We start from the raw sequence: 72,089 nt of genomic DNA, 5'->3' as shown, positions 1-72,089 counted from the left end.
ATCCTAGCAGCAACTCCAAACTCAGGTTAACTCCGAGAGCGTAACAATGTTTTGGAAGGAATGGAAGGGCAGGACGGTATTTTATAAAAGCACTATATTTGTCAGGCGATGTTTAGGCTCCTGGTCCACGCTGCAACCACCTACAGACTTTTGGTAATTGGCGCTCTACAAATATAATCTAACATAAAATAACATAGGCCAAAATATTCTGAAATGTTGGATAGGCAATAGGAACTGGGGTCAAGCACACAGACAATGGAGTGTGGTAAGGATGAGTTGGAGGCAAACACATGGACAACAGAGTCAAGTCAAGTCAAGTCAAGTAATTTATATAGCGCGCTACATACCCAGAGGGTCTCAAGGCGATTGAGGAAGGGAGGGGTGATTGGTAGTGGCTGGGTCCAGCTCACTTACAACAGAGAGGAGGCTATGGGGGCGGGGTCAAGCACACAGGCAACAGAGGTTTGGGTGGTGCATGAGGCAAGCACATAGACAATGGAGGTTTAGGCAAGGAGCTGAGGCAAGCACATGGACAATGGACGTAGGGTAGGCATAAGGAGCAGGGAGGAGGTAAACAGAGGGGGTGAAGCATACATAGGAGGTAGCTGAAAAACACACACACTTTTGTAAAGTGTGATAACAAAAGATACAAGAAGAGGCTGAAAAATGAGTAGCTGAATAACACAAGTAATGCATCCATGTTCCAGGGAAGGGAAAACATACGAAGAGGAAGGAAGCCTGCAGAAGCTGACAAATAACAAGCAAGCACATGAAAGGGAAATTGGAGCCAACCAATGGAATTAAAGGGTTTCCTCTATGCACCCCAAGTGAGGTAATAAAAGGTTTAGTAAGAGGCAGTATGTAGGAAGGTGGATATCTGACTATGGTTGCCCCAAACTTTCTGCCTGGTGTTTTGCTGGTTTTTCGAATTAGTTGACCTGGGGCCCTGCTATTCAGGACCCCAGGCCCACTGCTCTCTCCGCAAAATAGATTCCATGTACTCTAGGTACATATCTAATTTATACTGAGTCACCTTATCAGCCCCTGTACAGTGTACCTTAGGTACCCAGGGCATAGGTGCACCCAGGGCCTACCAGGGGCTGCAGCATGTATTATGCCACCCCTGGCTGGCCATCCAAATATGACACAACTGGCTGATCAATCAGCTGGGGCAAGGTGGTGTAATCACCCTTTGCTTTAAGTATAGTATCCCTATATCTAAACCTAAAATGGACACATATATTCCTATCAGTCACTCCTATGGCAGGCCTTATCAATCCTGAAGGCAGAGTGCTTGGAATTATGTGAGATGGTGCTCTGGCATGAGCTGAGCCGTTTTGCAGCTTGCGGAACCAAGTCCTAATGGCTGTTCCATGATAACGCTATACCATATACTCTTAAGTGCATTATGAACCTCGCGGTCAAATGCTAACTTTGGCATAGCATTATCAAAACATGTCGAGTAAGGTGTCAAACGAATTGGAATACTACCCTCTTGCCAATTCTGGCGACGGGGGTAGCATTCCACCCTTCTAGAGGGACACAACATGTATGAAACTGTGAACCCCGGTTAAAGTTAACTCGAGCCTCAGCATCACAAAATGGATGCTGCCACCACAGACACAAGTCTGACCTCCTGCTGCTGGGAGACCTTCCAGCGAGGGAGGCTCGGACAAAGGGTTTCCTGCCTTGGGAGGTGCTATCACCACACCAGACAGGATTTTGTGTATTAGGTAGGACAGGGCTGAAGGGAATGAGACATGCCTGGGGCACACAAGGTGTCCCTGTGCATACTCCGGTCTAAACCAGTTCCTGGGGCACTTCAGCCCCAGACCTGGCGCAAGACCGGACAAAGGAGGGGGTGTAACCACCCCCCTTCCTGGTCCCACCCAGGGGAGGGACCTAGTCATAATGCAGCCCCCTTTAGCTGAATAAAGGTAGGAGCTGGTCCCATTCCCAGTTAGATTAATCTTGACAACTTCCATGAAGAACTCTTGACCTTCGACCTCCTGAACATCAAAAGACTGAAGAATCTCCCCTATGGTCAGGGAGTGACCATCCTGCTACGCAGGCACCATCAAGCTCCTGTGCGGTTTGCTGCAAGTCCTTCCTTCCTTGAACCTGATGACCCAGCTCGACGAGACCTGGACCTCCAGACTCCTCTGACCTCTACCCACATCCACAGCACAGCTGAGACCCGTGGGTACGACGAGCAACTTGGAGATGGCCATCTTGAAGAAACCTGCACAGCGCTTCCAGCATGACCGCCGAGGGTTCCTCGAGTGAGTGCACTGGGGTCTGAGAATCCCCACACCGACGCAGCTCCAGCACCAAAGACCAGCCCCCCAGCATCCACGAGATCTGCGTGGGGCCCTTTTGCCAGGTTGCTGCTTTTCCTGTTGTCTGGTCACTTGCCGGCTGGCTAGTGACCTCTGAGACGATGACCCGAAGATTTCGACACTGCTGGTCTGGTCCCCCAGACTGGCCCTTGCTTCCTTGTAAACGAGAAGCACCCGGACCCTCCTGGTCCACACCAGACGCCATCTTTGCTCCACAGCGTGGCTTGCACTTGCCAAGGCCTGTTGACCAAATCGACGATCCAACACCGCCAACAGCAGCAGACTACGTGGGACAGCTCATGCCTCCAGCCTGGTCATAGTGAACAGCTCCTGGTCCACGCAGGTACAGAGAGAAGTGTCCCGTCCTCCACCTGACTGCGGCGACAGCACCTGGTTCCCTCCTGGTTCCAGCAACGTCACTGGCTAGTGACCGAGACTCTGTCCCCTTCCCTTTCAGGACTTCTTCTTCCTAGTTCCATCCTTGGAACCACCAGACTCCTCCATCTGGCTGCCTGCCAGCAACTCCTTGTTTCAGGCATCACTGGGATCAACGCAGCAAACCCGACACCACTTCAGCCCTATGCACCCGCAGCCTGTGGGTTAGGTAACTAAAGCTTCTAGGTGCTGAAGTCAGTGTTCACTATCCTAGTGTTCAGGTCCACTGTTGTTTTCCCTCCATCCAGCCGGGTTCGTCCGGAATCCGTAACTCTTTAAACTGTAGCATCCATAGACGTTGGTACGCATCCCACGTGAGAGTTTCCACTCTGCACATGAGTCCCGTGGGCCTCCTGATCCTTACTTACCTAGTCAGTAGCGTAGTCCCAGTGATCCTCCAGCCTCTGGATCTTCTTACAGTACTTTCTTTCCTCGCATTCCATTGTTCTGAGTATATGGTTTGTCGTGCCCCTAGGGCACCATTGTAAATCGTGCAACTTGAGTGTATTTTTCCGAAGAGTTTGTCATGTGCTTAGCCCTCTGACCTCATAAAGAGTTCAGAGGTGTATGTTAGTTAATAAATACTTGTTTATTTTCATAACTAACTGTGTGGTGTCCTTTCATGTGGTATTCAAGGGGTTGTATGTGGTAAAACAGCTGGCTTCACATGCCAATAGAGTTTAGCCTAAGACTGCTTTGTCCATGCTACCATTAGGATAGCTGGTCTATAAGGTTGACTTACAACCAATCACCATAAGGGTTGTTTGGACTGATACAAGGTGATCACTAGAACTAGTGAACATCCTATATCAGGCCAACTGCTCACACAGTGTATGCTCTGTTTAGGCAGTGCCTAAAAAAGAACAGATTAGAACAACCGTTCATATGGCTCTAATAACTGAATTCCACTGAGGCAACGTAGCAGCAGCCAGCTTACTGGTCAAAACGTCATACAATGCAATCATCATCTGTAATAAATAACAATTATTGGAACTTGAAATAGGTTTGACTTTAAGATGTTAGGACAAGCAAACACAGGTATGCGCAAACACAATTCAGCTATTATTGGAAGAAAACCACGTCAAATGACTATGTCTTATATATAGGACAACAATCAGCATATTTTTGAAATGCAGGAATCAAAAAGATTTTGAAGGAATACAAACCATTAATGACAACCAACCAAATGTAAATACTTTTATAGGCAATGTAAACGAAATGTTGACAGACACTTAGACCGTCATTGCCTTTTCTGGGTGGTCAGGGAGTAAAACATAAACGCTTGTGCCTCCTTCTCAACATTCTCTTATTTATGGAAAGTTGATAGTAGACACATTTGCCACCTAAGTATCTGTTGGACTTTGCCCTTTTTGCAGGGTCAATCCTAGTTTTTTTTCTGAACTGGTGTTGGTGGTTGTTGGACTCTGGGCACCTTATTACTGCTGTCCAGTGTAAAGTGCATGTGCCCTCTGTAGTAAACATGGTAAGATTGGTCTACACCCACCAAAAGTAGCCTTTCCAAACTGTCTCAGGCTCTGCCAATGCAGGGCCTGTGCATGCAGTGTCACTGCCGCTGTGAAGTGACACCTAAAGTGTGTGCCACATCTATGATCCCCCTTTTTACTGCATGTCAGTCACCCCTATGATAGGCCCTAGCTAGCCCTATGGGCAGGGTGCATTATAGGTAAAAGGTAGGACATGTACCTTAAGTGTGTGACATGTCCTGGTAGTGACACACAACCATTTTGGTTTCTCACTGCTGTGAGGCTGCCCTCTCATAGGAATATATTGGTGTTTCAGTGGTAATTCCTGATATGAGAGGAGCAGCGTGGTCAAGTTTGGTATGTTTGCAATAGTAATAATAAATGCTGCGTAATGTTGTTCGCAGATTTATTATCACTATTTTAGAAATGCCACTTTTAGAAGTTGGCACTTTGGTGTGTTAGGTGTCTTTGTGCCTGCCTGATATGTCTGTCTCTGGAGTGACAAGGGCTGGGGACGTGCAGTGGCTCCAGAGGGGCTGGGTGAGACAGCACAAGGCTGAATAGGCAGATCTGAAATTTTGAGTAGTGGAAGGAGTAGCATCTGGACATGAATAGGTCTTTGCCTGGCTGGTACAATGCTGGCTCCATCCCCTGAGGTGTGTCTGGGGCTAGAGCCGAACCTAAAAATGAGGGTGTTTGAGCACTGTATAGAAATGCTTGAGTACCACTCAGAACTGGTTTGGACTAGGTCCAGTGCCTTGTGCCAGTAGAAAGAACAAGGACAAATGAGGTATAAAAACTGTGACCCCATGTAAAGTGTGCTTACTGGTACCTGTTTTGGAGCTAAAGGACTGCTGGGCATCAGCAGGAATTGCTATGAGACCCAGCTGCTGTCTCCTGGTGGTCCCTATGTGCTGGCCTGCCTGTGCCCAGCTCTGCCCTATGAAACCTCTGACCCAGCATGAGGTGCTTGCTGGATTCATTCCCCTGAGAGGAGTGTTGCCCGGTCTTTGTGTGGCCGACCGGCTGGATGCAGCTGGGGCCACCATTAGCGTGAGGAGCATTCTGGCCTTGAAGTCACATGAGTTGCAGATCAAAGGTTCACGGGGTACCCAGAAGGAAGACCTTAGCCTCGTGGGGCCCTTTCTGCCCCCTGACGACTGACTCCCACGATGAAGTGGTACAAGGAAAGAAGCTCCGTGAGTGGGGCCGGGAAGGCACCCGGTTGGTGCTTAGTTTTGCCTAAACAGCTGCACCGCCAGGTCGCGGGCAGCTGCAATGTGGGGGCATTCTAGGTGGAAGACAAGGGTAAGTTGCACCCCCAACCCCCTTCATGATATCACAGGCATTACTTTTACATAAGAGGACCAAGGGTGAGTGAACCCTCACCCCCATTTGAACACGGGCTGGTGAAAGCCTCATGCTCATATAGGTCAACATTTATGGACATAGGGCATTGTGGGGAAGTCCCAGACGGGCCTCCCAAGGAAGGCCAGTTGGTCTGTGAGCACCTGACGTGCTGGTAGGGCTCAAGGCCCTAAGATGATGTATTCAACTGGGGAGTGTTGCTATGGTGCACTTCTAAATGTGATTTATGCCTAATGTGATTTATACAAAGTGTTTTCACCAGTAGTTACTGGTTGTTTACTAATTACCCATTCTGATGGTTCTGACAGTGGCCCGATTGACCGTCCTGTCTAAAGTATTACCTAGTGCCAGGTGGCATAGTGTACTTTTGTGATGACATTCTAATGCGTTTATGAGTAATACAAAGCATATTTCTATATAACCTTGTGTGGAGTTTCTTTTGTGTTGTGCCTAGTGTGTTGCTGCTGTGTGAGTGTGTTGCTCAAACGCTTTACACATTGCCTCTGGGATAAACCTGACTGCTCGTGTCAAGCTACCAAGGGGGTGAGCAGGGGTTATCGTCAGCGTGTAACTCCCTTGCCCTGGCTAGAGTGGTGATTTCTGCTTGGCTTAGGTGCATGCCCTAGTCAACCAGAAATCTAATTTCTAACAGTATCATTTACAGAAATGTGATTATAGTGGGTGTCTGCTTTCTAATATTAACTCCACTAGGGCCGTATTTTATAAAACAATATTTTTATCGTACGATACTTCAGCCATAAACTTTTGGTACAAGCATCATCTGTTTAGTTGTTTTAGTGCCAGCAGGGCACTGAGTGATGGAATCTGCACATCACACACCTTGTGGGTCCAATCTCACACTTGCCAAGTGTATCCCCTCAATGTCATGTCATGCATGTGGGTGATTCTGTGAAAGAGACACCTTACAGAAGAAGAAGTGGAAAGTCCAGGGGGCATATTATCAAGACAGGCAATAAAATTATTGCCGCTTTAGCGGCAGAAAACTGCTCATAAAGCGCCGATAATGGGCTTGATAATATGCTCTATGGAATTCCAATTGAAGCCCATGTTAGATGTGAAGACATCTAACATGGGCATCAACCTGTCAGCCCCATAATTTTTGGACCCTCTTAGATCTAAAAAACAGGAGTGTGGAATACAGGAGAGATGTTGGAGAACAAACTATAATAAATATAAACTTGCCAATTACAAGATCCTATTAGCTGATTATAAAAAACTGATCTTGTCAGAAAAAAATCTTATTTCTCTAAATTAATGAAGGAGGCTGAACATTCCTCTAAAATGCTCTTTCGGGTGATGACCAAACTGTCCACACTCCCTGAAAGAAAGGGGAATGATTACTCTCAGGAATTTCGTAACTCATTAGTGCTGCACTTTCAAAGCAAAGTGAAGCAAAGCTATGCCACTTTTAATAATAGTGTAAAATCTAATACTTATGATACTATAAGGCCACAATTCCCAAATGCTCACACCTTTTCAGAATTCAGAGCAGTAATCGTGGATAAGATTAGCACTCATATTTTAAAAACAAAATTGGGCTCTCCCCATGATCCTTTTCCTCCTGTGATATTCAAATAACCCCCTGAGATCCTTGGCCCAAGTTTAACCTCCATTTTTTAACTCTATGTTCACAGAAGGTGTTTTTCCCTCCATTTGGAAGAGGGCCTCGATTTAATCCCTTATGAAAAAAATCTAACCTTGTGTTAGGCTTGGCATCTTCTGGTATGTTTCCTCTGAGTTTTTCCTTTCTGACCTCCCGAATTTGACTCTGTTTTTTTGGCTTAGTGCACTTTCAGACTGCTGAGCAGTGCTAAAGTGAAAGGGCTCCTGTTGTAAACTGTATTATGGATTGGTGTTTCCATTATTCGCATATTTGATTTACTTGCCAGTCTCTAGTAAAGTGCACTGAGTGTGCCAGGTTCTGTAAATCAAATGCAGTCAGTGGGCTGCAGAACCGATTGTGCCACCCACATAAGCAGCTTTGCAGCAAGGTCTCAGGCCTGCCATTGTGGTACCTGAGTGCAGTCCAATCCTGCCATGTCGACCTGTCAAGTGCACCCACTTGCCAGGCCCTAACCTTTCCTTTTCTTACATATCAGTCATCCTAAAGTAGGCCCTGTGAGCAGGGCATTTTATGTGAACAGTAGGACATGTACTGATATGTGTGACATGTTCTGATAGCAAATTACTGCCAATTTCGTTTTTCACTATTGCAAGGTTACCTGTTCCCCATAGGACAGAATGGGGAGTTTGTTTATAACATCTTATAAACATAACTGACCCAGGGAAAAAGGTATAAAAATAAAGTTTAGTGTGCCTGAACAAAGAATCTAAAGATGCATCTTTTAGTGAAGGTTATTTTTACATTCTGTGTTTGAAGCTTCTGTACTTTCCGCTGCCTAGCGTGCCCTTGATTATTGTTTTGCCCTCGCTCTCAGCTCATTCCCCCTACCACTCTTCTCTTCTGTACCCCTCGGCATGTTTTTCCCGCCGCTGCTCCCTGCGGCCACGTCCCCTCACCGGCCGCTCCCGCCTCCCAGCTGATCCTCCCTCCCCGCCTTAAATGGCAGCCGCTGCGCAACAGCAGGAGTGACCCTGACCCTGCCTGCAGGCCAGGTCGCTCCCTTGCTGCCACACAGCTCCAACTGTGTGTCAGCACCACAGCCACTTCGCCGTGAGTTCGACCCCGCTGTCTGCCGTGTCCCTCTCCTCTGGTTTTGTACTTTGTATTTTGTCTCGTGTCAGCAGTTATTTTGTATCCCGTATTTTGCCTCTTGCTTGCAGTTATTTTGTGTGCTTCTGTACTTTCCTGACCCAGGGAACAAGGTATAAAAATAAAGTTTAGTATGCCTGAACAAAGAATCTAAAGATACATCTTTTACTGAAGGTGATTTTTATATTCTGTGTTTGAAGCTTATGTACTTTCCGCTGCCTAGCGTGCCCTTGATTATTGTTTTGCCCTCGCTCTCAGCCAGTCCCCCCTCCCCCCTCTTCCCTTTTGTACCCCTCGGCCTGTTTTTCCCGCCGCTGCTACCTGTGGCCACGCCTCCTCGCTGCCCCGCTCCCACCTCCCAGCTAATCCTCCCTCCCTTCCCTCCTTAAATGGCGGATGCTGTGCGGCCTCGCCGCTGGCGGGCAGGAGGCGCACCAGAGGCAAGCCCGTCTGCGCCTTTCCACACCTGGACCGTGCCCAGAGCCATACACCCTGGCCCCCGCGAACGCCATAACGCCAGACTCCGCTACGACGCCAGCACTCTCCACGCTCTCAAAGCCGGCGGAACCACAGCTGCTTCCAGGTCACCCGAAATGCACCCACGGACCCTTCACATGCTGCACCTGCAGCTTCACCTGCAGCAGTGCCACTAAACCTCCTAGGACCGGACCCAACCACCTTCGCTGTATACTCCTCAACACCCGCTCCGCACGCATACCCGCCGTCGAGCTCTGGGACTTGCTCGACACGTCCGCCCCATACGTCGCCTTCCTGACCGAGACCTGGTGGAACGACTCCACTGTGCCCGACATCACCATAGCCATCCCGGACAGCTACAAGATCACCCGCAGAGATCACGCTAACGAAATCGGAGGAGGAATAGCCATCGTACACAAGTCCACCCTCATGGTCGCCACCCATGCAGACGACACCCTCAATACTGCCGAACACCTGCACTTCCGGATCCACACCGACCCCAACACCACCCTCAGAGGAACACTCGTCTACAGACCCCCCGACCCAAAGCACAGTTAATTGACGCCATCGCCGACCTCACCAGCACCCGTGCACTCGCCTCCATGGACTACATCCTATTCGGGGACCTGAACTTCCACCTCGAGGACAAAAATGACGCCAGTCCATGGCTGCTGACAAACTCTCTTGTTCTTGTGACAAATATTGAAATGCCTTTTGTGGTTTAGGGGCATAAAAGATTGTGTTGAACTTCCACAGTTTGGACATTTGGTTATGCCATATGTTGCTGTATATATGTATAAAGCTGCTTTTAAACTTCACCTGTGTCTGTGACCATTTGATTTAGCTTCCACAGTGTAACTACCCATAGGCATCAGAATATAGGGGAGAGGGGTGTTGGCACCACATGGGTCAAGCAGGCAGACTACAGAAGGTCTTTGGTAGGATTGGGGGCAAGTTCACCCATAGCAGTGGGTAGGCTGCAGGGGTTGGGGCAAGCAGACAGACAGCAGAGTGTGGTGGGATGTGCTGGAGGCAAGTACATGTGTAAGTGAGGGTGGGCATCAGGGGCTAGGGGAGGAACACAGAGGGGGGAAAATTGCCAAAGGGGGACAGCTGAAATACACAGACACACTTGTAGAGTGAATAAAGTAAAAAAAGTAGAGCCTGAAAAAAGAGCATTAGAAGGATACACGAAGCAACGTACTCGGATCATAAATCCTCTGATTGGTTCAGTATGAAATGTCCCCACTGTAAGTTGTGATTTTGCTTATTAGCTTGCAAAAATGTGTATAATCAGTCTGGTTTAAAGGATGAGTCAGGAGACCTTCTGAGATCCTGCAGATGTTCTGTCAGTTCATATTTTAACTTCTTTCTGAGACCTTGTACATTTACAAGACTTTGCTGGTTTTCTTTATAGTGTACCAGACTTCTTTATTCCTTTTCATGCTTAGGAGTATTAAGGTGCTGTCAAGTTTGCTTTATAGATAGAGTTTGGAGATTATTTACATTCCGTAGTTTGTATTGTGGATTGCCTTCTTGACAACTAATTATTCTGAACCACCTTTTCTAAATTCAGAATAATTCTTTTATTGAGTGTCCTAAACATGACTGATTTAAAGATGTTATTTGATAAACTCCATGATAAGAACGGAGCATTGGTAGTATCTTGATGTCTGGATCATGGGTGCCGGAGCAGAACTATTTGGAGTAAATTTTTGGCACCAACCATGAGTGTAAGAATATGGGCTAAAATGAATGTTCGCACTGTCACTGATTAGTATGAGTGGGTGACTTGTAGAGGTCAATATATGTTTGCAGCCATTATCATAGTTTATGAATTTATAAGTGCAATGTGTAAATTGTGTTTATTTCATTTCACATAACGTTTCAATCATTTCTGTAACAAATCTACTAGATACACATTCCCTGAGATGCACCACATTTATTTTTGTGTATCCTTTTAGTCTAATGCAGTAAAACATTGAAGAATGATATAAATGTATCGGAAAATTATTTTACAAAAACCAAAGCTCCAATTTTTTTTATCTTGTAACAATATTAAGTTGCCCATTCACTTTAGGGCTTGATTTATATGTCGTCAGAGAGGGGACTCCGTCTCAATGGAAACAAGAAGGCAAATTAAAAATGAGATATATGAAGACACGCAAGGCCCTTGGACGCATAGTCATGAATCTTGAGTGATGCGATGCAGAGCGAATCGCTGCCTGGCATTACCGTGCACCACGGAGGCATTTCCATTGGTGCCCACAGCACCACATCCATGCATTTGTAGCATTCCCAGATTTGCCAGAAGTTGCAGACCTTGGAATGCAGCAAAACTTGTGCCTCCCTAGGTGAGGAGTAATGAGGAGAAAAAGCCCCTTCCTGCCCAAAACCAATCCTCTTATAATCCAGGCACCCTTGCACTACAACGCAAGGGTGCCTGGGTTGAGGACAGGCAGCTAAAAGGGTGCCGGAGCTGAGGAAAAGGCAGGAATATGCCATATTGACATAAATACTCCTGCCCTTTCGCAGCCACTTAGAGCAGCATAACATGGTGACTTGCTGTGCTGCACTGCATGACTTAGCCATAAACACGTCTCAGTGTTCTCTTCCCACCAACACAGTGATTTAGATGTGGACGGACATTATGTTTAGCCACGGCGGTGATTACTCTGTCTCTGCAGGGACCAAACCTGTTGAGGCACAAACTCTGACATCCTAATGGCCGGCTGAGAAGTTGCCAAATGTCCGTCTGGCCAAACAGGATGGGAGGACATGTAGCTGTTTTTTTAAATATCAATTTCTGCCAGACATACCCTGGTAGTGAGTGACAGTAAAAGTTAAATGATGCATTAGGAGCGGGGTGCACTATCGTTTTTGACCTGCACCAAACTGTGAAGTGCATTGACCAGAGCAGCCGTGGCTGTGGTTCCTGACAACAGAAATGATGGCCCTTTTGGAGGTTATTTCTAATTCTGACAGGTGGCATTTTCCTCAAAGTGATGGAGTCATTTATGTGTTAGTCCTCATTTATCCAATTATGCTTTAGTTTTAAAGAAGTAGGGCATAACCCAAAGCAAAACGAGGTATTAATAATTCCCGATCACTCTAGAGAGGAGAGGAAGATAAAAAATTACCCAGGGTCAGAGATTGTACCTCTTAGGCTGGGAAATGTCTCCAAATCTGTACAGGCAGGTGCTATAGTTGAAAGTGTTCCTGACAAGAAATGTAATTCAAAAGCATAATAGAAGGGAGAAGAAGGACCTCTAATCCTCAAACAAGTAAAGAAAAGAATAAAAATTGGTTTTATGCAACTAAAGATGACCCTTAATGAGATGCATTACAAACAAAGGTCTTACCCCAGGCATCCCAAATGTCCCAGAACTTATTTTTCTTGCTCTGTTTACTTGTATGGTCAAGTCAAGAGACTCTCTGAATGGAATATTTCCATTAATCCTCCATGGGGGACAGGGTAAAATACACTTAACGCACAGCTCCTCCGGGCAAGCAAAATCAAAACAAAAAAGAGAGTTTTATGATTTTATGTTAGGGTTCGATTAACTATTCCCCCTCTGGAAACCCCCTAAAAATCACAGAGGGTGTAGTTAAGTTTATCCCTTGACTCATAATACCTGACATGGTCTTACCCACTTTCTGCCAGAAGGCCTGGATTGAGGGACAGTGCCGAAACATATGTACCTTGTCTGCGTTGTCTTCACCACACTTCAAACATTTCTTAATCTCTCGACTCCCCTTCTTTTATATTTTCTGTGGGGTCCAATATGCCTTATGGACTGTAAAAAGATGGTTCTTTTTGCAGGTTTCACATAAGACCATAAAAAAGACTTAGGGCCAGATGTAGGAAGCGTAATTCCGGTCGGTAACAGCCGAAATCACCGAATTTTGGCCGTTACCAACCGGAATTAGGCTACAGAGATGTAGGTGCCCAAATTGCTAATTCGGTAATTTACCAATTCGGTATTTTAAGGAATCAGTAAATTACCAATTTCCTAAAATACTGTTTCGGTAAATCACCGAATTAGCAATGTAGAGAGCACACAAATGAGTGCTTTCCCCTTTTTTGGATTCGTTATTTACCACCAACTACAAGTTGGCGGTAAATAAAGAAAATAAAATGCTATTTTATGCAAATTGCTTCAGTGCCATGTTGCAGACATACCTGCCCTTAGAGCATGTATGTCTGCAGCATGTGCACCCATACACAATTGATGGGTGCAACAGGGTGTCAAAGTGACACCCTACCACCCTTCAATGTTTACCCCAATAACTGAATCGGTATTTACCAATTCGGTAATTGACATTCATTCCTATGGGCCTCCAGGCCGATAGGAATGAATGGCAATTATTCAATCGGTAAATACTGATTCGGTAATTACCGAAACTTACTGATTCAGTAATTTTTTCGGTAAAATTACCTACATCCCATTTGCCTGTTCTTAAATACCGAATCGCTATGATTCGGTATTTAAGAATCGGTAATGTGGGATTACTTACATCTGGCCCATAGATACTTGCCCTAATTTTTCAAGGTCTTCACCAGGAAGGTCCCTCATTCAGATGTCTGTATATGGGTTTGCGTATCTTCTCCATTTTGGGTTAACAACCAATACCATTCTGCAACCTCTTTCTGAAATGTGGAGCATATGCAAAACTTTGACACCAAGTCCCCTTTCCCTACAAGTTCCTTCACTAAAGATTTTACCCAACTTGACAATTGATAGTATTTAAATTTTGAGACCAAGGGGCATATTAGCAAGGGCTTTATCGCCACTTTAGCGGCACTTTTTCCCGCTAAAGCAGCAATTTTTTATCGCCCTATCAGCAATCTGTCACTAATAGCAGTTAACGACAGCTTCCAGGTGATACCGAGCAGTTTGGGGCAGCTTTGCATGTTAGCGATATTTTCAGCTAACGACATGCAAAATGGGCGTACCCAAACCAGTAGCGACTAAAGCAGTCGCAAACACAGCTATTGCCTATTAGCAACACAGGACAAGCGATATAAAATGATGCACTAAGCGCGATTATCACTAGTACTTCACACCTGCTGGAAACCTGACTTACCTGTATTCCTCAATGGGAGGTGGATCTTCAGGCTAAGTCCACCATGGCGTTAATGTGTAAATATCACTGGATTTCCAATGATATTCAGGCATTTCGCCGCAATCTCTGGATATTTTATCTCAGTGGAGATAAAAGTTGCTAATAGCATGTTTTCTCCGCTAAAATATCCAGCGATAGGCAGGGATAAAAATAAACGCACTGAGCGCTTCTTGCGATAAATATCGCAAGTGCTTGATAATATACCCCCAAGTTCTCACAAATCGCAGGAAGTGCTGCCATAAAATTAATAAAGAATCCATAATAAGCTGCCCCAACGTGCAAATGCCACAAGAACGAAGTGGGACAGCAAGGGCATCCATTAAACAAGCTGGTGAGTCCAAAATAGGTGTGAGTCACTATAATTGGGAATTGTTAAGAGTCGTCTCACCTGTGCCTAGAGTTTAACTGCAGCCAGAAGAACCTTCAGTCTCACCTTCTAAAACATTTTAGGGTGACCAAATTTTAGAAGAAAAGACTCTGTCTGGTGGGGCACACCGTAAGGGCTTTAAAGAGTGCAGAAAAATTCAAACTATCCTTCAGTGGTTGCCGAAAATTCTTTAGATTGAATGCACTGTAATACAGGTATAGATCTGGGGTAGCAATACCTCCATGAGCTTTCTTCCTTCTAAGTTTCTTTAGAGATAGTCTGGATTTTTTATTTCCCCAAATAAAACAAAAAAAATCTCCTTGTACTTTCTTGAACCAAATCTTCAGAAACTGTAACAGGATAGTATTAAATAAAAAGTTCATTTAATGAGAATCAGCATGTGTAGAAGATTCGATTTACCCAGAAACGAAAGTGGAAGAACCCCCCATCTTTGTAGCTGTGATTTGACACTTGTGGTTACTTTATCAAAATTCACCTGTGCTATCTTGACGATGTTATGGACAATTGGGATACCTAGATATCTAATTTCTCTCTTTGTGAGGTTGCTCCTGTAATGCGTATTCCATTTCCTTAACTCTGTTTTTTCTTGGTTAATCATATTTCCTGATGCCCATCCATAAATCTCCAACTGACCCCAAATCGCAGGAAGCAACTGCTCTAAATCGGTATAGAGACAAAATATCGACTCCAAAATATCGACTGGACATAATATCGAGTTTTAAATATAGACTGGACAAAATATCGACTGGACATAATATCGACTACAAAAATATCGTTTTTCAGGTAAGTGAAGTAATATCGACTGTATAAAATATAGATAGCAAAAATATCGATTTTTTAATAATATATAATATTTTATAGTGTATTTTTATGTAATAATATGTGTGAATAGTGTGTATTAATGTTATTAAATATTTTATTACATGAATTTTGTTTTGATAATAATTGCGTAATGTAATTCTGTAGCGGGATGTGGGTTTATAGGGGAATAGGGTGGGAAGTAATTTAATAATAATTAATTAATTAATATATGTTTGTTAATATTTTTAATTAATAATTAATTGATAATTAATTAATATTAATTAGTTAATTAATTAATATAATTTTGAATATATTTTGTATTAGTAAATAATTGTTAATTAATTAATTGTAATTAGTTAATTACATTAATTAGAGTACATTTTTTATATATATAATTTTGTGTTATTTTTAAGTAATTAATTTTGATAAAATAATATTAATTATTAAAATAATTACACCTAATGTTCTAATATATTTACTTTATTGTTATTGTTAATTAATAATTAATTGGTAATTAAATAATATTGATACATTTTGGGTAAAGGAGCATTTTTAGGGTTCAGGGTCAGTTTTCAGTTCATGGGTAAAGGGGTATTTTTAGGGTTCAGGGTCAGTTTTCAGTTCATGGGTAAAGGGGTATTTTTAGGGTTCATGGTCAGTTTTCAGTTCATGGGTAAAGGGGTATTTTTAGGGTTCAGGGTCAGTTTTCAGGTCATGGGTAAAGGGGTATTTTTAGGGTTCAGGGTCAGTTTTCAGTTCATGGGTAAAGGGGTATTTTTAGGGTTCAGGGTCAGTTTTCAGGTCATGGGTAAAGGGGTATTTTTAGGGTTCAGGGTCAGTTTTCAGTTCATGGGTAAAGGGGTATTTTTAGGGTTCAGGGTCAGTTTTCAGGTCATGGGTAAAGGGGTATTTTTAGGGTTCAGGGTCAGTTTGGGGTTTTTGGGTAAAGGGGTATTTTTAGGGTTCAGGGTCAGTTTTGGGTTTTTGGGTAAAGGGGTATTTTTAGGGTTCAGGGTCAACAAATAAGATTTTAAAAAATTATTTTTATTATTTTCATTTATTATTTTATTATTATAATTTAATTTAAGTCGTTTTAAGTATATTTTAGTAATTAAAATTTAATATTAATTTTATTTAACACTGTTTTTAATAAAGTCGATATTTTTTACATCTATATTTTTGTTAACGATATTTTGTACTCGATATTTTTGTACTTACCTGTTTGTAGATACAAACTCGATATTTTGACTGTCGATATTTTGTCCACGATATTTTGGCAAGTCGATATTTTGTCAGTCGATATTATTTCAGTGATCCCTCTAAATCACCTGTCAAAATCATCAAGTCATCAGCATATAATCTGATTTTCTTTTCCCAACCGTTACATATAAAAGGGTAAATATTCCAGCAGACTCTCACTTTACATGCTAAAGGTTCAATGTATATATTGAAAAGGAGGGGGGAAAGAGGGAAAACCTATCAAACCCCCCTACCTATTTTTACTGATCTTGAACGGTTACCATTTACAAGGACGTTAGCAGATGGGTTCTTATAAAGGGCCTTAACTGCTGCCAAGAAAGTGTCCCCTAAGTTAAACCGCAGGATCATTTTATTTAAAAACGGTCAACTAACCCATTCAAATGCTATTGCAGCATCAAAGGTCATTATTGCTAACGGGAGCTCGTATATTCTTGCCATGTCTTTTGCCCCAATTAGATTGTGCATTAAATCATAAAGCTGCCTTCATTTCATAAAACCTTTCTGATCTGGGTGTATCAGTAGTCCCATTACCTAGTCCAGGCATTTAGCTAGAATCTAGTGTATAATTTTGGTGTCTTACTTAAATTGCTAATCAGCTGCGCCTCACAGATTCCATACAAACTTACTCAGAACAAGGATCTTTCAGGTTCAATTCCCTATATTACGTACTCTTAGAGGACTCATGGCCTGGGTAGTAACACCCTTCCAAACATAACTGAGAGAACTAATAGCAATCTCCCCTGCCCGCCTTACTGCCAGCTCCTTTATACCATAATTATGGAGTATGGTGGACACAGAGTATTGCATCAATAAACGAGAGGGCATAGATTGTTTACAAGTCCCCTAATGATCCGGCTCCGGCCTGGATCATCTCAGAGGGCCTGACAGCCCTGGAACCTCACATCAGACACGTCCTACAAACCTCCTTCTCCACTCAACAGGTCCCGATGGAGTGGAAGAAGGCCATAGTACTGCCAATAAGGAAAAAACAGAATGTAAGCTTGGAGGTGCTAGAAAACCTTAGACCTATTTCCTTATTGCCGTACGTGGCGAAGGTGGCTGAGAAGGTGGTTAATGCTCAGCTCACAGAGCACCTGGAAAAATGGAATTTACTCCATCCCTCACAATCAGGATTTAGGGCAGGCTACTCCACGGAGACGGCCCTCCTACGAGCCACTGAGACTTTAAGAGCAGGGGCAGATGCAGGGCATACTATGGCCTTGATCATGCTCGACCTAAGTGCGGCTTTTGACACCGTAGCACATTCCATCCTGCTACGGTGTCTGAACGAAGCCGGGGTCGTTGGTCCTGCGCTGTGCTGGTTGCAATCGTTTCTGACGGAAAGATGTTTCCAGGTACAGCAAGGGACATGCCGCTCAGTGGAGATGTCACTAGACCAGGGAGTGCCTCAGGGCTCAGCTCTGAGCCCCACTCTTTTTAACCTATACATGGCCTCCCTGGTGAAAGTTGTACATTCTTTTGGGGTGGAATTGGTGTCGTACGCTGACGACACCCAGCTGCTGATCTCCCTATCGCAGAACACCTCCAACACCCCTAACAACTTTAAATCCTGTATGCAGGCACTAGCAGAGTGGATATATGCCCATTGTTTAAAACTCAATGGCTCTAAAACAGAGGTGCTGGTGGTAAGGGGTAAAAGCGAAAACTGGTCGGCTGAATGGTGGCCTTCATGTCTGGGCCCCACCCCCATACCATGTCAGGAGGCTAAGAATTTAGGAATCTGGATGAATCCCGCTTTCTCATACGATGGCCACATAAGGCGTCTTGTGGGCAAATGTTTTGGAGTACTAAAGACCCTAAACAAAACTTTAGACCTCCTCCCTTTATCGGCCAGAAGGACACTAATGCAGGCACTGGTGACCTCGCGGTTAGATTATGGCAACATCCTGTTCCTTGGGGCAACCGAGGGCAGCATAGGTCGCCTACAAGTCATACAGAACTCCGCCGCCAGACTGGTGTTAAGAAGACCCAGGAGAGCTAGCTCGAAAATGGCGCTGGATGCGCTTCATTGGCTACCTGTGAAGAAGCGTGTGCTGTTTAAGTGCCTCCTCTTCTGTCACCGTATCGTCTGGGACAGGTCACCGACCTACCTAAAGGATCTAGTCAGCCGATATGAACCAACTAGGAGCCTCCGTTCGGAGGGTACCGGACTGCTGACAGTCCCCAGGATTAGGAAGGCTACAATGGGTGGACGCTCCTTTGCGCTCCTAGCAGCTCAACAATGGAACAAACTTCCCCCTGCTATGAGACTGGAGAGCAGTGAAACGCGGTTTAGGGTTTTGCTTAAAACACATCTATATACTGCATAGATCCTGGGCTTGTCTGCTGTTCCAATGACAGCTTCAGCGCGGGGACACACCGTGATGGCGTTACTGAGCGCTCTATAAGCTCTTTATTATTATTATTATTGGATTCAAAGATGTAGTTGTGATAACATAGATACAGCAATTTATGAGTAATATAGTACAAATGCTTGCTTAAAAAACTTTCAGTCATCTTGACATAGAAACAAATGTGTATAAGTAATCTCTCTGTTTCAGAAAACTGAGCATGTATACTAGAACTATAGCATGTGGAGTACTAGAACATTAGTATTATTGAATATCCTAGGCCTACATGAACGCTTAGAGTTAACAACTGATGTATAGTAATGATCTACTGACTAATGTTAGAATAATTACAAGAATGATTTTAATTGTTTGTATATAATCTATTGCAGGGTGATTGACTATATACCCCCTGATTGTGACACATCATTGTATGTCTTGATAAAGGTGGTCAGTATCACAAGAACCCACCGAAACGCGTTGACGCAACTTCTGGTATAAGTCAAGTCTCCAACACCAAAGTTGATGTGCAGATTTTCTTGTAACACAATACCAGTGTAACAAAAACAGAGCCCGAATATTTTTTTTTTTGTATGTTCTTATATAGCGCACGACTACCCGGAGGCATCTCGGCGCTTGCCTTGGGAACCCGTCCTGGTTTTTCCCTGTGAGATAGCCCCTAACGGGCATCCCCAAGGTGAAAGCCAGGCATCCCGCCGCGGGGGGCCGTTGTGGAGATTAAGCAAGCTTAATGCCCAGAGTTGCAGAGTGTGAACCCATGATTAGGTCAGGCACCGAAGTGAGAATTATCGAGTCCGTGGACATTTGAGCTCAAGACCCTGCCGCGTCGGGAATTGAACCCTGGTCCCGGGTCTGACCTCTGCTTCAGGGTCTGCCTGCTCTAACCAGTGAGCCACACTTCTCCACATACAATACAATACAATACTTCTATACAAATTGTATTCAACAAATTTTATGTTGTACCTGTTCTGTCCCTTTTCTGCAATTGTGCATGTCACAATTGATTGTATTTTCTGACCCTATAATTGTCTCTTTTAGAGTGTACTCAAAAATAAATGAATTTTTAAATTTTCAATTTATTGTTGTACAATACTGTATTTGTGATAGTGGGAGGTGTGTTCATGTACACCAGTTTTTAATTGTGCTTCAAGGAAATTTCTGATTGTATGGTTGGATAACCTCATTTCCCTTGACTTGTTTAAGGGGTACCTCTCTGTTTTTATACATAAAATGTACTGCAGCCTATGAAGCTCTGATTTAATCTCTTACTCTCTTAGGGGCATATCAACAAGGGCATTATCGCTGACGTAAAGTCAAAGTCATGGGGAGAGATCAATGCCCTGGGGATGGGTCGCTAGAGGTAAGGCTGGGATCCCTCGTGGGTATAAGGGATATTGGGGGCTACCCAATCATAAGACTGTGCAGGAGGAAAGATACTGGCTCGACGTTGTCAAGGCTGCTATGAAGTTGGAAAAGCATGGATGCTTGTCGGAATGCAAGAAGAAGTGGGGTATCAGAAACCCATTGTCAGGGGGGTGGGGGTCATGGAAACTAGCGACTTTACGTCTTGCCCCACTGGCCACCCCCGCTCCAGCTTACCCTCTCCTTTGCCCCCATGCAGCACTGCCCTCGACCCAATCCTGAAGAAGATCCTGATTTAAGTGGATCAAAACGCCGTCGACCATCCAGCGCAATCACATGCGCAACACAAGAAGCGGTTCACGATCACTACATTGAACCAATTAAATATGAACTTTTAAAAACAACTTGGAACGGCCTTGTATCAAATGTTTCACTGTATATTTTTGCACCAATCACCTTGCGCCGCCCACGCTGCTCACATTGTCACATGCGTCGCTATTTTGGTTTTCACTTACACACCTTGAGCACCACGTACAATTTGGGTTGTTCTCAATTCTGTTAGTTGTATATTGCAGTGCTGCAATAACTGCAAATTATTCCCTCTGTTTTGCCTTTTTCCTAAAAGATTTATATAAATGATGCCTTGAGCACATGCTATAATCATAAAGAGTCTCCTTATTTCCTTTTGGATAATGCTGTATTTATATCCCTGCTAATTGCCTTTAAATAATATCAGTTGGGATACCATATGTTTTCACCTTACCATACCCCAATCCCAACACGGTTGAAAGGTTTTTTGCTCCTGTAGTTGTTACAAAATTCCTGACTAAGGCATACCTAACATGGGAGGTATATTATGGTGAAACGACCACAGGGTCGTATCACCAAGGCCCACCGGCCTCCCCCGCTCCAGCTTACCCTCTCCTTTGCCCCCATGCAGCACTGCCCTCGACCCACTCCTGATTAAGATCCTGATTCAAGTGGATCGAAACGCCGTCGACCATCCAGCGCAATCACAGGCGCAACACAAGAAGCGGTTCACGATCTTTACATTGAACCAATTAAATATGAACTTTTAAAAACAACTTGGAACCGCCTTGTATCAAATGTTTCACTGTATATTTTCGCACCAGTCACCTTGCGCCGCCCACGCTGCTCACATTGTCACATGCGTCGCTACTTTGGTTTTCACTTACACACCTTGAGCACCATGTACAATTTGGGTTGTTCTCAATTCTGTTAGTTGTATATTGCAGTGCTGCAATAACTGCAAATTACTCTCTCTGTTTTGCCTTTTTCCTAAAAGATTTATATAAATGATGCCTTGATCCTCTTTCGCTCCTGCGCTGAGAGGTCGCTCCACAGCCTGCTTGCAGCCTGATTGCCGAGACCTGGTATAGTAGAGATTGTGCCTTCCACCCTAAAGTTGCTTTTTGTGCCTCTGCCCTGAGCGCTGCTTCGCTGTAATTCCGCTGCTTTCTCAGGCACTTTACACGCGATTACCCCCGGCGCTGTGCTCTGCCCTCCCCCCCGCTGCCATTTTGTTTGTTTTGCTGGTGTCCTCGTCCTCGTGAGCCCGCCCCGCCTCCCAGCTGAGACGCCCTCCCACTGTCCTTATACAGCGCTCCCATACCTGGAAGCGCTGTGATCCTCTTTTGCTCCTACGCTGAGAGGTTGCTCCACAGCCTGCTTGCAGCCTGATTGCCGAGACCTGGTATAGTAGAGATTGTGCCTTCCACCCTAAAGTTGCTTTTTGTGCCTCTGCCCTGAGCGCTGCTTCGCTGTAATTCCGCTGCTTTCTCAGGCACTTTACACGCGATTACCCCCGGCGCTGTGCTCTGCCCTCCCCCCCGCTGCCATTTTGTTTGTTTTGCTGGTGTCCTCGTCCTCGTGAGCCCGCCCCGCCTCCCAGCTGAGCCGCCCTCGCCCCTCCCCCTCCACTATCCATATATGACAGTTCTTCCCGCGCACAGCGTTTACGCGCAGCGAACGCGCCCCATCCGCGCCGAAGGTGCGCCAAAGGTAAGCCCGTCTACGCCCGTCCGCGCCTGGACCGCGCCCAGCGCCAGATCCCCTGGCCCTCGCATTGCCTACGATGCCCCCACCCTCCTAGCCCTTAATCCCGGCCGCTCCCCCAATTGCGTCCAAGCCGCTCCTGGACACACCCATGGACCTTTCTCATGCTACTCCTGCAAATTCATCGGCACCGTCAACAACTCCGCTACGATCACCCCACAGACTCCCGATCCCAACAACCTACAATGCATCTTGCTCAACACCCGATCGGTCCACAGGCACGCCATTGACCTATGGAATCTACTAGACACCATCTCTCCGGACGTCGCCTTCCTAACAGAAACATGGATGAAGGCCTCTTCCGCCCCAGACATCACCATTGCCATCCCAGAAGGCTATAAGATCATACTCAAGGACCGTACCGGCCACACAGGATGAGGAATCGCTATCGTCCACAAAAAATCCATCCACATCTCAACCAGCTCTGACGTCAATCTCGCCAACTCTGAACACCTTCACTTCCAGATTCACACCGACCCCAAAACCACACTCAGAGGCACCCTCCTTTACAGACCTCCAGGACCCCGCGCACAATTTAGTGAAGACATCACGGATTTCATCACTCCACACGCCCTCCCATCCAAAGATTTCATCCTTCTGGGAGACCTCAATTTTCACCTTGAAAAGAACAACGACCATAACTCCACCACCCTTTTGGACAACCTCGCCAACCTCGGACTTAAACAACTGGTCACTTCCCCCACCCACATCGCAGGTCACACACTCGACCCTATCTTCACCTCCAGCAACCATGTCTCCTTCAGCCACACTACGGCTCTCCTCTGGACTGACCACAGCTGCGTCCACTTTACCTACAACAAGCCCAAACCCAACAACCACCCCCAACAAACTCTGCAAAGAAACTGGAACAAAATCACCATCGACCAGATCTCCTCATCGCTTCTTCAAAAGCCCCCCGCCCACTCCTCAAACCCCGACCAAGCCGCCACCAACCTCACCCTATGGTTATCCAACAGCGCCGACATCCTTGCACCACTGAAAAAACGACAAATCAAACTTGGCAGCAAGAAAGCCTCCTGGTTCAACGATGATCTTAAGAAATCCAAGAAACTCTGCCGCTCCCTGGAGAAGGCCTGGAAAAAAGACCCAACCACCAGCACCAAGGAAGCCTTCAAAAACGCCACTCGCACACACCACCAACTGATCCGAAAAGCCAAGAAAACCGCCTTCAAGGACCGACTAGATAGCAACGCCCACAACAGCAAGGAACTTTTCAACATCGTCAAGGAATTCACCAATCCCTCGGCCAACTCCAACGACATCACCCCCTCTCAAGCCCTCTGCGACTCCCTAGCCTCATTCTTCCACAACAAAATTGCAGACATCCACAACAGCTTCGACAACCAACCCGGAGACCATTCCACCCAACCATCTGCTGGACCTTCACCACCATCGAACACCCTTAATGACTGGAACCCAATCTCCACTGAGGACACTATCCGCCTGATGAACTCCATCCACTCAGGATCCCCCACAGACCCATGCCCTCACCACATCTTCAACAAAGCAGACTTCATCATAGCACCGCACCTCAGAGACGTCATCAACTGCTCCCTCAACTCCGCCACCTTCCCGGAAAGCTGGAAACACGCAGAACTCAGCGCCCTTCTGAAAAAACCCACAGCGGACCCCACCGAACTCAAAAACTACCGACCCATCTCGCTCCTTCCATTCCCGGCCAAAGTCATCGAGAAAGCCGTCAACAACCAGCTCGCCGCCTTCCTCGAAGCCAACAACTCCCTCGACTCCTCACAGTCCGGCTTCCGAGCCAAACACAGCACTGAAACCGCCCTCATCGCAGCAACAGATGACATTCGAACCCTACTGGACAATGGAGACACAGTTGCCCTCATCCTCCTCGACCTCTCCGCAGCCTTCGACACAGTCTGCCATAACACCCTTCTACAGCGCCTCAGAAACATCGGAATCCAAGGAAAAGCACTAGAATGGATCACCTCGTTCCTCACCGGAAGAACCCAGAGAGTCCGCCTTCCACCATTCAAGTCAGAGGCCACTGAAGTCATCTGCGGCGTTCCACAAGGATCTTCACTCAGCCCCACCCTTTTCAACGTATACATGAGCCCCCTCGCAACCATCGCACGCCAACACAACCTCAACATCATCTCCTACGCGGATGACACTCAACTGATCCTATCACTCACCAATGACCCACACACCGCCAAAACTAACCTACACGAAGGAATGAAAGAAGTTGCCGAATGGATGAAACATAGCCGTCTGAAACTGAACTCTGATAAAACAGAAGTCCTTATCTTAGGTACCTCCCCCTCTGCATGGGACGATTCTTGGTGGCCAGAAGCCCTTGGAAAAGCACCCATCCCGACAGACCACGCACTGAACCTGGGCGTCATCCTGGATTCCTCACTTTCGATGTACAAACAAGTCAACACCGTCTCTTCATCCTGCTTCAACATTCTTCGCATGCTCAAAAAAACATTTCGTTGGATCCCCACCGAAACTAGGAAAACGGTCACCCACGCCCTGGTCACGAGCCGACTGGACTACGGAAACACCCTCTATGCCGGTACTACCGCTAAACTCCAGAAAAAACTCCAACGAATCCAAAACGCCTCAGCCAGGCTCATATTAGACATCCCGCGTAAAGAACATATCTCTGGTCACCTGAAAAACCTCCACTGGCTACCCGTCAATAAGAGGATCACCTTCCGGCTCCTAACCCACGCACACAAAGCACTCTACGAAATCGGACCAGAATGCCTCAACACACGACTGTCCTTCTACTCCCCCTCCCGCCAGCTACGATCATCCAACCAAGCCCTTGCCACTGTACCCCGCATCAACAAAACCACCATGGGAGGTAGATCCTTCTCCTACCTGGCAGCTAAAACCTGGAACTCCCTTCCCACTCACCTTTGCCTTACTCAGAATCACCTAGCATTCAGAAAGCAACTTAAAACGTGGATATTTGACAAGTAATTCCCCTCCCCTCCTCAAGCGCCTTGAGACCCTCTGGGTATGTAGAGCGCTATATAAATTCTTTGACTTGACTTGACTTGACTTGAGCACATGCTATAATCATACAGAGTCTTCTTGTTTCCTTTTGGAAAATGTTGTATTCATATCCCTGCTAATTGCCTTTAAATAATATCAGTTGGGATACCATATGTTTTCACCTTACCAACACGGTTTTTGGCTCCTGTAGTTGTTACAAATTCCTGACTAAGGCATACCTAACACGGGAGGTGGATTATGGTGATACGATCACAGGGTCGTATCACCAAGGCTATTTCAATTTTTTGTGCAGCATCGCCGGTTTTGCAGCGGTGTTGGCCCATTTCACAGAATTTCACTGGAATAGTATCGCCCTGGCGTAACGCGTTGTTGATAAAGCGCTAACCGGGCAATATATTCCAGGGATAGACAACGATAAATATAAAAGCGCTAAGCGTGCTTTGAGATATTTTTCTCCTTGGTTTGCGCAATAGAGAGAGTTGTTAGAATACCTCTCAAAAAGGCCTTATATGAGTCCCATATCACATGCAGGGGTGCTGAGTTAAGATTAAATTTGAAGAACTCCTTAGTTACTATTTTTAGCTTTTAAACTATAGAAGTTTCCAAGAGTAGTGAGCGATTTAGTGTCTACCTACGAAAGGAGGGTCTCTTCACAATAACAATTTCCAAGGTTACAGCCGAGGGATCAGACAGGTGTTCCGGGACATGACTGACCTTAATCGTGTTATTACAAGTGAGAGCATCGACCAGGAAGAAATCATTCCTGGAACGATGCATGCACTTTTTGTTATGAAAAGTAGCATTTCCTCCTGCTATCCCTGCCTTACGTCCCATCTCTCTCCAAATGTTTAAGAGACCGATTTCTGTCATCAACTGGTTTAGAGCTCTTCTTATATTTTGAGTTGCTGCTGCTGCTCTACTTGAGGTTGAATTTTAGCTAGGATCCAAAACCAAATTAAAATCACTAGCCAATATAATCAGGCCATTTATGTTGATTAGTTGGAGGAATAGGGAATGTATTGAGGCCGGATCATCTAAATTTGGTCCATAATAACCCGCAAAATTCAGCCATGAACCATTGATTTTGGCCCTGACAATTGCCCACCTTCCCAGAGGATCAACGGTGTAATCCCCAAGTATAGATTGGATGTTTTTCTTTAAATAAGACAACCCCTTTTACTGTACTTAATTGAGTTGTGCAGATACAATGTTCTACCCTTTTTGATTTTTTTTAAATCAACATCCATTCCTATTTGAGCAAGTGTGATTCTCGGATAAGGAGCATATTGCTATCTGAAAGTATTAGATATTCTAATATTTTCCTTCTTCTGGGGAGAAACCTAAGACCATTTACGTTCCATGACAATATTTTCAAAATTTGTAATTTCTCTATCCTAACTATATCTGTCATGGAAAATATAACTAGCTACATAATAACTTGAGAGCAAAAAGCTTATGTACACTACGGATAATTGAAAAGGTAAAGGGTACAAGTCAATTTATGATGGTTGGTTATTATTTATAAATGAGGACAATTTTTTTTCTTTTTTCCCACATGCTTTCCCACCCTGTGCACCAGCAAAAAACCTTTATTTTTTATTGTATTTTTATTTGTGACCCATCCCACCCCTTCCTTCCCATTCCCCCACCCCAGGGAACCCTCCCTCATTAGTAGAGGTATACTGAGAATACCTCTACTTTGGGCTCTGACTCTATCTGGATCGAACATTTTACATTTATCATTTTGGATGTGACTTGGATATGATCAATCAAGGAGCTGACTTTGAGGGGGTCCTTAAAGTCCTACATTTTATTATTCCACATTACCTTCAAAGAGGTGGGGTATCGTAAGTTTGCTGTGACACCCAGGCCCCTTAACTCTTGGATATATTTCCCTAACTCCCACTGCCTATCTTGTGTGGTGCATGAGATAACTGACCTGGTAGTGAAAAAGACCAATCTCCCTATTATATACTCCTACTTTTAACACTCCAGCCGGGATCTTTGCTTTTACTGAGAATGTTTTAAAATTTACTAGGATCATTCTCGGGTTTTTTCCCAGGTCTTTTAGTGTAAGGTTCATGGTGAACTCTCTGAGTATCTTCTTCCAGGGTCTGTCTTTCTATATCGGGGTAGAATTCTCTCAAAAGGCTAATAGCGAAGGACCTTATGTCCCCACCTTTAACTTCTTCTAGGACATTTAGGACCCTAATGTTATTTCTTCTCGTGCTGTTCTCTAAACTGTCTAGTTTGTCCCTCAATTCTTTGTCGTCGTCTTTTAGTCTTGAGATTTCAGATGAGTTTTTTCCCACTTGTTTCGAGAGATCTTCCAGGGCTGTCTCGATTGCTCTGACTCTTTCCATCATACTATTTATTTTTTCTTCCAACGTTTCGCAGCCTGTTTCAATTTCCATTTGATTACTTTCAGAGACAGCAAATTTGTCTCTGATTTCAGTGAGAAGCGTAGCTAGAAGGCCCTCTGTGGGTGATTGGATCTCTGCGTTGGCGCAGGTAGCTGATTCCTTTAGATTATCTCTTTTGCATCTCTCTGTTGGGTGGACTGATTTGACGATATCTCAAGATTAGGATCATGTGGGGAGTAAGTGTTGTAATTTACTGTGTTGCCCAGGTTGAAAAAATGGGTTTTCCACCAGTATTCAAATTTGGCCTTTAATTTACTTCAGTCATGACAGCCATTTAGGGACATATTTACTGAACCTTCATGCAACGCAGGCCTGTAAGCATATTTGCTGTGTGAATGAGAGAGCTAAACAGCGCCATATCTGCTAAGATAGGACTCGCTTGAGCTCTGCACCTGCACTGGTGAGCTTGAGGCTACCTAGCCTCAATACAGGCACCCTTCCCACATTCTTCAAGGTGCCTGCACTACAAGCAGGACTGTTTTTGTGTAGGAAGGCATACCTACCAGAACATAAATATCCTTAACGGAACCCGTCCAGTACAAAAGACTATGCATATGCTGGCTTTAAACCTTTTCCCTCTTTATATGTGTGCTGTAAAGTACAGCACACGTACAAACTCAGAAAAGGACGGAGATATGAAAACGTTTCTCCTTCATTGCGGCTGCTTCAAAAAGGCTTAGTTTTCTGATGCTAAACCCTGTCTACTTTATTCAGTAAATAGGGATTAGCACCAGAAACCTCGGGTGGTTGCATGGGAATGCCCAGGCACCACCCTTGGTATGATCCCTTAGGGATAAGTGCTGCATTGCAGCGCTATGCACTCCAATTTTTGTTACTTTCAAATTATTTCCAGCGGTGGAAAGTACATCATAAAAAATTAATTTGCGCTGATTTGTGTCACTTTTGTGAGGCCAACACTGTGTACGATCTTATTAAATCTCCACCTTAATTATACAGAAATTTTAATATAATGATTCGTGGCACTGTTTCTAACCCAAAAGACCTTCAAAGAACACTTTTTTTATAATAAATTCCAAGAGCATTATTTGAAGCACACCACATAACCCATCTCTCTGTCTCTGGCACAGTCACTGCTTCCAATACCAACAGACCACCCCACAAACACACACAGATCATCTCCCCATCTACCAGGTCTCTTACAGAACATCTCCAATTTACAGCCTTATCTGCACTGGTAACAAAATTGAATGCATACTACTCTGTCTATCGCTCCACCCTCATCTTAAAATTGAAGGCTCTGGCCTCAACAGCCCTTTCCTCTCATTTTCAAGATTAACAGGATTACTGCTGCATTCGGTCTTTGACAAGGAAAGTCGTCTTTACACCTCCACTAACTTGGATAAGATTGCTTTGCTCAACAAAATGAAGGTGAAATGGCCAAAGACAAACTCGAAAAATGGTTCTTCAAAGAGTGTTTTCTTTTGAAAGAAAATATCAGAACTGTAGGCAGATGATGGACAGGCCATTCTCCTCTGCAATAAAACAGCTTGCCACATCCATGTGATATTTTGGCCACATTTATGACATATGCTCCAAAGCTGCCACAATCAGAGCAGCAATGGCACACTTCTAGTGTCATGATGTTAAAGCTGAAAATTCTTTAGTAGTACGATTCTGAGTCTACCAAGAGCTGATCACACACTCTTCTCTCAACGCTTAATCACCTTCTTCTGGACAACTGTGGGGAGACTTCTTAGTTTTCCATCAAGTGAAAAAGTCCCCCAAGGTAGTTGGGGAGGAGGAAGTCTAATGTTTCCATCAAGAAGGGGATTTTATAAGTTGCTCCAGAGGACAAGAGATTTTGTAGTTGAGGACGCCATTAACGGTGTCTTTTTTACACTAGTTACAATAATCACTAGGTTTGTCAATGTGTCCCTGCTGACAGGTCACATTTCCAACAGCAGCATCATTATGTGTCTTCATAAGAAACCCTACGCATACCCTGTGGAGATAACAAACCACAGACTTATGTCTGGCTTACACACCCTTACACACATTCTAGATGTGGTGGTCGCCTCAGAACATTCTGGTTACATCAAGGGACCTGCCTCTGTTGTGACTCTTACTCTGGCTTCAGATGTCAAAGAAGAACCATATCAGCAGTAATGAACATCAGGTAAGAACTCTCTTAGCCAAAGGCCCCGATCTTTCTGGATTTGTCTGTATCCTTGTTTAGAATTGGCTCTAAAAATGTATTTTTATATGTGGAGACTTTCTCTGGGCTAAGAGGCGTTGAATCCCAATTAATAAAATTCTGCTTAGCCAACAGCACCCATGAGGGGAAACTTGGTTGACTTCTGCTTATTGATCAAAATGACTGGATCTGTTCCCGAAGGATCATCACGATCCTAAACTCGTTTCAAAATGTCCATGCCCCAACACCAGGATCCATAACAACTACAGAACTTTAAATACAGAACCACTAACGATCCCGAAGAGTGTAGAAAAGTCCTTGACTGTCCCAATAAAAGTGCAGCAATGAACAACAAAAAATTGATTGTGTCTCTAAATCATGAAAACTGAGATCATCCTTCCAGGACTTGAGAACAAAAAGGGACTAACCTGAGCCTCTGCCACTCATCAAACCCATCTAAATATGTCAGAGTCTTGGCAGCTATCTTTGACAATTAAGTTCAATGCTGTGGCCACAAACTTCTTTTTGATAGATTATATACTTAGTATCCTCCTGCTACTGTAAACTGAATAGCGCATTTCTAGACCTTAGACACCCCTTTAACTCATATTGGCTACTGTAAAGTAGTCCCATGACAAACTCTAGATCCAAATTATAAAGACCTTGACATTGGAAGGGCTTTTACCACATTACTCTGGTTCATAAATAGCCAGAATAGTGGAAATGCTGATGGAAAAGATAATCCCAAATGAGTTTAGTCGGATCATGCAGGTGGCCGTCATGGTACGGCCAATGAAGGTGAAGGAAGAGAGGAAGCAGAGCATGAGGGCAATGAGAAGCACGTAGCTGAGACCTCGGTTGTTTGCTTTGACAATTGGCATGTCCTGGTACTTATTGAAGATGCAGAAAACAAGTGCTGTCAGAACATACGACATAAACATCTTATCCTAACCTAACAACACAACGAAGACCAACTTCCACAACTGCATGACGACCGTCACAGCCTAGATGAAGGAAATCTGCCTGAAGCTCAACCCAGACAAAATTGAAGTACTGTTCTTTTGCAACCATACCTCCTTCTGGAACACACCGGGTGGGCTGCGAAACTCGGACCATGCCTACAACCTCAGCATCTTCTTGGACAGCAAACTAACCATGAAAAAAACAATCAACACTGTCTCAACACCCTACTTCCACACTCTCTGAGTGCTCTGAAGAATCTTCAAAATGCTCCCTACAATCACCAGGAACAGAGTCATGCAAGCCTTAATCAACAGCCGTCTGGACTACGGCAAAGCACTGTATGCAGGTACCGCCAGAAAACTCATGAGAAGGCTCCAGACAACACTCACCTCATTGGCCAGATTGATCCTCAACCTGCCCAAAAGGACACACAACACCCAGCAGCTGAGTGACTTACACAGGAGCATCATCCAGAGAAGATGCCAATCAACACTACTGACACAAGTGTTCAAAGCCCCCCATGACCAAGAACCAGCATATATGAACCACCACCTGACCTTTCACCAACCATCCAGAAACTTTTACTCCGCCTCTCTCACCCTGGCAAACACTGCGCATCAGCCGTAGCCACAGCATAGAACGCTTCTTCTCCCACTCCTCCCCACTGCCAGGTACTAGAACGCCCCCCCCCCCCCCTGCACCTCTGAACATCTCCCTTGCTGACAGACTTCAGGAAGAAACTCAACCAGCCTAGTATCCAAGTGCCTGGATATCCTCATTGGTGATACGCTATGTGCTACAAGTACCGTTTGATTGACTGATTGAGAGTGATTAGGGAAATGAGGCTGGTGAGGAATGAAACTCTGATTTCCAGAGGACTCTCAAGGGGAAGGAACTGAAGAGTTGTTAGATTACATCGGGTTCGTTCTTCATTGGGCCAGTGGTCTTCAGGACAAGGACAGCAGTCACGGGAATCTGAAGGAGAGAAGGGATTTGGTTACTGATTACAATCTTTGTACTTAGGAAGTCTTAAATTTATGTTAGGGAGAAAGAGTTGCTTTGTTAACCAAAAAATCATCTCTTGGTTGTTTTTTCTGTGTCCCCATGGTGGGGAAAAAGTTATGGGTCTCATTAGCCTCCCCAATGCAAGCTACTTTAACAAGGAGGTATAGCCTGGAGACTCCCAGACCTACAAGATCTTCTTTCAGGGTGATTTTATGTGAAGTAGTTCCTGACCAGTATTGCGAGTCATCGACTACAACAAGATATATCTACAAATTAATATAATATGTTATATCAGTCTATTAAAAAAGTAATTAGCACAATAATAATTAATGCGTTAGTACAGACATGCATTAGAAAGGTGAACGAGAAAACAATTCCAAATGCATAAAAACTTATCACACCGAATTAAATTCCCCATGATGCACTGCTGTGATGGAGAGATGTACCCATGTCCCCTCATACCTTTCCCTGCACACCTTCTCTGGGCTAAACAAAGCCCATTTGTTTGAAGGCAGTCCAGGTCTCTGGGTATTGCTTGTTGTTCCTTCAGAATGCTTCCTGACACAGTCACTCACACTTTCCATTTGCTATCAGAAAGCCTTTTTCTTTGTGAGTTCCTTTCTAGATGTATCAATGTGTCCCTGCTGATAGGTGACATTTCCAACGGCACCATATGTATGTGTCTCCTTATAAACCCTATGCATACTCAGAGGACCTAACAAACAACAAACAGACTTATGTCTAGCTTCCACACCATTACAATCATTCTAGATGTGGTGGTCACCTCACAACATTGTGATTACTTCAAGAGAAATTACCTTCTCTGTGAAGGAGAACGATATTAGCAGTAATGAACATTAGAGACAAACTCTCTCAACCAAAGACACAAATCCTTCTGGATTTTTCTGCAACTTTTGATACAGTTGACTGTAAAATGTTGTTTTCACATCTGGAGTCCTACTCTAGGTTAGGAGGTGTTGAAACCCAATTGATCAAATGTTTCCTAGCCAACAGCAACTATAAGGTGAAACTCGGTTGACTTCTGCTGAATCATCAATATGATCAGCGTTTCAGAAGCGCCCTCTCTCTCTTAAACTCTCTTCAACATAAACATACCCCACAGAGGGATCAACAACTACTACAGTATAGTTATTATACATTTATGCCCCTGAACCCTAACTACAGATTCAATAAAGATCAGAGAAAAATTGTGGAAAAAGTCCTTGACTGTCCCAATAAAAGTGCAAAAATGGACAATAAAGAATTGATCATGCCTCAAAATCATGAAAACTGAATTAATCTGTTTAGGCCTCAAGAAAATAAAGAGACTCTAACCACTAGCTGGCTCCCGAGCCTCTGCCTCCCATCAAATATTTCTAAATATGTCAGGTACTTGGCAGTTATCGTTGACAACCTTTCAGGTCATTGCTGTGGCCACAACCTTGGTTTTGACATTTTCACATACTTAGGATCCTCCCGGTACTGTAAATTAAAGAAAAAATTCTATCACATTAGCCACCTCTCTGTCTTAACGCTCCTGTAATTTAGTCTCATGACAAACTCTAGACCCAGATGATAAACGGCTCAACACCTGATGGGCTCTTACGATATCACCCCGGTCCATAAATGTTTCCACTGACCGGCTATCAAACTAATAATTGGATTTTATACTCTTTCCTAAGTTTATAAAGCCTTTCATGAAGTCAGCACCTTAGCTGACGCATCTCAACATTGAGTCTCAACTACCATGACAAACCTTTCGAGAGAAGATCACTGTGCCAATAAGACTTCACCCTCTGGGTCTCTTTCCCAGTGCATCTTCACCAGGAAATCTATTTAAAAGCATGACAGAGGTCTTCTAAAGATCCGGTTTGCTCATTTTTGGTTCTGCTGCAAAATATGGCTGAAAAAACTCAAGCAGTATTCATTCACACCATTTAAACATAATATTTGTGTCTAATATATGACTACATGAAACCTCTAAACCAGTTCTAGACCTTTGGGCCCCACTAGACAGCTCAATCAAGGTTCTGTACCAAGAGAAGAGAACATGCGAAGTGGTTGTGACCATTGACACATATGTTAACAACTTCACATATTTTTGAGGTAAAACTACTCTTTACTCCAAGACTGGAAGTAGAACGTGGGACTCTGAACTCATATTATCTATCACCCACTGGGAGATAATAGAGTATTCATTCAACAAGTGACCAAAGTCATCACTGGTAAAAAAATGTTGTCCTCTAATACCATCGACTGGGGAAATTGAATATCCACTGAAATTACCGTAAGTATTCTTATGACTCTCACACGAATACCATTGCTAGTAAAATCAGTATGACACAACTTTGTAGGATCCCCACACATTTGAAAAGGTCCATCCAGGAATTCTTATAACAAAGGATGGTGTTCTGATGACTAAACTCCTTACTGGAAGACTAGACAGACCTCACTCTTTTCTCCCAGACAGCAAAAGTTATGATTTAAGAGTATGGAAAACAAATACAAAATGGATGTAAGAGTGTGAATTATTAATTGGGATGAATGCCTTAGATGTTGATGTGTGTGAATGGTTATGGTCCTCCTAAGGACTAGTAGTCCAACATTTTTGTAAGTCAAAATTATTCAGAGAGTTCACAATACGTTTTTCTGGATACCACTAAAGCTCACAGAATCTCAGAGATAGCACTTAGGGGTCGGGACTCACTCCAGCAGAAGCTGTTAGCAGGGTTCAGCTCTTTTCCAGGTGCAACTGGTCACAGCAGAAAAGGCATTTTTTTCAGCTTTTCATATCTTTTGAGAGACACAGCATTTCAGCACACTGAGTCGTGAAGTCCACTCCTTAGTCATGGGAACAGGTTAGAGCAGGTTCAGCCCTTGAGGTCTCGTCACAGGTCTCAGACAGCAGGTCCAGACCTCTTTGGTTCTTCCAAAAGTCCAAAGTGTTTTACTGCGCTGTGGGTGAAGTGTCACATTGTTTAATTTACCAACTAGTGAGTGTAGGTGTCTCCTGGAAGATATCCAGCCAATAAGGAAAATGTTTTCAGAGTAACCCTCTTGTAGCTCATCTTGTTTTCACTGCAAACTATCCAACATTGTACCAGTCTTAGTGAATCTAAGATGACACAGGTCTTCTGCCCTTTAGGAAACCTGTGGGCCAGCCAGGTGTGTTTAAGAAAATGAGCAGTCTCCCTGGGCCTGATTCTAAAAAATAAACATACACATTTGCGTAAGTTTATTCATTTTTGGGGTTCTCAAAACTGTGATTTAGTAGTAACTTTATGACTGCTGAGACTCCACAGTTGGGGTAAAACTTTGCACAACAAAAGTTAGGCCTGTCTCTCAACAGAGGGAAATGGTTTCTTTTAAAAATAGATACGTCACTTATAGGTAGGCCTATATTCTGTATGTTGCACTCTGCAGTGACTCGAGTCTTGAAGCATCCTCAGCAGGCACAGGAAGATCAGACAGGCCCCGCAATCTATACCTACCTTCAAGCGGCCCCAGAATGGTAGATTATTGGGGCAGGTCCTTCCTCTCCTTGAGGGATTGTCTTGCAGAGACACCAGGATCATCGTGAGCTTGGGTCTCTTTCTTCCTGTCCCAAGGCATTCTTGGTCTTACGAGGTACCTTTACCTGATGGCCTCCGTTAACTCTTTCCAATTACCTTTCCCCAATCCAAGATATCATCATGGATCCTTGATGTAACTTCCTGCTCTTCTCCTATAAAAAGGAGGACATCCATTTGTAGCTTGCACAACACGTTGTGTAGTGCATTTCATTGTGTTCCTTGCTCCTGGCTCTTTCCCTGGTGACTTTTCCTCTCAATTTGTGGCAGTCTCTTCTTCTCTTGTTCGTCCTGTGCGGTGTCTGGAAATCTGCACCTCTGTCTAGTCTTCTGTTCTTCCTCATCAGTGTGGCGAAGCCCTGGACCTGGTTCTTCTCTACAAATGAGCTTTTGGTTCCTCTATCACCGTGTTTTAAACCCTCCAGAAGCCCGCCTCCATGGACTACAGGGTTTTTTTTTATCTCTCTGGATTTTTCCTCCTTGGTGCTGCTTCCTGAAGGCACTACCTTAAGCAGATCAGGTCTGTGAAGATCAGAACATCCAGAGCTGAAGATAGCTTCAGGATCGCTTCCAGACTTTGGCAGAGTGACATTTGCAATGCCAGCTTTTCAGAAGATGGACCGATCTCAGGACAATGCCCAGACCACCTAACAGCAGGCACAACACCTTCAGCAAGCACGGAGTGAAAATGCAAGTTGACGCCAAACCCTCACTGAGGATGTTCCTGTATTCTTGCCTGGTACTCCTTGTTATTCTGGGGATCCAAATAAACTGAAGGAGGTCCTGGATTCCATGACGTGTTTTTGGCATTTCACTCTGTCCAGTTTATGCAAGGTAGGGCAAAGTATGGTCAAGTATGGCAACTGCTTTAGTAGCCACCGAGGACCTGTGTTTGTTGAGGTATTCCACGTCTTTCACTATCAATAAACTGATGCTCCAAAGAGCCAGCCTCAAAATCTCTGCTGGATAGGTTCTCCAGGACAGTAAGGAAGGCAGACATGATGTTCGGAAATATATAACTCAGCCCCATTGATTAGCTAATGAGACCACTTGAATTGAATAAACTTGATTTCCCTTTATGCAAAAGTCTCAAACAGGAGAGTAAGGACGCTTTAGTGTACTTGCCCCAGACAGCATCTTTCAGAAATGAAAGACAAAGAAGCCTCTCATCTTCCCTGGCAGGATAATTCTCGGCAAGCCCCACTGAGTTTGACTAAAACCCATTGAAATTGGTGTCCCATGAATTACTTTCTTTGGGTGATCAGACATCATTAGAAGCGTTGGTCGGGCATGTATTATGTGTCCCCAGAACATTTAATCTGAGCCTGCCCAAAACTTAAAAGTATATGCCCAAGATTTCAATTACACAGCACCCTGCCCTATGGGCTACCTTGGGCCTACATTAGGGTGACTTATATGTAATAAAAGGGGAGTTTTAAGCTTAGCAATGGGGATTAAATGCTAGTCAACATGGCAGTGCATTGGCAGGCATGCAACATGTTTTGAATTGCTACTTAAGTGGCGGCACAATAAGTGCTCCAGGCTCCCTGGTAGTATTTACTTTACAGTCCCTAGGTATAACTGAGGACTTAGGCAAAATGTGCCCAAAAAGAGCTCTAAGAATGAGGAGGAAACAGGGATCAGCCGGCTCGCCTATACATCTGAGGTACCTTACCATTTGAACTTTTTTGTGGCTTCTCCTGCTATGTTATTCTCCCCAAGACCAAATCCCTTTCAGGGGTCCTTCACCAAAGGGGTTTTCTATCTCGTGGAACGGTCTTAAGCTACAGCCCTCTAAGTCACCCCTCTGGAGGTTTTTGAATTCCATTTTGGCAAATTAGTCTGAAGTTTAAAACTAGCAGCTTTGCTTTACGGCCATAAAACAGTGACCTTCGCTCCTCAGACACTCCTGCAGCCTGGCCCACTGAACTTCTACCTACTCAGACATTTTTCTAAGTTTGAAGGTAAGGAAGACTGGCCCAATTCACTTCTTGTATCCGAGCCATCGCAGTTGGCCTTAACTTTTGGCTTTGACCAAGTCTTGTGCAAACAGAAACTGTGGTTGGCGCTTTGATTTTTAGAGGGTACATTTCACTCAAAAGTTTAAAAATTCAGAACTCGGGTTCTACTGATTGGATTCTTGTCATGTTGATGTCAAAAAAGTTATTAAAAAGTTCTAAATTGGTTTGTGGTTTTTCTTGTGTTGTGTTTTCACTTTATTACTGTTTGTGTGCTGCATAAATACTTTACACATTGCCTCTAAGTTAAATCTGACTGTTTTTTGTGGCTGTTGCTTGACCAGATCTCACACCCTATTCGACCAACAACACAATGTCCCACAATTTTCACATGTTAGCAGTGAACATATCCGGTAATATGCAAAGCCAAATGAGAATTTGAATATGACTCTTGTTGCAGACAACCAGAATGAAACCATCAGGAATATCATAGCTGAGGGGTTCATGCAGACTTGACTATGGAAGTGTTCCACTTACAGGTACTCACAAGTTACACATGGCTCTTGTTGTTGTTATTGTTATTCATACTTATAAAGCGCACTGTAACAAAACGGCGCTGAGCTACAAGCACACTACAGCCAACTGTGCTGCTGAAGAGTCAAGCTATGTTGAAATGCTCATACTCTGGGAAAGAGCCAAGTTTTTATTTTCTTACGAAACAGAATAGGTCCTGCACCTGTCTCAGTTCAGTGGAAGACCATTCCATAATCGTGCAACTGCGATGCTGAAAGCTCCTCCCCCTGATTTTGACGCTTTAATCCTCAGTATTTTTACAAGGTTGGCTAAAGAAGAACGAAGGCTACAGGTAGGAGCATACCAACCAAAATTGCTCTGCAGCGGTTAAGGCCCAAGCCTGTGCAGCGCCTTAAAGGCACTACAGAGTGACTTAAATTGTATCTTCTGTAGTACAGTGTACTGGGGTGGGGTTTACCGGGTCAGTAACGGAATCAGAAGGCTTAAATAGTGCATTTAGAGAGGGCTTTATTTTCAAGTAACTTTCTTTCTACGACTGGTCAGTCTTATTCGGGCAAACTCGTCGGGCTCCGTTCTGACGCCTTGAGGAAAAGCAGGTAGTTCCAGGGTGTTCCGGCGCTGTCCGGGTGGTGTTGCAGCCACAGTGAGGACGTCAATGTCGGCCTCCAGGCGAAGTCCGGGAGAGTGCCACCAAAAGGAAAGGAAATAAAGAGACTATATTAGGGAGACGCTCAAAGACGCTCCACACAGGGGTCGGGAGTGAGGGAAACCTGGTGATAATTTTAAGTAAACGAATGGTCGAAGTGCACGTGAGGGAAGGGCTTCAGGGGAACGACTAGGCGGTATACACAGTGGTCTAACCACTCCAACCCGCCCACCCCGCAACTTTGCCCCGTACCTTGGAAAGCCACGCTCCTCCCACGGGAGAGTGGCGGGGCGCTTCGCGGGAACGTTGGCCTCCTGGCTTGTTGTCTTCCACTCGTCCGCTCTTGTTCTGCTCCGTGCTCAGTCTCCACTCCACGCCAGTCTCGTCCTCCATTGGAAAGTATCCCGCCGTCTTCGGGGATCCTCCTTCTTTTAACGTGTCCACGTTCAAGGTGGGCAGAGTCTCATCATCTACATACTCGGAGTTAAAGGTACGCTGTCCAGTTTCTGCCTCGCATTCCCAAGGACTCACAGATTCCTGGCCGGTCCAGTCCTCCCCAAGAAGAGGTGTATGTTGCTGGAGGGAAAAAGGCAAGAGAGGTACAGCTGACCACCAGTCATGTAAAACAGGTTCCTCACTCTTACTCGCACCCTCCTGACCCGCCACCCCGTCACGCACCTCCCCCCCTGGATTCTCCCGATCGGGGAGAGGAAAGACACGAGAAAGGAAGTCAGCATTGCCATTGTCTTTGCCTTTTTTGTGCTGAACCTCAAAAGAGTAGGGCTGCAGAGAAAGGAACCATCAAAGAACCCTGGGATTCACAGTCGGGTTTTGGTACATCCATTTTAGAGGTGCATGGTCCGTAAGGAGGATGAAAGGTTTCCCCTCTAAATAGTACTGCAGTTTTTCAACGGCCCATTTAATGGCCAGACACTCGCGTTCCACTGTGGAGTATTTACATTCTCTAGGAAAGAGTTTCCTGCTGGCATACAATATGGGATGTTCAACCCCATCTTCTCCTCGTTGCGACAGCACAGCTCCTAACCCCACATTGGATGCATCCGTAGCAAGAACAAATGTTTTTTCAAAGTTGGGTGATTCCAACACAGGGGCGCTGGTTATGATGTTCTTTAACTGTTCAAAGGCATCCCTGGCTTCCTGGGAAGGCTGTTGAATTTCTTTGGGTTTGATGTTCTTTCTCAGAAGATCAGTGAGTGGGGCGGCGATTTCAGCAAAGTTCGGAATAAACCGCCTATAGTATCCGATCAAACCGAGAAATGCACGCACGTCTCTTTTGTTGCTCGGGAAACTTGTTTTTTTGATGGCTTTGATCTTCTCAGCCTGCGGAGCGATGGTACCTTCACCCAACACATATCCCAGGTAGTAAACTCGAGTGAATGCTGACCGGGATTTCTTTGCATTGACATGTAAGCCTGCTCGTTGCAACGCTGTCAAGATGGTGTGGACGTGCTTCAGATGTTCCTCCCAGGTCTTACTGTAGATAACAATGTCATCTAGATAGGCTGAGCTAAATGACGTATAGGGCTTTAACACACAGTTCATGAGTCTGTGAAAAGTGGCCGGGGCACCGTGGAGACCGAAAGGCAGGACTGTAAACTCATAAAGGCCTTCTTCTGTACAGAAGGCGGTCTTCTTTCGGTCTTGTTCACGAAGGGGCACCTGCCAATAGCCTTTAGTGAGATCGAGAGTGGTGATGAACACAGCGTCACCCAGTTTCTCCACCAACTCATCAACCCTGGGTATGGGATATGCGTCAAATGTTGATATTGCATTAAGAGCCCTAAAATCCATGCAAAACCTCTTGGATCCGTCGGGTTTTGGTACCATCACAATCGGAGATGCCCAGTCACTTTTCGACGGTCGGATCACTCCTAGGTTTAACATATCCAGGACTTCTTTCCTCACATCCGCGCGTCTGGCGGCTGGAATCCGATATGGCCGCTGTTTCACTATTTTTCCGGGGAGTGTCTCGATACAATGTTCTACCAATGTAGTCTTGCCGGGAAGGTCTGAAAAGATAGGAGACAGTGGTTTTAGGACCTCCATGAGGCTTTCTTTCATCTTTCCCGACAGATCAGGGTTAACCGGTCCGGTCCTCGGATACTTGATTCCGTTCTGGGAAGGACATGGCTTTTGTAGTTCGGACTGGACTGTTCCCATGGGGCACAGGGTCAGAGCTGATTTGCATATCGCCATTGTCTAACCCAGGGTGGTGTGGAGTGCAAAAAAATGATGGATTTGGGCCCAGATCTTTGGACTGGGATGAATGTGTGACATTGATCCACATTCGGTCCATCACCTGTTTTGTTTGCAATTGCCGCCATAAGTGCACTGGGGATGCCCAGACGTGGGTCCCAGGCACTCCACACCACTGGAGTCAAGCTAGCCGGGCTGATGAGAGGTGTTACCTCAAAACCGGTCCGGTCCTCGGATGCTTGATTCCGTTCTGGGAAGGACATGGCTTTTGTAGTTCGGACTGGACTGTTCCCATGGGGCACAGGGTCAGAGCTGATTTGCATATCGCCATTGTCTAACCCAGGGTGGTGTGGAGTGCAAAAAAACGATGGATTTGGGCCCAGATCTTTGGACTGGGATGAATGTGTGACATTGATCCACATTCGGTCCATCACCTGTTTTGTTTGCAATTGCCGCCATAAGTTCACTGGGGATGCCCAGACGTGGGTCCAAGGCACTCCACACCACTGGAGTCAAGCTAGCCGGGCTGATGAGAGGTGTTACCTCGAAACCGGTCCGGTCCTCGGATGCTTGATTCCGTTCTGGGAAGGACATGGCTTTTGTAGTTTGGACTGGACTGTTCCAATGGGGCACAGGGTCAGAGCCGATTTGCATATCGCCATTGTCTAACCCAGGGTGGTGTGGAGTGCAAAAAAACGATGGATTTGGGCCCAGATCTTTGGACTGGGATGAATGTGTGACATTGATCCACATTCGGTCCATCACCTGTTTTGTTTGCAATTGCCCCCATAAGTGCGCTGGGGATGCCCATACGTGGGTCCCAGGCACTCCACACCACTGAAGTCAAGCTAGCCGGGCTGATGAGAGGTGTTACCTCGAAACCGGTCCGGTCCTCGGATGCTTGATTCCGTTCTGGGAAGGACATGGCTTTTGTAGTTCAGACTGGACTGTTCCCATGGGGCACAGGGTCAGAGCTGATTTGCATATCGCCATTGTCTAACCCAGGGTGGTGTGGAGTGCAAAAAAACGATGGATTTGGGCCCAGATCTTTGGACTGGGATGAATGTGTGACATTGATCCACATTCGGTCCATCACCTGTTTTGTTTGCAATTGCCGCCATAAGTGCGCTGGGGATGCCCAGACGTGGGTCCCAAGCACTCCACACCACTGGAGTCAAGCTAGCCGGGCTGATGGGAGATGTTACCTCGAAACCGGTCCGGTCCTCGGATGCTTGATTCCGTTCTGGGAAGGACATGGCTTTTGTAGTTCGGACTGGACTGTTCCCATGGGGCACAGGGTCAGAGCTGATTTGCATATCGCCATTGTCTAACCCAGGGTGGTGTGGAGTGCCAAGCAACGATGGATTTGGGCCCAGATCTTTGGACTGGGATGAATGTGTGACATTGATCCACATTTGGTCCATCACCTGTTTTGTTTGCAATTGCCGCCATAAGTGCGCTGGGGATGCCCAGACGTGGGCCCCAGGCACTCCACACCACTGGAGTCAAGCTAGCCGGGCTGATGAGAGGTGTTACCTCAAAACCGGTCCGGTCCTCGGATGCTTGATTCCGTTCTGGGAAGGACATGGCTTTTGTAGTTCGGACTGGACTGTTCCCATGGGGCACAGGGTCAGAGCTGATTTGCATATCGCCATTGTCTAACCCAGGGTGGTGTGGAGTGCAAAAAAACGATGGATTTGGGCCCAGATCTTTGGACTGGGATGAATGTGTGACATTGATCCACATTCGGTCCATCACCTGTTTTGTTTGCAATTGCTGCCATAAGTGAGCTGGGGATGCCCAGACGTGGGTCCCAGGCACTCCACACCACTGGAATCAAGCTAGCCAGGCTGATGAGAGGTGTTACCTCGAAACCGGTCCGGTCCTCGGATGCTTGATTCCGTTCTGAGAAGGACATGGCTTTTGTAGTTCGGACTGGACTGTTCCCATGGGGCACAGGGTCAGAGCTGATTTGCATATCGCCATTGTCTAACCCAGGGTGGTGTGGAGTGCAAAAAAACGATGGATTTGGGCCCAGATCTTTGGACTGGGATGAATGTGTGACATTGATCCACATTCGGTCCATCACCTGTTTTGTTTGCAATTGCCGCCATAAGTGTGCTGGGGATGCCCAGACGTGGGTCCCAGGCACTCCACACCACTGGAGTCAAGCTAGCCGGGCTGATGAGAGGTGTTACCTCGAAACCGGTCCGGTCCTCGGATGCTTGATTCCGTTCTGGGAAGGACATGGCTTTTGTAGTTCGGACTGGACTGTTCCCATGGGGCACAGGGTCAGAGCTGATTTGCATATCGCCATTGTCTAACCCAGGGTGGTGTGGAGTGCAAAAAAACAATGGATTTGGGCCCAGATCTTTGGACTGGGATGAATGTGTGACATTGATCCACATTCGGTCCATCACCTGTTTTGTTTGCAATTGCCGCCATAAGTGCGCTGGGGATGCCCAGACGTGGGTCCCAGGCACTCCACACCACTGGAGTCAAGCTAGCCGGGCTGATGAGAGGTGTTACCTTGAAACCGGTCCGGTCCTCGGATGCTTGATTCTGTTCTGGGAAGGACATGGCTTTTGTAGTTCGGACTGGACTGTTCCCATGGGGCACAGGGTCAGAGCTGATTTGCATATCGCCATTGTCTAACCCAGGGTGGTGTGGAGTACAAAAAAACGATGGATTTGGGCCCAGATCTTTGGACTGGGATGAATGTGTGCCATTGATCCACATTCGGTCCATCACCTGTTTTGTTTGCAATTGCCGCCATAAGTGCGCTGGGGATGCCCAGACGTGGGTCCCAGGCACTCCACACCACTGGAGTCAAGCTAGCCGGGCTGATGAGAGGTGTTACCTCGAAACCGGTCCGGTCCTCGGATGCTTGATTCCGTTCTGGGAAGGACATGGCTTTTGTAGTTCGGACTGGACTGTTCCCATGGGGCACAGGGTCAGAGCTGATTTGCATATCGCCATTGTCTAACCCAGGGTGGTGTGGAGTGCAAACAAACAATGGATTTGGGCCCAGATCTTCGGACTGGGATGAATGTGTGACATTGATCCACATTCGGTCCATCACCTGTTTTGTTTGCAATTGCCGCCATAAGTGCGCTGGGGATGCCCAGACGTGGGTCCCAGGCACTCCACACCACTGGAGTCAAGCTAGCCGGGCTGATGAGAGGTGTTACCTCGAAACCGGTCCGGTCCTCGGATGCTTGATTCCCTTCTGGGATGGACATGGCTTTTGTAGTTCGGACTGGACTGTTCCCATGGGGCACAGGGTCAGAGCTGATTTGCATATCGCCATTGTCTAACCCAGGGTGGTGTGGAGTGCAAAAAAACGATGGATTTGGGCCCAGATCTGTGGACTGGGATGAATGTGTGACATTGATCCACATTCGGTCCATCACCTGTTTTGTTTGCAATTGCCGCCATAAGTGCGCTGGGGATGCCCAGACGTTGGTCCCAGGCACTCCACACCACTGGAGTCAAGCTAGCCGGGCAGATGAGAGGTGTTACCTCGAAACCGGTCCGGTCCTCGGATGATTGATTCCGTTCTGGGAAGGACATGGCTTTTGTAGTTCGTACTGGACTGTTCCCATGGGGCACAGGGTCAGAGCTGATTTGCATATCGCCATTGTCTAACCCAGGGTGGTGTGTAGTGCAAAAAAACTATGGATTTGGGCCCAGATCTTTGGACTGGGATGAATGTGTGACATTGATCCACATTCGGTCCATCACCTGTTTTGTTTACAATTGCCGCCATAAGTGCGCTGGGGATGCCCAGAAGTGGGTCCCAGGCACTCCACACCACTGGAGTCAAGCTAGCCGGGCTGATGAGAGGTGTTTTCTCGAAACCGGTCCGGTCCTCGGATGCTTGATTCCGTTCTGGGAAGGACATGGCTTTTGTAGTTCGGACTGGACTGTTCCCATGGGGCACAGGGTCAGAGCTGATTTGCATATTGCCATTGTCTAACCCAGGGTGGTGTGGAGTGCAAAAAAACAATGGATTTGGGCCCAGATCTTTGGACTGGGATGAATGTGTGCCATTGATCCACATTCGGTCCATCACCTGTTTTGTTTGCAATTGCCGCCATAAGTGCGCTGGGGATGCCCAGACGTGGGTCCCAGGCACTCCACACCACTGGAGTCAAGCTAGCCGGGCTGATGAGAGGTGTTTTCTCGAAACCGGTCCGGTCCTCGGATGCTTGATTCCGTTCTGGGAAGGACATGGCTTTTGTAGTTCGGACTGGACTGTTCCCATGGGGCACAGGGTCAGAGCTGATTTGCATATTGCCATTGTCTAACCCAGGGTGGTGTGGAGTGCAAAAAAACAATGGATTTGGGCCCAGATCTTTGGACTGGGATGAATGTGTGCCATTGATCCACATTCGGTCCATCACCTGTTTTGTTTGCAATTGCCGCCATAAGTGCGCTGGGGATGCCCAGACGTGGGTCCCAGGCACTCCACACCACTGGAGTCAAGCTAGCCGGGCTAATGAGAGGTGTTACCTCGAAACCGGTCCGGTCCTTGGATGCTTGATTCCGTTCTGGGAAGGACATGGCTTTTGTAGTTCGGACTGGACTGTTCCCATGGGGCACAGGGTCAGAGCTGATTTGCATATCGCCATTGGGTAACCCAGGGTGGTGTGGAGTGCAAAAAAACAATGGATTTGGGCCCAGATCTTTGGACTGGGATGAATATGTGACATTGATCCACATTCGGTCCATCACCTGTTTTGTTTGAGATCAGGGTTAATGACCAGGAGTTCCAGAGTGAACGTATCTTCGGACTTCAGGGGTTGCACCATGTTGTTGTTCCGTTGTAGAGGGCCGATCCATTTTTTAATAGGTTAATATGGTAACTCTGAGTTTTGCTAGGTGTAAGGCGTAACCTATAGGTGGTGTTTCCTATCGTGTCTACCACTTTGTATGGTCCCATCCACTCCTTTTTGTTAGCAAGAGTAGGAAGAAGTACAAGCGCCCAATCTCCGACCTGGAGAGTTCTTAACTTGGTTCCTCGGTCATAGTATTGCTTTTGTTTCTCTTTTTGTCGTTCCAAGTTGGTCTCAGCCAAGCCTCTGAGTTTGGCCAGTTTTGCCCTTAGCTGTGAGGTGACTTCCAGAAGCGACTTCTGTTCTTCGACTTCCTGGGTTTCCCATGTTTCTTTTGTGATTTCCAGTAATGATCTGGGGAGCCTTCCATACAGTAGTTTGAAAGCTGAACATCCCAGGCTACTTTGTTTTTGCGCTCTAAGCACATATAGTGCCAAAGGAAGTAGTCGATCCCATGTAGGCCCATCCGTGGACAGAATTTTCTTCAAGGTAGACTTCAGACCATCGGTTTGAGGGTGATAAACCGAGGTTTTTATGTGTCGTATGCTAAAGGTTTTGCACACTTCCCTCATCAAGCGGGACGTAAAGGGAGTTCCTTGATCTTTAAGGATCTCTATTAGAAATCCAACACGGGTGAAGAGCTCCACCAATTTCTATGAGACATTAGCGGTGTTAGGTGCACGTAAAGGAAATGCCTCTATAAACCTGTGGCATAATCTACTAGTACCAAAGCGTACTGGTGTCCCCTCGAAGACTTGGGCAGAGGTCCAATCAGGTCCATCCCTACCCTTTCAAAAGGCACTCCCACAATGGGCATGGGCTATAAAGGTGCAGCTGGGGGTCTGTGCGTGTTTCGCCTTTGACAAATGTCACATTTCCTGCAATATTCCTGCACATCTTTATAAATGCCTGGCCAGTAGAAATGCCGTAGTATGCTCTCTGTGGTCTTTTCCTTACCCGCGTGTCCTGCTGTTAAATGTGCATTGGCGAAAAACAACACTTGATCCCTAAAAGATACCGGCACTAGGAGTTGTGGTGTACTCCCCTCGTCTGCTTCACGATACAAGAGGTCTTTACGTATAACAAATCGTGAAAACTGAGTGTCCGGGTTATCCTGTGCAGTGTGTGCAGCCTCCCATGCATTGTACAGTGTTCTATCTTCAGATTGAGCGAATTTGAAATTGCGATCCATAACCCAAGGATCAGGCATTAGGAGTGCTGGTTTACGGTCCCTCGGCGTTGGACACTGAAGGCTCAACCTCTTTCAAAACAGGGCGAGGAACTCAGGATTGTCTACCCCCAATATTACATCTTCGGGCAGCGAGTCCACAACCCCCACTTTCACCAAAAAGGCAGGTTTGTCTTTTCGCCGTATGACAACTTGTGCTAAGGGGTACGGCTTGACATCTCCATGGACACATTGAATATGTACTAGAGTGTTGGGGAGGTACTGTTTGGGGTGCACCAGGCGTTCTTGTACCACAGACTGTCTACAGCCAGAATCCAACAGAGCCCTCACCTCATTGTCATTAATGGTTATACTCACATAAAATGATGTTCCCATCTCGGCGGAGTACAGGACTGTTTTCGGAAGATAGCCTACTTCCATGGGTTCCTCCGTCTGATGTTTTCGAAGGCACAGTCGGGCAATGTGGCCCCATTCGCCACACTCAAAGCATTGCGGTCCCCGCGTCATAGGAGACTCCATTCTCAACGGTCTGGGTCTAACTGAATCCATTGTTGGTTTGCTTTTCTTTTCTATCTTTGGAGGTGGCGTTTGTTTAGAATGTCTTTCGGTTTCCCAGCCAGTTCCACGGGGTTGGGCTCTGGCATAATTGGCAGCCATTTCGATAGCCTGTTCTACGGTCAGGCCGGAGTGTTGTCTCAACCACCTCTGTGACCCATATAGAAGAGCCTCCATATACTGCTCCAAATAGATTTTTGCTAGTATGTCTTCCTTTGTGCTGGTCTCCGGCTACAGCCACTTGTCGCCAATCATTTTTAGTCGGAAGAACAACGTTTTAGGGTTCTCGCCAGCCACACCCTTCTCTTTTCGAAACCGCACCCGGTACGCTTCAGGGTCAAGCCCCAAATGGTCCAGGATCACATTTTTAATAAGAGCATAGGGAGCGTTTCCTGCAGGGTTGGCTACCTGGTATGCAAACTGGGCTTCTCCGGTTAACAATGGGGCAAGAAAAAACGGCCATTTTTCTTCCGGCCAACCTAGGGCTCTAGCAGCCCTTTCAGAGTTCATAAGAAATGCATCTGGGTCTTCGCCATGGACATATTTCTGTAGGGCGATTCCTGAAGGACTAGGTGTATGGCTTCTGCTCTCTACATGCACTACACCTGTGGGTGTCGTTACGTTTTTCTGCATACACTCCAGTTGGGCTGTGACAGTATTTTTAAACAGGTCTCTGTCAGCCTGAGCCGCCGTTAACTGTCTCTCTACGGCCCCCTCCAGTTTTTCTTGCCCTTTGATTAAATGTTGGATGAGGGCGTCCATCTCGGAAGTACAGAGGGACTCAGTTGGCAATCCCACTTCTGACACCACTTGTACTGGGGTGGGGTTTACCGGGTCAGTAACGGAATCAGAAGGCTTAAATAGTGCTTTTAGAGAGGGCTTTATTTTCAAGTAAGCTTTCTTTCTACGACTGGTCAGTCTTATTCGGGCAAACTCGTCGGGCTCCGTTCTGACGCCTCGAGGAAAAGCAGGTAGTTCCAGGGTGTTCCTGCGTTGTCCGGGTGGTGTTGCAGCCAGAGTGAAGATGTCAATGTCGGCCTCCAGGCGAAGTCCGGGAGAGTGCCACCAAAAGGAAAGGAAATAAAGAGACTATATTAGGGAGACGCTCAAAGACGCTCCACACAGGGGTCGGGAGTGAGGGAAACCTGGTGATAATTTTCAGTAAACGAATGGTTGAAGTGCACGTAAGGGAAGGGCTTCAGGGAAACGACTAGGCGGTATACACAGTGGTCTAACCACTCCAACCCGCCCACCCTGCAACTTTGCCCCGTACCTTGGAAAGCCACGCTCCTCCCGCGGGAGCGTGGCGGGGCGCTTCGCGGGAACGTTGGCCTCCTGGCTTGTTGTCTTCCACCCGTCCGCTCGTGTTCTGCTCCGTGCTCGGTCTCCACTCCACGCCAGTCTCGTCCTCCGGGGGAAAGTATCCCGCCGTCTTCCGGGATCCTCCTTCTTTTAACGTGTCCACGTTCAAGGTGTGCGGAGTCTCGTCATCTACGTACTCAGAGTTAAAGGTACGCTGTCCAGTTTCTACCTCGCATTCCCAAGGACTCACAGATTCCTGGCCGGTCCAGTCCTCCCCAAGAAGAGGTGAATGTTGCTGGAGGGAAAAAGGCGAGAGAGGTACAGCTGACCACCAGTCACGTAAAACAGGTTCCTCACTCTTACTCGCACCCTGCTGACCCGCCACCCCGTCACATACAGAGAGCCAGTGCAGCTCCACCAAGGTCTGAGATGCGGATGACCCTCGGGGTCTCAATAACGCAAGCTTTGCCGTTGTGATCTGAATTCTCTGGAGTCTGCCAATCAGATACCTAGGGGACTCCAGTAGCAAAGCATTGCAGTAATCCAGACGGCTCAGAATGACACTCCTTACCACTAAAGCTCTGGCCTGAATTGGTAGCATTGAAATTATCTTCCGAAGTACTCTGATAAGAGAAAAACTACTCCCCACAAACTTCTTAACTTGAGTCTCTAGGTTCAGCTTATCATTAAAGATGATTACTAGGTTTCGTACCATCTCAGCGGGTACCAAAGGTGCATCCGTAGGGATAGGCCAAAAGCCTGTTCTCTGAGACGAACAACAAGACCTAGTACAGGAGTGAAATACTTCGATCACATCAACCTATGGCTTCAGATTGAAGTGAGATGCATATTTCAAAGGACCTGCATCACACACAGAGACAGACTCCCTGCAGCCCTGAAATGCAACACACAGAAAAGAATCCGGTCAAGAGGCGGTCAGACTCTTTGAAGCTCCAAATCAATTTCCTTGGGGCCGCTATCGTACAAAACACAGAGAACAAACTCTCACTAATTTTTGGTTTATCCACCTCCCAATGACATTCATGGCACTCTTTATACTGTGTGACTGATGAGAAGTAACACACAAGGGCATATTTATAAAGGGAGTTGTGTCACTCTTGCACCATGCATTAAAAGAGGAAAAAGCCTTAGGGGATTTTTAGTGCAGAAATGTGCCCCTTCCTACACATAAACTGTCCAAAATTCAACAGAGACACACTTACACCATGGTGCCAGGGTGCCAGTGTTGGAGCTAGGCAGGCCATTGTGCACCAGCACTGGGGAAAGGGCCCAATATTTGGATATATATGGTACATTCTTGCCCTTTCTCTGGGATACAGGGCCATAAATATGGCCAACAGTGGTTAGTTACTCACCCCAGTCTACTGACTCTCATATGAGGCTATAGACGTCACTGCATCCCTTGGAGCAGGTGAAAATTGCTCCATGACAAGAGGACATTTTGAACATGTTCTTTAAGGGTTCTGGCCAATACTTCCATTGACACGGCAGTCTGACAGATATTAATGTTACCTCATTGAACCTGCTTGTGTCTTGAAATCAATAGATATGCAGTCCTTGGTGTTGCGACGCATACACTTCAGACTCAAAGGATGCTTACCTGTCTCGTTTGAAATCTCACCAGCAGAGCAGGGAACACAGTCGAAGCAGCACACAGGCCATCCTTGCCTCACAGACTGTCTGAACCCAGGGAGGCAGCTCTCACTGCAGAAGGAACCGGGAGCCTGGGGAATATAACAGATCCAGAGTGAGGAGCTAAAACCATAACTGATGTGATGAAAAATAAATTAAGGACTTATGGCTTGGTGCTACATAAGGATACTAGAGGGTATTGAACCATATCATACCATGGCATACCATACTATTCCATAGCACCAATTGCAATCCAAACCATGCCATATCCCACTGTATCACGTCCACCCAGTTATAACCAAATCTTAGGTAAGGGAGGAAGGGAAAGAAAAATGTTCTGCACATAGACGCTGTCTCTAGAGTTTAATTTACACCTACTCATTTATTGTACTCTCATGGGTTAAAAGGGCTTATTCTCAGAGCGAATGTGATCCCATCAAAGAGAAGTGGAGAAGTGGAGAAGTGTGGCTCACTGGTTAGAAGTGGCAGACCCTGAAGCAGAGATCACTCCCGGGACCAGGGTTCAATTCCCGACGCGGCAGGGTCTTGGGCTCAATGTCCGCGGACTCGATAATTCTCGCCTCAACGACTACTCTAATCATGGGTCCCAGGCTGCAACTCTGGGCAATAGCTTGCTTAATCTCCACAACAGCCCCTACAACACTGGGATGCCTGACTTCACCTTGGGGGTGCCCAGGATGGGCATCTCACAGGGAGAGCCAGGAAGGGTTCCACAGCATTATACAGCACCGGGACGCCCGAGATGGGGTAGTTGTACGCTTTACAAGTATACTACATTTAGAACACACAAGGATCCACTAATGGTGGTTTTTGTGGACCCTCGCCTACTCTATTAGTAGCATGCTTCTTCATCGGGTCTCATTCTGATCCCTATAAACCAGGATGGAAATGAAAAAGAGATTTATAAAGCACAAGTCAATTACCCTAAGGTGTCAAGGCATTGCCGCCGCAAAACAAACAGACATTATTAGATCTTGGCAAACAGTTAGAGGTTAAATAACCATGTCTTCAGCCTTCCTGAATTTTAACAGATGAGTCGCATCCTTCAATTTGTGGGGGAGAGAGTTCCAGAGGCCAGTTGCCCTAACCAAAAAACAGCTGCCTCCCGAAGCACTTTTCTTGAACCTAGGGTTAATCAGATTTAAGGTTGAGCTGAGCATAGCTGGCATGCAGAGACATACAGGTAAAAATGTTGTTTATAAAAGACTGGCCCTATATCATGAGTTGTTTTAAATCCTATGCACAAGGCTTTAAACTCAATGTGTCGCATCACTGGTAGCGAGGGCAATTCCTTTAAAGCAGCGCTGGTGGATTTATGCTTTGGGATTTTTAACAGAAACCTGATGTCAGCATTTTGCACAATCTGAGGTTTTGTCAGGCATTTAGAGCGGAGATTGATAAACAGGCTGTTTGAATAGTCTGCCCTGGATAGGACCAAGGCTGTGATCACCAGCTTGTGCAACTCAGCAGGAATGAAACAAAGAATCTTCCTCAGTTTTTTAAACACATCGAAAGATGCTGAGGTAACCTGGTTCACACAACCTTCTAATGTGAGCTTTGAGTCGAAGGTACCGCCTAGGGGGCTTATTGATGAGCCCTTGCGTCACTTTTTCACCGCTGATGCGTCACTTATTGTGACATACCAGCAGGGTAAAAACTGTGCCATGTTGTGTCATATTTAGAAAGTGACGCATCTAGATAGATGCATCACTTTGTAAACCCCTGTGCCCGTTTATAACTGTGCCAGGTATGATGTATGGAGGGTGGATGTTCTGAGCAAATAAGCCTTAAAGAAGTGAGTGCGTGAAATCTATGTGATTTCACTGCGTCACTTCTAGGACACAAATGCTTCATTATCTTACGCCTGCCTCACAGCAGGTGTAAGACTGACCCCGGAACAATTGAAATGGAACTTGCCCATGTGAAATGACCCATTGATGGAGTTGCATCACTTTCGTGACACACTCCCGCAATGCGTCATTCTTGCGACTTCAGAAACATCAGAAATACTGACATATCTGTAACTATTTGCGATTTTATCTGACATACTGTAAATATGACGCATCCAGCATGTAGAAAGGAGAGTGAAGAGAAAACTGACGCATCGCTATTTTCACGCAGTGATGCGTCACTTTTTATAAATGAGGCCCTAGATTTTTCACTTTATTTGACGGGGTTGGCAGAGGGCCCAACTCTGATCCTCAAAGAGTACGGGACCAAAAGGAGATGTTGCTGCCGAAGAGCAGCACCTTGCTTTTATTAAAGTTCAACTTCAAGCAGTTGATTGTCTTTCAGTGTCCGACTTGATGGAGGCAAGTGTAGAACTGTGCTACCGTTTGTGATGGCGCCCCTGTCACTGAAACCACAATTTGGGTGTTGTCAGCATAGGATATTGCTGAATAGCCCAGTGATCTAATCGGCTGCGCCAGTGGGACCAAACAAATAATAAAAAAAGGTGGGGCTCAACGACGAGCCCTGAGGGACCCCACAAGGAAGTGTAAAATTCTGTGACTTAAGGTGCGAAAGTGCAACAAATTGTTTTCGGTCAGACAGAAAGGATCTGAGCAGAGATAGGGCTTCTCTTTGATGCTTATCCTCTCAGGGCATTCCTGTGATTTTATGTAATTCACGGTGTCAAATGCCGCGGTGCTGTGTTGACTGTCTGCCTGATCTGTTACGAAGCAGATATTATTGCTAGTGGTTTTTCCGGAAACCAAATTGGGTGGAATCCAGGAAGGCATTTGTCTTAATGTATTCAGATAGTGCTGTGTTCATGGCCTCCTCCACTATTTTAGGTTGGAGTGGCATTCTTGAAATTTCCAGATCATTTTTGGGATCCATCCCATCCAAGTTGGCTTTTTTAAATGGGGAAGAACTGATGCTAGTTTCCATTTAATGGAAAAAAAATCCCGAAGTACACATTTGGCTAAAATTTAGGGCAAGATGAGGAGAAATTCTTCTTGATAGCAGGTGAAAGATCTTTGGGGGGCAGGGGTCAAGAGGAGATCCCGATTTAGTAGATACAAGGAGTTTATTCACCTGCTCAACTGTTAGTGAAGTCAATTATACTAATTCTGGAGGCTTCATGCATTTTGGAGATATTGCCTTGGCTTCTTTAGTTGAGTCAGGGGTGACCGGCTCAGCTAGTTGGGCGGTTGCACAAAGAGACGGCCGATCACAGAAGGCACTGTAGACTAAGTGCACTTTTTCCTGGAAAGTCACAGAAGGTTTGGCTTTCTGGGTTATTGTCTATATATAAGGAGGTTTGGTTAATTTCTTCACTGTTGGAAATAGTTCTTTAGACACGTTTTTGGCTGCACTTTGTAGCTGCAGAGAAATAACGAGCCTTCTCCTCCTGTATAAGTATGGGGGAGTAATGAAAAACATTTTGGAGCTCTGTTGTTGGAAAAAACACCAGCAGGTGCCCTGCTAGGTGAGTGCTACCAGTGACTTGCTGAGTAGAACCTAAGCTACTCATCATGTATGAAAAATGTATGGGGCCCTTGTCTCATGGGTCTTCTAGATGTAAGTGGAAGTCCCCTAATACAGTAAAGTCAGCCGACTGAGTTATCATATCCAGGGACAGCCCCCCTAAAGTAAGAAAGTCTGCCCTGGGCCTGGCGGACGGTAGAGGAGTAGAACATTGAAAGAGTAGTGATTGTTTATTGAAATGGTAAATAGAACAGATTCTATGAATGATTGGGTAATTTGGGTCTTAAAAGTTCCTTCCCAGCTGATTTGATGGATTATTGCTAGCCCCCCTCCCCTTTTCCCCGCTCTGGTGTAGCCTCTTGGAACCGCTACGGCCAAATCTGGGCCAGACGCCTCACCTGCCCAGGTCTAAGTAATAAAAGCTACATCCACTCCATGAGATTCAATGAACATAGCACATTCACAGGCATGTTTGCATAAGGAGCATGTACTCATCAAGGTGCAAACTATCGGTTGGCTCTTGCGTGACCCTGTTGTGACAGGTATAGTAGGTGGTTTATTCCATCGTGGCATTGCGGGACAGAGATGAAAGTTACAATCAGGACAGTGTGAAGATGCCGAGAACAAATCGGATCCCAACCCAAGTTTCATACTACAACTGCCTATGTTGCTGATACTTACTAACTGTTCTGCGGAGTAGGTGATAATAGATGTAGCCTGGTGATGAAAACTGACATAGTACCTGGACCTAGGCCCGGTCCAGGAGAGGACAGGCTTGCCTTTGGCATGCCGGCAGCGCACCCATTGCACGCGCCCGTTGTACGCACCCGTTGTGCGACTGCCCAGCAGACTTGCTAATAGAGCCCCTGGTGTTCAGCATCTAGACCGCTGAACTGCTTCCCTCCCTTTAAGTGTTTCTGATTCTACCTGAAGTTAAACAAACCTCTGGCTCCTGCTTCCCTCCTCTTAAGAGTTTCCAGTTCTCCCGGATTTGAGGCAAACCTCTGCGCTCCTGATCCCCAAACTAAAGTGCAATCCGGTGAGAATGCTGCTAATCAAGCAAGAAGCAGTTTTTAAAATCCTATTATAAGTTAAGCATTTGCAAATTCATACAGTACGTCAGATTTCAAAAGGACAATAAAACAGCGATTTCGTTGTGAGCTAAAAACGGACAGTTGTTTAAGACCCAGGAGACAACTGCACGCCACCAGGAGACAACTGTTCGCCACCAGGCGAAAATGTGCCACACAAGACAGGACCAAAATACCATGGGAATGTAGAGTTGCTTTTTATTTTTTTAATTCAAAAACTAAATTCAAATAAAAACCTCTACAGCTCCGTCATGTTCATATAACCATCCCCCAATCTATTGAAGCATTGATATGAGCCATTGTGATGGCTGAAATATCCCCTGTGCAAGGAGCGGGTCCTTCATCATGGTCATGGCGTCCTTCACTCAGATGCCCAGACAGACTAAAAGCCGTCCCACAAAGTCTAATTCATGGGTTCTCGTTTAACTCTTCAATGCAGCATTTAACGTAGATACAGTATGAACGGCTTATTGAGTTGCCTCAGGATAGAGTTTATCGACACAGGATTTAATGTTCACCAATTGGCATTGACAGCAGACATCAAACTACATAAGTCTCTACCCAACTAGCAGGCCGCGGGAAAGAATGATGAGTAGATATTCAGGCACCTGCATACCCTAACTTCGGTTTGAGGCAACACCCCAGCTCCCTCTGTCATATTTAGACTATATTATGTATGCCTACCCACATGCAGTACCTGTTAGGGTCATATATGTTGCTTGGGTAGCAGTCATTTGGAATGAATGTGAAAAAGACACCATGGAAATGAGGCTCTACCGGCACTTTTGCGCCACCGGAACGTCACTATTTTGATGTGGCGCAATGTGCACAGTAATTTTGATCAGGCCACGAAAATCCGCTTTGCTTATGCCCCAGGTAGCAGGGGGGCATAAAAGGATCCCAGGGGGGCTGTCACCCAGTCCCCTGACAGCCTCCCTGCATGTGCTGCCCATCACTATCCTATGACACACTGGGCCATTCAGTACTCACAGTTCAAGGCCCCTAGGCACTCACAGGGCAGGGCTCAGCCTGTAGCACCGGATGTGTCCAGATGGTTTTTCCAGCTGCCACCCAGAGCCTTCCAACAGTGCCAGGGTGAGGAGGCACAAATCGAGAGCCGTGAGGGCTGCTAGACCAGAAGTGGTCCCTTCAGGGGGTCTTAGCAGACCGGGGGTCTCACCAGCAGGTAAGGAAGGGAGGCGAAGGCAGGCCTTCTACCATTCCAACTCATCTCCTGGGCCTGGTGCAGCAATGTGTGGTCCCACATCCAAGGAAACCCCCGGGGGTCACATTATTCAGTTCAGGGCCCCCTTGGGCCGCAGCAGTGTAAAGTGCGTAACGCGACCCCGGTGACAGATGACCTCAGATGGCAGTTCCCAAGAGTCCACTGAGGCAATCTAACAGACCTCTCACATCAAGGCATGAACCAAAATGGCAGAGGAGTGTGGTGGGGCTGGGCCACTATCAGGCCAGGATGTCACCAAGACTTCCTTCGAGAGGGCAAGGATGATTGGCCCACCTCAGTGCAGTGCAGGTACCTTGGTGTGAGGTGCGGACCCTCCCAGATTTGCTTCAGGGGCTGCACTTACTGTTGCTTTTCCCCAGCACTGCAGGACAAGCCCCAGACCTGGCTCTCGGCAGTGGCCTCTGCATGTGCAGGAGGTGTGTTGATCATCAGGGCATCGGGTGAGATGGGCACCCTGTGCTGATGTTCCAGGCTGTGGATCATCAATGAAAGTTTGAAGGGCCCTCATCAGCTGCTTCACATTGTCGCTGGAGCTGCCCTGGATGGAGTGGTGGCAAAGGGCCCTCGAGACGCTGTGTACGCCCAGGGGGAACCTGAGCTGAGGTGGGGTGAGTCTCTCTCCATTCCCATCCTCTATTCCCGTCCTGGTCTTGAAAATGACCTGCTGTTACTCAACCTTACATCAGTAACTTGGGAGAAAAATACCGAACAGCCTCAAGATTCTTTCCTATTTGTCCTTCAGATATTTATTTCCACAAATTGGCCACACTATTGAATAATTGAATAGCCCTGCCTGCTCTGTGCTAAGCACTTTGATAGAAATGCAAATACAGAAATTAATTAGTTGAATAACAACAACCACAGCAAACAATTGAGTGCTTCAGAAAATTAAATGCCCTCTAATTTTGGGATTACAGGTGATGTGAGTACCCTGGCTTCTAAACAAAAACACAAGTCTTGGTTTGTTCCTGTAGCACAGTGAGCATGGGACGCTCGTCTTAGCACAACCATCACACTTAGGGCATCAGAACGAAGACTACAAAAAGAGATGGTTGAAATGCTTGAAATATGCTCAATCACTGGTAATTACCAGGGCTGCATCCAATGCATAATTTCTCTCTCCAGTACAAGTGTGTCCAAACAGGTGTCTGGGGAACTACAAAAAGGGTAGTCAAAGTTCCCACCAGAAAAAGGAAGGCGAGATAAAAAACAAGACAGAGTTCTCCAAAGGCCACCAAAATATTTCACAGGGGAAAGGAACCCATCCCTAATCTGACCAGAAGAAAAATGGGTTAATAGAGTAAAAAACTAGTAAATGTGTCCCCAAGTGCTTTGAGTGTTACCAGTTTGGGTATATCAAGGGGTATGCCACGTGCCATATGAGGGCAACACCCCCAATGGATGACCAGTGTAGTGCTCGAGGAGGAGACTACTTGGGGAGAGATAGCAGAGGTTACCCTGGTTTCCCTGGGTGACATAGAGATGGCGCCCAAAGCCTATATACCTTCCTATACTTCCAAGTAATGGTTCCCTTTGAATGGGCGGGTCTCAGGTTCTCCTAAGGTAGCTGTGAGCCCTGCCATGCCTGTGATTCATTTGTTAGGGAATGACCTGAAGAACACACTCTTGAAGGAAGTGGAGATCAGTTGACACCTGAAATTGTTGGGTTACCTGAGGGGGGCTGTATAACCACACAGTCCAAGACTGCCCAGGAGGGGAAACAAAGAGGCCTGAACCCTGGGAAAATTATCCAGACAGCTGCCTAAAAAGGGAAAGGCAGGGACACTTGAAACCAGCCTTTGAAACTCCATCTGAACAGGTGGATAGGGAACGAAAGGGACCACCCACAAACCTACCAGAGAGGAGATTGCCTCCCTAGGGGACCTGATAGAGCTTTCTGGAAAGAAAGTGGAAGGTGCTCCCACCAGGGAGGTGTTATGCATGTACTTAAGACGTTTCCAACCCTAGACAGCATGGGTACGCAAGCAGAAGACCAGGTAGCTGGTGACACCTCTGGTGATCAACTCACATATTGGGAAAATTACCTGCTCTATAGTGGGCCTACAGCACCTGTATATTGGGCAACATGGTAAGTGGTGGTCCCTCAATGCAACACACCCTTCCTACTGGGGCTGGCACATGAGATACCCCTGACTGGACATCTGGTACCAGACAGCATCTTAGCCAGTCTTTTCTTCCACTTCTATTGACCCTGGATGACTATATCCTCAGAAACATTTTGCATGACATGTCTCACCCGCCAGGCCAGTGGGAATACAGCACCATTGAATCACTCATATGTCATTGGCACACACTTTAAAAGAGTGAACATCGACATTGTAGTCCTGTTGGACCCAAACACTGATCTGCGATGTTTATATTGGTTTTGGTGGAGCATGCTACTAGATAAGCAAAAGCCATACCTCCCAGGACTGCACCTGAATCGACTAGCGGCCTGATGGGTATTTTTTTACCCAGGGTGAGGTTCCCCAAGGAAGGAGTATCAGTAGGGGCACCAACTGCATGTATGTGTACATAAAGTCAATGTGGTAGGAGTATGGGTTAATATGCAAGTTATCTACACCCTTTCATCCCCAGACCAATATGAATGTTGAAATATTTAACAAGTCTCTTAAAGGCATGGTTAGGGGACTGCCTGAGCCCATGAGGCAGAAGTGGGGCACCTTCTTACCATGCCTGCTCTTGAATACAAAGAGGTACCACAGAAGGGGTTGGGTTTAACCCATGTTACCTCCTCTATGGAGATCTTGTTAAGGAAGTTACCCAAGAAGCACCCACCAAAATGTGGTTAGTTACTTTCGATCCCTTAAAAACTATATGGCCAAGTTCAGGAAAAAGGCATCTGAGAACTAGGAAGCTAGCCTAGGTGTCATAAAACAGTGGTATGACCAGAAGGCCACCTTGATTTCAGGCTTCGAAAAATATTTGCATCACATCAGAGCTCATTCTGGGAGAAGATATGAGCAGCTAGTTATTAGCAGCTAAGATATTAGCAGCTAGTCTTAAAGTTCTAGAACCTTATTTCAGACACATTCTCCAACTTTCCTTTGCCACGGCCACCCTCCCCGCGGAGTGGAAGAAAGCTATTGTACTTCCGATAAAGAAGAAACCGAACGTAAGTCAGGACATCTTAGAAAACTTGCGGCCCATCTCGTTATTGCCCTATCTGGCGAAGGTGGCCGAAAAAATAGCAAATAGTCAACTCATGGCTCATCTAGAGTCCAATAATGCCTTTGACAGCTCACAATCAGGGTTTAGGTCGGGATACTCCACTGAAACCGCCCTTCTGAGAGCGACCGAAACCTTATGGGCAGGCGCTGACGAGGGCCAGACCATGGCACTGATTATGCTTGACCTCAGTGCCGCGTTCGACACTGTAGCACATTCCATCCTGCTGCAGTGTCTGAACAAAGCCGGGGTCACCAAGGAGGCACTGGGCTGGTTGAAAGCATTTCTTACCAACCGATGCTTCCAGGTTCAAAGAGGCATGTACCTCTCTGACAGCATAGCCTTAGAACAGGGGGTACCTCAGGGCTCTGCCCTGAGTCCCACCCTGTTCAACCTTTATATGGCCCCTCTGGCAGAAGTGGTTCAATCGTTCGGCATTGAATTAGTTTCATATGCCGACGATACCCAACTGCTCATCTCCCTGTCCCAAGCCCCCTCCATAGCTGCGGACAACTTTAAAACTTGTATGCAGGCTCTTGCAGGTTGGATGACCCAACACTGCCTGAAGCTAAATGGATCAAAAAACAGAGGTTTTGGTAATTGGAGGCAAGGATACGAGCTGGACCAAGGAGTGGTGGCCATCATGTCTGGGGCCGGTACCCACTCCCTGTAAAGCAGCTAAGAACCTGGGGATCTGGGTGGATCCCAGACTTTCCTATGACAGCCATGTGCACAAAGTGGTAGGGAAATGCTTCGGGGTTATGAAGACCCTTAACCGCACCTTAGACCTCCTCCCTCTTGAAGCCAGACGCACTATGACCCAAGCCCTAGTGACCTCGCGAATAGACTATGGCAATGTGCTTCTCCTCGGAACAACGCAAAAAAACATCAGGAGACTCCAAGTACTCCAAAACACGGCAGCACGCCTAGTCCTTAGACTTCCAAAAAGAGAAGCCTCTAAACCAGCCCTAGCCACTCTTCATTGGCTACCCATAAAAAGAGAGTCCTATTGAAAGCACTTCTTATGTGCTACAGGATCGTCTCGCACAAAGCTCCCCCTTATATGACCGATCTGGCTATCCCCTATGAGCCTAACAGAATTCTTCGCTCCAGAGGAACAGGACTGCTTAAAGTTCCCCGCATCAAGAAAGCCAGAATGCGTGGACGCTCCTTTCGTGTAGTTGCCGCCAAGGAATGGAACTCTCTCCCCATGAGCATCAGACTAGCGGATACAGAGACGAATTTTAGAAAACGTCTGAAAACTCACCTGTTTTCTTTATAATCTCTTTCACTCGGCCCTGACCTCTCTCCACAGCGCGGGGACACGCCAGGATGGCGTCACCATGCGCTTTATAAACCCCCTTTATTATTATTATTATTATTATACATAGACTCATATTGCTAAACTTCGAAAATGTGTCTACACCTGTTTATACTGGAACCACTGTCAGTAGTGCAGTCGGAACAAACAACATTTACTTAGAGAGCTCACCCTAATAATAAAAGCTTTGCATTAATGAAGCATAAATACAAGTTTGAAAAGCATAAACATATGGACACAAATATTACCTAAACTACAAACAGTGCCCTATCCTGATCTAGAATGTGGTCTGCAAACTGGCAGCCAAAGGGTTTGTGCTGCAGGGGGTTGGGCCTACTTGTCCCAAGGACAATAGACACATGAAAACTTGTGGCCTTCACCTCAAACAATATGTCCTGGGCGTCCGTCTATAGGAATTCCACATCCCTGGTTGGAGCTGCTTTCTAGTAAATTCTTTGAACTTTTGAATCTCTGCTTCTCAACCAGTAACTACATTTCTTACAATGATTTTTTCCTGATACAAGCACATATTCTCTGATGAGCAGTATTCTAGTACATGAAACCTGTGAGTGACAGAGTCTCTTTATAAACAACATTATGGACCTGATTAGGATGTTGGGCAGACAGGCTGCTAGAAGCGGTCCGCCCGAAAGACAGGATAGCATCCCTCCCACCACATTGCGATTTAGCCTGGAGGGCACATGTGCTGTATTCCAAAGATCCATGCACCACATGGTGCCTGGCACACAGTGCATGGATGTTCAGAAATATCCCTCTTTCTATTGTGGCTTGTGCTGCAGTCCTTTTGCGGGCTGCAGCACAAGCCACAATGGAAAAGGGGATGTGTACATACTTAATTCCTCTTTTTGTATTATGATGTTCACTTTATCTTTTATGTTCTTGTTACACTTAGGTGACAGATGGATTGTTCATACTAGTTTCAGAGCTTAAGACAGTTAAACAATAAAAGGAACATCTCTTTGAGAAGTATATTTGAGTAATTAAATAAATAAATGCACCTTATCGCTCTCTATGGAATTATTGTCATAATTTGCATTGTTCTGTTCCTTGCATCAGGCATTACTACCTGCCCCTTTTAATGAAGGAATTACCAGAGATTCTCACCTGGTTGTCCTCTGTGGCCCACATCATGGCATCCTCCTCTAGCCTGATCTGCCTCCCTTCAGGGGAGTTGAAATCATAGGTCCCCACCTTCACCAGTCTCACAGTGCCCTCAGAGGAGATTTGGATGTTTACCAAATCAAAAACCGCTGGCACATCACCATTCCCATCAAAGAAGATTTCCTCCCCAGAGCTGGTGTTAAAGTGCACACGCCTCACGTAGTGCAGCATCTGAAATTAGAAAAAACAAGACCCTAATGAAAAAATTGTTTTTATTTTTGGCCCAAAAAAATCTTGTTTGTATCATGGTTATTGGTAAAGGGAGTGAAAAAGATACAATAGCCCATGAAATCCAGAAAAATGCAGAACCCTAGTTCATGCACCTGGTGGTGAGGGCACCTCTGAGCCACGCAAAAGAAGTGTTACCCTGACATGCTTCTAACACGGACAGGAGTGAAAATTGATCCTGCTCCCCTGCCTAGTTAGTAATATTTTTCACAATGATGAGCGAATGCACAGAGCGTCTCATCATTCAACTTCAACTGAGCTCCACCAACCCCATCCTAACAGATCAGAGGTTTAATTCCAGTCTGCCTTTGTAGAGGCAGAAAAGCCTGCTCAACACAAACATGCATCTCTTTGTGCAATACAATCATTTCAATAATAATGTCCATATTGTTCTAATAATTATTTCTCAAAAGTTATTAACTAGATTTACATAAAAGTATGCAAAGGGTATATTTTGAGCTTATTGAATGAACACAAAGTTGATTTTGGGAACAGTCACTAATGATTTCACAACATATATGCAAATACGTAATTTGACCCAAAATAATATCATTATTAAATAACAAGATATTAACACTAGTTCTAGTTATCTCCTTATCGGCCTGAAACAACTTGACCACAACACACATTTGCGGGGATATTCTTGACTCCCTCCCTGTCAATCAAACAGCCTCACCCTCAACATCATCGATGACTGAGTCGGAACTACCTGTCATTCTTTTTTGCCTTCTATCTTCTCAACCATTCTTTTCTAGCCTGTAGCACTATAAATCATCTCTTTAGGGCTCTTCTTCGCTTTCTGTAAATATGGAGTCTTACATACTCAAATTCATGAGATCACTCAAAGCCCATTTCTCCAAGCAGCCTTCTAGCCCTCTTGTGCCTGCCTTAATCCTCTTTCTTTCCTTGATTCTACTAGTCAGATATCTGCAACTAGTTTCTGCCTCTGTACCCTTTACTAAGGGTATACCACCTTACCATCAACATGCATGGATGATAGATTCCTACAATTGATAGCATCACTCGAAGAGATTATCAGTAAATATCCACAAGGTAATATGTGTTCAACCATCCTTGTATCTGATGCAAGGTTTTCTGCAGAGCTTTTACATAATTACAAAATCAATAGCAAAAAGGTCAAATAAATGGCCCTACAGCATTGGTGGCAACACAATGAGAAGGTCTGTTGAGAAGCACCTTCTGGCTGAGAAGGTTGAAAGTCTATTGAGTGTTTCCTCATCAATGCTTTCAGGTAATTGTCCATGCGAGGGGTCCAGAGACCAATGAGACTTATTGAAAGTCATGTATGAGGCCATTTGCTTCCTGCTGTGAAGACTGTTGACAGATAACTGTTTCTTGAGTCTTTGAAACTGGTGATAAGTCTGAGAAATCTCCAAAGTTTTAAAGATTTGACATGTCTGAAGGTTACTTAAGTTTAGTAAGGAGATCATGGCATAAAATCACCCCGGACTCTTTTGAGCAAGTCTGGAGAGAGCCTACTATCTCTGACTCTGATAACACTGAATACCCTTCTGGATGCCATAAACCTTCTAGCCCCACAAAAGATAGTCAAACAATCCTCGACCACCAAAAAAGAAACATGGTACACCGAAACAATAAAAATAGAGAAACGAAAATGCAGAAAGCTTGAAAAACAATGGAGAAAGAATCATTCTCCCGCCAGCAAGGAACTTTATTTGCAGGCAATATCTACCTATTATAAAAATATCAAAAAGGCAAGAAAAACCTGCTTACTATCTCAGCTTGATGAAGCCGGCAACTCAACTAGAGAATTATATAAAATCCTTAAAACCTTTACCAACCCCTCGGCTTGCGAAAGCCCCGACACTTTCTCTCAAGAGTTGTGTAATAACATTTCTCAATTTTTCGAGGATAAGATTGACACTATCTACAATAAAATCCTGGCCAAACACCCCAATATTTCGGAAGACCTTAGTACCTTATGCAAAAAAAAACCCACAGAGACCTTCAATGACATCCCAGAAGTCACGGAGAGTGATATTCTATCACTACTGATCAATAGAATTCTGGCTCCCCTCATGATCTTCTCCCTGCCAGACTGACAAACAACCTGAGCAGAATACTATGACCAATCATTCAAAAAATCCTCAACCTCTCCTTTGAAGAAGGTAAACTTCCCCAGCAGTGGACAGAGGCAGTAGTGAATCCGATACGCAAAAATACCACCTCTCCTTGGACGGAACTCTCCAACCTCCGCCCAATCTCTCTTCTGCCCCTCCTGAGCAAGTTGGCTGAGAAATTTGTTAACACCCAGATTTCCAGTTTCATAGAGGCGACAGGGGGCCTGGACCAAACTCAATCTGGGTTCAGGCCTAACTACAGCACCGAATCAGCACTCCTCTCCGTGACCGATAACATCAAGATGTCACAAGATAGAGGAGGCTCAATGATTCTGGTGCTGTTAGACCTGTCGGCCGCTTTTGATACTGTGTCCCATAAAATCCTGTTGAGCCGACTACAGGGAGTGGGCATTGGAGGTCAAGCCCTTGCATGGTTGGAAAGTTTCCTCTCCGGACGCTCACAATCTGTCAGCCTGGGCCCCTACCATTCCATCTCTAGGGCGCTCACGAAGGGGGTGCCACAGGGCTCATGCCTAAGCCCCACATTATTTAATGTATATGTGGCCTCCCTTGCTGAGATTGTGAGGAAGTATGGATTCACACCAGTGTCCTACGCCGACGACACTCAACTCCTCTACCCTTTCCATGCCCTTAACTCCAATGTTAGGGAAAATTTTTCTGAAGGTATGAGGGCTGTTTCAAATTGGATGGCTTCCAACTACCTCCAATGTAATGTCAGGAAGACAGAAGTAATGCTCTTTGGGAAAGCTAGCATACTCTGGTCTCCCGACTGGTGGCCTCTGGATTTAGGACCAGTACCCTCCCCAAAACTGACTGTCAAAAATCTGGGAGTGAAACTGGACCAAAACCTAACCCTAAAAGAACACGCAAACGTGATTGCAGGAACTTGTTTCCGCACCATCGGCCTGCTCAGACGAGTTTTCCCTCTCTTACAGGACACCTACAGAAAGACCCTTGTACAGGCCCTGGTAATAAGTCGATTAGACTATTGTAACGGGCTCCTGATACAAGCTAACGAGGATGCCATTAATCGACTACAGGTGGTTCAGAACACGGCGGCCAGATTGATTTTGAACGCTCCCACAAGAACATCTTCTAGACCGCTGTTGAGAGAACTTCACTGGCTCCCAATACGCCAACGTGTCAAATTTAAAATCTGCTGCATTGTCCATAAGTGCCTGTTTGGAAACGGCCCCAACTACCTAACCCAAAAACTACAGCTTTACAAACCGGACCGAGATCTGCGGTCAAGCAATCAACTTCTGTTAAAACCCCCTCTCATCAAAAAGACCAGACAAGGCGGCCGAGCCCTCTCTCTAGTGGGGCCGACCTTGTGGAACAATCTGCCCCTTAGCCTCAGACAGATCACGAATCACTTATCATTTAGAAAAAGGCTAAAAACCAACTTGTTCGCAGAGGAATAACTAACTGTAATTCCACCATTGTAACCTCAGCTCATCTATAACGGCACTATTTTTCACCATCTTAGCGAGTAAAGCGCGGAGATACCCCGACCGGGATCGGTTCTTGCGCTATACAAGAAATTAAATAAAATAAATAAATAAATAAAGATGGGGTTTCTGAGGTGTTAATCCTGTGGGGAGCAGGTTTATGGATGAACTGTAATAGTTAAGTGTGAACCAGGCTAAATGTAGAAGCCAACATTTGATGGTGGTGATAACTTTGTGAAGGACAAAAAGGATGATTCTGACATCATCATCAGTAAATGGTAAGAATTCACCAAGAGGGGTAGAACAGGCAGCCATCAGGCCAAGGGAAACTGAACTCTTGAAGCATTAATTTGGCTGTCAGAAGAGGCAATACGTTCTCACACAGCTCATTTGAGGGTTAAAGTGCAAGGAAGCGTGTCACTAGACTATGAGCTACATCTCCATTTAGGCCTATTTATTCAAATGATCTGCCTCATATGTTTTAGCTGTTGTGCCCCATTGAGTGGTATGTTGAGATAACAGCTTTGAATGAATTCAATGTCTTTCCAATGCTCGGCCTTATATTTTAATTGGTGATGGTTGTTTAAGACCCTTTTATTGGGCTTAGACTTGAAGGGTCACAAGGAAACAGAGTATTTTGTGCACAAGAAAATGTTTTCAAGCTGCACTATGATTCTTAAGGTACCTCATAATGTGCTCCAATGAGTTTGAAAACACTTGTGTTAAATCAGAACATCAGAGTAGAGAAAACAGGACTCCACTATTATAGAAGATAGAGCACAAGCACATGTTCAAGAAGAGAATGGCAGTAAGGGATACTTCAGAGCCGCACCACCTAGCTATACACTAACAAATATAGGACAATACAAAACGCACAGAGAGGCAACATAGGAGTTATAAAGCATAAATGCACAGCACATAAATCAGTCCAGATTCTTCCGTGATATCAAAGTGATGATCCTTTAATAGCTTCTTTGGGCCACAGATAGAGGATAATGATGGAATAAAACTGCCAATGCGCTTCGCCCCACAAGGGGCTTACTCAGGGTTGCAAACACAATGCACATATAATCACATGTTTGATTTGTAACATTTGTAAAAGAGAAACAACAATGTACAATATACAAACATAAAATGACGCTTCTGGTGTTACACTTTAGAAAGTTACTCATAGTGCAATGATCATCCCTATCAGAGAACTGCCACTTGTATAGATCAGGAATCAAGAAACAACCCAAACAGAAAGAAAGCTGGGTATACCCCACACCCACGTTATTTAAATGTTGTAATTGCAGACCTTTGAATATTGCTCACGCCAGGTGTACATAGAGCTATTGTACAGTACATCACGCACATCTTTCAGGTACGCAACCTGCTGGACCTGGTGGTGTAACTATCAGTCTCATTATGGTTAATTCAGTGATGGGCAAGCGCCCACAGGATAAGGATGAATTACATTATAGGCTTTTTGAAAAATCTGGACAACTAGAGGCTCTTTCTCCGAATACCTCTCCTGAGTAAAAGCAGAATATTTTGACTATTAGTTTGCCAGAGTTAGGTGATGGTAACACGTTTGCAGCGGTATATTCGAAGTGTTTTGGCACTCCCTCTGTGATTTAGCGTGTTTAAGATGAACACTGGCTGAAGCAGATTTAGAGTTGGGGATGAGACATATTTGCTGATATGAGCCTTACTAATGTCAAGGGTGATGCGGTGAGCTTTCAAGTTGCAAACCACTTGGAGGCTGTTCCTGATGCAGACAAGCCACGTGAATTACCAAAGATTATTGCAAAGGCTTATGAAACCATCAGCAGAAATATTCTGGGAGTTAAGCCTTTTTCTCAAACTGAAAAACAATCTCAACGAAAAGCCCAGACTGATAAGATGGGAGTCCGTTCTTTTCTAAAAAGAACTGGAAGAATAAAAAAACAGGGGCAGCAACAACAGAAGAAAGGTTTGCGTGCTGGTTCACTGACACCTGAGTCTTCTGAGCGTGCATATGAGTTGCGTTATTGCGCAAAAATGTAGTCTCCCAATAAATTTCAAGTCTCCTCGTTCTTCGCAGGGCACATCGGGCTCTCAAGTCGGTGGAGGAGAACATTGCAAAATTCCCCCTGGGCCACAGGGACGAGATCAGCCTTGACACTTTGAAGTCAAAAGAAAACAAGAGCATTTAGCTTTCAACCTCCATTTCAGAAGAAAAAAGTTACCTCTTTAACAGCAAGATATGCCTCAGACGGTGGGAACGTGACTCATGGATTGGACATGGGCAGTAACTCTGCTCAACAGCACAGCGGAGGTACCATAGAGCAGGAGGCTCTGCGTCCCTGTCTGGAGGTGACAGCAACTGACACATTCACTACAGTAGAGACTGCAGATAACCGGGTTGCCCCCCAGATAGACTTTATGATGTTAGTTTCCAAATTGAAGGTGATATTCCGAGGCCAATCAAAGCAGTCTTCTGGGAAAATGTAACCTCTTTGCATGACAATTTGTTAGCAGAAGCAGATTAGCCTCCACCTTTTGTGTTAGCCCCTTCTAGAGGGGAAGATCTGATACTTCTGAGTTTTACATGTTACTTCCCTGAAGTGCATGCAAATGCTTTTGCAGCAGAGTGGGCTGTGTCCCTTGCCCCAGTGGTGTACCGTAATCAGGTGGTTTGGGATGTTTATTCCCCGGCTCATGAAATACCTTTACTATCTATGCCACAGCCACAACCACAATACCTAATCAGGTGTGAGGAAAAGGCTCACGTGTGTGACATTCTAACGCAGTTGGAGTATCAGGGTGTGATTGAACCAAGTACATCACCGATGAATAACCCTCTCTTTAGGGTATCGAAAACCTGACGGTTCATATTGGATTGTAATGGATTAACAAAAATTGAATAGTCATTGTCACACATTTTTGTGCAAAACACTCACAACTCTGCGCTGGTGAACAGTCTTGTTCATAAGAAATACAAATCTACGCTTGATATTTTGAATGGGGTCCCTGCCAAAGCTGCTCCTGTTGCCCAGCGTCAGCTAGTGTCTGCCAGAACAGCCAACGGGGGGCTGCTACTGCCGCGGCCGCCACCTTACACCACTAGTGACACTCGGGACTCCGTTTCCCAGAGTCCCCGGGGGCGAACACAAACAACGTCACCTTTTCGCGCCAGGAGATGCTACTTAAACCCTGCAGGGCTCCGGCAGTGCGGGTCTCTGCCAACGCTGCTCCTGTTGCCCAGCGCCAGCTAGTGTCTGCCAGAACAGCCCACAGGGGGCTGCTACCACCGCGGCTGCCACCTTACACCACGAGAGACACCCGGGACTCAGTTTCCCAGAGTCCCCGGGGGCGCACACAAACAACGTCACCTTTTCGCACCAGGAGGCGCAACTAAAACCCTGCAGCACTCCTGCAGCGCTCCTGCAGCGCTCCCGCAGCGCGGGTCCCTGCCAACGCTGCTCCTGTTGCCCAGCGCCAGCTAGTGTCTGCCAGAACAGCCCACGGGGCTTCTACCACCGCAGCCGTCACCTTACGCAACGAGAGACACCCGGGACTCAGTTTCCCAGAGTCCCCGGGGGTGCACACAAACAACGTCACCTTTTCGCACCAGGAGGCGCTACTAAAATCCTGCAGGGCTCCTGCAGCGCGGGCGAAGCCCAGGCCAAGGGCGGGCCCGTCAGAGCCTGGAAGAGGCTGGGCTGGGCCAGAAATCTAACATCTAAATATCGGACCCAGGAACTAAGGTACTGCTGTCCAGTCTACCAATCACTTGGTTCTACTATCACTTCTTTATAAGACTGGTGTCCTCCATAAGGTTGGTTATTTACCTGTGCATTGCATTTTAACCTGCTTACCCCATTAGTATACCTTTGTATATTGTTTAGTTATTTGCTTGCTACATCTACCCTGTTAACCGCTCTTTAGTGATTGACTTTTAACATCCTATAGGCTAGTAATCATGGTTAGAAGGAAGACACAGACAGTGTCAAAAGGGATAATAGCCACAACAAAATCCACTGTAACAACAATGGAAGCATTTCTATCGAGGGCTGCCTCAGTTATTGATGAAGAGATCGCACTGGGGAATAGGCGCCTCTCCAGATCACCACTCGGTTCTCTTCACCAACCTCGGGTAGGCTTTGTCAATAATAGCCATAATGTTATGTTGGAAGAACTAGAGGATACCCAACATTGCTCGGATATAGACAAAGAAATACTGGTTGCGGACCCACAATCTCACTCTTTAGAAGTCACAGGAAGGTTACTACCGAAGACTTTGTCACCAGCGATAATAATTGTTAGTAGAAAGGGTCCTGGGAATGTGGCCACTACAGGAGAGGGAGGACATAGAGATAAGAACACTGATAAAACTCCTGAGCTTCTAAAAGGTCCTAGTCACCTTCCTTCCACAAAGGTAGTCGGTAGTTCGGCAGTCAGTCGCAAGAGAAAAAGTAAAGCCACCATGAGCCAAGCAGAAAAATCTAAACCTAATGACTCGACAACTCTAATCCCCTGGGTTTCTTCTATCAACCCGAGCTCCCAACTAGTAGTAACCTATCCTCACACACTAGTTGGCAGTTACACGGTCTGTCAGCAAACACTAAAACTAGCCACAAGATCCATCATACAGTCAACCACGGTCCTGAGTAGAATTTTCACCCCTTACCCATTCCTTCAATGAGCAATAGATTTGCGGCTCTTTCTTCATTAGAGGATTGCGAATGACTAAATACACCTGCAGTGCTTGAAGAGTCCATGCCGCCGTCTAATTTACAACATATAAGAAAAGGCCGCTCTCCATAGCCTTCTCTACATTAACCCAAAAGGGACCCAAGATAGGACAATCATAAAAGATGTGAATGTCATCCGGCTCAACTAGTCCACATCTAGGGCACAAAGAGGACAGGCTCACGAACTTCGCAATTTTTTGTGGCATATAGTGGAGCCTATTAATAACATAGAAATGGATTTTCTCAAGAGAGGCAGACCTAACAAACTTGTACAAAATTTGGAGCGATGTCTCATAAAGAGTAACTGAGGCATCCTCCAGCCTAGAAGAATTCCAGACTTGATGTAATGGGGGGGCCTGCAGTTCCTCCGCCTCAAGCATATTTCTATACCCGAATCCCACTTCTCTCTTCCTAGAGCCAGAGGATTGAAGAACAAACTCCATGTCCCAATTACCGCCGATGTTCTCTTTCTCAGCCAAAAACCAAGAACAGAGTTGAATATATTTGAATCTGGAGAAAGAGTCCCCAATCTTTGACTTTAGCACCTCCCAGGGGAGAACCCCCTCCGATATCACTAGGTCCGACCATACCGTTCCCTGCTCTCCTAATGGGAAGAGACAAACTATCCCTAAGGCATATCGGAAAGCCTGGAGACTCCCAAATTGGGGCAAAGTCGGAGTAGTATTTTATACCCCATCTTCCTTTGACTCTATTCCATACAAAAAGAGCGAGTTTTAACACCTTGAGGTGCACCTTTTTGTAAAATGTTGGCCCCCCGAACTTATACAAAAAGCCAACCATTATATTCAAAATCTGCCCCCAGTTGGAGTCATCCGGGCTAATGAGAAGGCATCGAATATTTTTTACCTTAAAGGAAAATGCATACCAAAGGACATCCGAAAGCGCGAGTCCCCCCTTTAACAGTTTTCTTTTTAGCTTTTTCCAGGATAACCTGGGGGCATATTACCAAGGGCTAGTATTGCCCCTTTCTCGGTGAATTGTGCTGAGAAAGCGGCGATACAGCTAGAGCCCTATTACCAAGGGCACTTTAAAGCCTGGGCCGATAAATATCGCTAATGACATGCAAAGTGGGCGTTCCCACGTCCAACCACATGTAAAATGTGGTTGGAGGTGGGAACACTCTATTACCAAGGCAGGCGTTGGGGGACAAAAACCTGTGATAAACTCATTTATCGCAGGTTTCCCAACGCCTGCTCCAACCAGGCGTTAGGCATTGCTAACATGGGGTTGTGGATCATTAAGCTGAATTCACCCCACCATATTATCAAGGCCCACATTAGCGCATGAAAGCAACATTTGTTTTAATGCACTAATGTGCCATATCGCCAAATATCGCCGGATTTCAAATCGCCTGCCTGATGTGCATTGATAATTGCGCGCTAATTAGGCGATGAAATCAGGCGATAGCCGGCGATACGGAGATGTGCGTTGTGCGTTTTGCAATGCACACCTCGGTAATATGCCCACTGGAGTTTTTATTTGCCCAGATGAAACTACCTATTATCCACTGGATTTTCCCCAGGATTTTCCCAGGAAAAACCAGAGGTATCGTACTAAACAAGTATGTCAACTTAGGCAAAATTACCATCTTGGCCAAGTTGACGCGGCCATATATAGTCAAAGGGAGGTTCTGCCATCTCGAAAAAAGATGAACAATGTCCTGAACTACCTTCTTTATGTTAGTCTGCACTATGCTGTTAAGATCTTGAGTTATTATTATCCCCAGATACCTAAACTGACTGCTTCGAACCCCCGCCCAGTTATCAACCCCCCAGAACATTATTTCGGTTTTGGAATTGTTAATCAAATAACCAGAATACAGGC

The sequence above is a fragment of the Lissotriton vulgaris genome, chromosome 4_1, assembly GCF_964263255.1.
Source record: "Lissotriton vulgaris chromosome 4_1, aLisVul1.2, whole genome shotgun sequence".
Taxonomy (NCBI): domain Eukaryota; kingdom Metazoa; phylum Chordata; class Amphibia; order Caudata; family Salamandridae; genus Lissotriton; species Lissotriton vulgaris.
The sequence above is the reverse complement of the archived record's forward strand: the minus strand, read 5'-3'. Positions refer to the sequence as shown.